The 72,089-nt window shown below is 40.3% G+C and overlaps 1 protein-coding gene across 1 annotated transcript; it reads right to left on the reverse strand.

Moving 5' to 3' along the window:
* Positions 1 to 28,466: 28,466 nt before the first annotated feature.
* LOC118847068 (elongation factor 1-gamma-like) lies at positions 28,467 to 59,209 on the reverse strand. The gene is given in 3 exon segments (XM_036755688.1): positions 28,467 to 28,644; positions 28,646 to 29,815; positions 59,034 to 59,209. Coding segments are annotated over 3 exon segments (1,524 nt in total).
* Between the last annotated feature and the right edge of the window lie 12,880 nt (positions 59,210 to 72,089).

The raw sequence follows: 72,089 nt of genomic DNA on the forward strand, positions 1-72,089 counted from the left end.
GGTTTTGCTGAGTCCAGAATTTTTCTTTAAAAATTAGCTTGTAGTAGAAAATCTTAATTACCCAAACACAGAAAGACAAACATTTCCAGATTCTATTAGCAGGCTGTCATCCTCCAGTTGAGGCGGTCATTGGGAAGCTCAAAATTCAAAATGGTGTTCCCCCCCCCCAACTAATGTTTTTGCTATCTTGAGAAGTGTAAAAATAATTCTCTTTCATCTTCAGGCTTTTTTGTCTGTAGTTAAATATAAGCAATGTGGCTGGTTAAGACAACCATGGGCTATATAACTAGGCTGGGGCCACTGAAGTTTTGTCCAGGACATGGGGGTTTCGAGGGTACCAACCTGTACATCCACTGATCCCCCTTGCCTGCCTGGCTCTTCCCTGGTGTCAGTCTCCTTAGCAGCTGCCCCCAGTGTTCTAGGGTCTTGCCCTTCTTGCTCTAGACATGAAAATGCCCATTTACTGTGAGTGAACCATCTCTCCAGAGGATGACTCAGCAATGCTGGTGGTATTCATTTTATAAAATCTCTGACTTGGATCTAGAGAGTTAGAGAGCCTTAGGGACCATCTTGTGATCTGGGCTGCTGAGTGAAAAACATCAAGGAACATTTCCAAAGGGTGCAGTTTACAAGCTGCAAACCCCAGATTCTGTAATAGCATGATCTGGCTTGAGTGGGATGGATTGAGAAAGCAATTAAGGAAAGATGATGGAAAAGTTAAAACAGAAAAACATCCCTGAGCACAATAATTCTTACAGTCAGTCAACAAGTATTTATGAAGCATCTGCTAAGTAGCAGTACTAATGAGCACTGAATCCTGGGAAGAAGGAATCTCTCTGTCCCACCCCTCCCCCTCACCCCCCCACCCCTAACAAAATGTGTTGCATACCCTCCCAAAGATCCCAGGAATTGTCCACATGTTGAACAAAATGTGCTGTAGGCCCTCCCTAAGGTCCCAGGAAGGTAGGGAAAGGCTTTAAATGAATATATTCTGTGTTCGGGTTGTACCCTCTCCTGCCCCTTCCTGGTGGAATGTAAGCTCTTTGGGGTCAGAGATTATTTCTCTGTTGTCCTGGTATCACCAGGTATCACCAGCTACTAATACATTCTTTTCACATGATATAAACTTAATAAATGTTTGCTGAATTAAATTTGCTTAATTTAACAAGGATTGATATGTTCTCATTTCTAATAAGTATTTTGCATTGATGCCTCAAGCAAGTAACTGTGGGTTGTAGTGGATATACGGCCAGCATTGGAGTTAGAAAAATCTGGGTTCAAATCCTGTGTCTGACACACATTGGTTGTGTGACATTGGGGGAGTCACAACTTCTGGGTGCCTCAGTTGTTGTTTGTCCTTTGTTCTCTAAGAGGGAGGTGGTGCTGTGACATGCAAGTGAATGGGATTTAAGTGAGGGAAAGCTGTGCAAAATTACCAGCCTCACTTTCTCCTCCAGAACCATCTGGGTCCAGTGGTAAGATCTAGATCAGGATGACTGGAGATGGCCCTGATGTAGTGGGAGACCTTGACATTATTTTTAAGCTAAGATTTTTAACAAGTCTCAGTTTGACTGAGGCAATGCCCATTTGGTGTCTCAGTCAACTTTTTAAGACTATAAGTTACAGACAATTTGCCAATCTCCATGGGTGAAGAGAGTTTCCACACTGGAAGTTCCCCAGACTGACAAAATCCCTGGGCTAGAACGCCACCCCACCTCCCCCAAACACACACATATATCACTTCTGAACACTTCAAAGCCCTCAGATATGTCTCCTGACCAAACTGAGAAGACACTCAAGACTCCTTTAGCTACGTTGAAGTTCGAAGCAAGAGAAATTGTCAAAAGAAATTCAGGGAGTGGTTTATGATCTCACAGTGGACCTAGTAACAAAAAGAGGACTCTTTGGCCTCCCCCTTCCCTTCTAATCATTTGTTTTTGGATTCATCTCAGAGACAAGTATTTACTCTCAAATCCCCACCTGTCAAACAACCTCCTAGAATGAACACTGTGAACTTAATTGGATGTGTCAAATTTTAGGCAGAAGTGGATTAAAAATAAATGAGGTAGAAACTTATCCAAGTGAGCGGACAGTAGAGATGGAAATCAATCTCCAAGCCTGCACAAGCATCCCAAATACCAGGATGTTGGGACACAGCGAGTTGAAGCAGAGAGTACTTGAATTGTAGTCTGAAGAGCTGGGTTGAAATCCTGGCTCCATACTACTTGCTCCTTGTGTGACCTTGGGAAAGTCATTTTGCCTCTCTGTGCCTCCGTTTACCCACCTGTAAAATGAAGGGGCTGCACTAGTTAGAGCTAGAAGGGACCTTGGAAGCCATCAAGTCCAACTGAGGCCAAGGGAAGTTAAGTGACTTGCTCAAGGTAATACAGGTAGTAAAAGTACAGCTGAAATTCAAGTGTTGCTCCTCATCCAAACCCACTGGGCATCATCGCGGGTCCTTGAGAGAAATGTTTTACTTTTTATGTGGTGGTGACTGGCAGGACAGCACCTGCAGATGGCTGGCTTTCTGCACTCTCAGCCAACAACATTCTTACCCTGAGCCAAAGCCTTGTAATCAGAAGTTCTCCCGGTAAATTGAACATCTCTCCCCAGTGGGCCTCCTTCTGAGCAACCCTCAGTGGATTCATGAACAGGGTCATTAGACAGCTTGAAAGGGGGTAAATATTGTTACCTGGTGCCCAAGAAATCATTATAATTAACTGTTCGGGCTGATAGCTGTTTCCAGTATCAAAAACACTGACGTGCAATTGTAGAGCAGCCAAGCAGAAGGATGTGAGAGCCCTGTTTCAGGTTCAGGAATGAATCACTCAGGGGCTGGACACAGGGAGGGTGATGAACACCGACCCGGTGAAGTAGAGATCAGAGGAGCAGAGATTTCAAGCTGGGAGCGATCGAGTTAGTTACCTAGGTAAATAACAGAATCACTGGGGAGCACAGCGGATGGAGTGCTGGGCTTAGAATCAGAAAGACTTATCTTCCTGAGTTCAAATCTGGCCTCAGACACTAGCTGTGTGACCCTGGGCAAGAAACTTAACCTTATTTGCCTCAGTTTCCTCATTTAGAAGGAAATGGCAAAAGACTCCAGTATCTTTGCCAAGAAAACCCCAAATAGGCTCATGAAGTCAGACACTGCTGAAGTGACTGAACAAACAGAAAGTCAAACAATAGCAATACTACAACCACTATCGCTGTGCTGCTGCTACTACTAGACATTTTATAGGGATAGGGACTACCAGACTTTCTATGTCATTGGCACAGGGACCTCTTGATGTGTAAGGGCATTCTATAAGCATGATTTAACATCTTCTCTGCAATCTATACTCATTGAGACTTGCCTAGAACACTGCTAAGTGACTTGCTCCCAGTCGCCAGGCATGATGGATCAGAGGCAACACCTGAACCCTCATTTCCTGCCTTCGAGACTGGCTTTCCAGCCTCTGTTATCTATAGTACTTTGAAGCCGCTCAAGTTCTTTGCCTATATTATCTCATTCGTTTCTGAGGGGAGGAAGCGTGTCACAGTGGCTAGAAGGCCAGACTTTGCTTCAGAGAGGTCTGGGCTCAAGTTTTGCTACTGATGTATGCTGACTGTGTGACCTTGCGTAGATCGCTTCTCTTCTCCTTTGCCTTCTCAGGCAGCTCTCTAACATGATAACTTTCTGGGAAGTTGTGATTTGTACCAGCGTTGAGACTTCCTCCATAGAGAGTTCCCTACGTCCATGAAAGCACAGTTTCAGATCCATGACCCTGTGAGATAGGACCTATTATTGGTTCCATCTTACATCTGAAGAAGCTGAGAGCCAGAAAGCTTGTTAACCCCGAGATAATGAGTGTCTGAGGTGGGAGGTGAAGCCAGGTTTTCCTAATTCCCAATTCAAACCCTCTCATTTTCAGGCCAGAGGAATTTGCTTCCAGGGAGAAAGTAAGTTCTCTCAGGTAACACAGAGAATAGGTGTCAGAATTAGGATTTGAACTCGGGTTCTCTGAGGCCATATCCTATACTTTTTCTACCCAAAAGACTGCTGCCTCTTGGTCACCAACTTCAGACTCTGCCCAAGTTGTCCTCCCTTTCCCCATCCTCAAGTCAGTCAGATACTGTTTTATGAAATGATTGCTTAGTCTGGGATCTACGTATGGAAAGCTCTCAGACTCATCCCTAGTCCTTGAGCAGAAAAGACTCCTTACATCCCACCCATTAAACAAGCCGCACCAGAAAAGACTCCAAAAGACTCCTTTCCCTGGGAGAGCACAGGGGTTTAATAACAGAGCAGAGAAATTGGGTTGCACAATTGTTTTTGAACAATGGCATGGAGGAGGCTGGGAGGTCAGGTTGAAAATGACCTTTAAGGTTGTTTCCAGCTCTAAAGTTCAATGACTTTTCAAAATAACAGTTGCAGTCCCAGCCCAAGGGATACTTTCCTAGGTCTGCTAGGCAGCTATTGGTTTCTCAGCCTCAAGCAGATCACAGTTGGAAAGTTTTATTTTGTTTTGTTTTAATGAATAAAACTTTGCTCCACAGTTAGCCTTGGGATGAAAAGAAATACATGTGGTGTTTTTTTAATGCAATAAATATAATTTTAGTTTTCTTGCAATGCCTAATGGAGACAGCAGACATCAATTAACCAGACAATGCTTAGACAGAGGCTGTATTCTCTGGGTTGCATGGCTTCTATTAATTTCCTTATTATTATGGCAGCTAGATAGTGTAGTGGGCCTAGAAACAAGAGGACCTGAGTTCAAATTTGGCCTCAGAAACGTACTTGGTATATGGCCCTGGGAATGTCACTTTACCTCTGTTTGCCTCAGTTTCTTCATCTGAAAAATGGGGATAATACTGCCCCATAGTTGTTGTGAAGGATGGGTAAAGAGCTTAGCAGAAGGTCTGGCACGTAGCAAGAGCTAGGTAAATATTGGCTATTATTATTATCATTTGGGGTTTTTAGCTGCCAGATGGACTTTATCTATACATCCCATTAACTTTATTAAAGTACCTTTGAATATTTAAAGCTAAAAGACAGCTTGAAAAGGGAGAAATAGGGCAGAGCCAAGATGCCCTGTGCAAACAGCATCTTACCGGAACTCTCTCACAAGTTCTGTCAGATGCCTCTAAAAAAGTGAATCTGAGCAGATTTGAGAGAGTTAGAAGCTGCTAGCAGTCTGAGTGGGGCAAATTTCCAAGCCAGGAGAGTCCGAAAGGTCGATGGGGTGAATCTGTAGGCTGGGAGAGCACTTGGTGTGTGGAGTTGCACCAGACAGCACCAACGTGGAAGCAGCTGAGGAAACCAGCCAGTGATCCAGGCTGGGAGAAATCTGGGCACCCAAAACATAATTATGAAACAGTTTTCATGCCAATAAAGTCAGATCTAAATAAATGGAAAAATATCAGTTGCTCATGGTTAGGCCAAGCTAATATAATAAAAATGACAATTTTACCTAAATTAATCTATCTATTCAGTGCCATACCAATTGACCTACCAAAAAATTATTTTACAGAGCTGGATAAAATAAAAAAAATTCATCTGGAAGAACAAAAGGTCTAGAATATCTAGGGAATTAACGAAGAGAAATGCTAGGGAAGGTGGCCTAGCCATACCAGATATTAAACTGTACTATAAAGCAGTGGGCATTCAAAACTACCTGGTACTGGCTAAGAAACAGAGCCGTGGATCAGTGGAATAGAATAGGTACACAAGACACAGTAGTCAATGACTATAGCAATCTACTCTTTGATAAACAAAAAGAATCCAGCTTCTGGGCTATCTCAGAAAAACTGCTGGGAAAATTGGAAAATGGTAGGGCAGAAACTGGGCATAGACTGATATCTTACACCATATACCAAAATAAAGTCAAAATGGGTTCATGATTTAGGAATAAAGGCTGATACTATAAGCAATTTGGGAGAGCAATGAATAGTTTACCTATCAGATTTATGGAAAAGCAAAAAATTCTTGATACAAGAAGAGATAGAGAGCATTACAAAATGTAAAATGGATAATTTTGATTATGTTAAATTGAAATGTTTTTGTATAAAAAAAGCCAATGCAACAAAGATTAGGAGGGAAACAGAAAATTGGGAGAAAATCTTTACAACTAGTGTCTCTAATAAAGGCCTCATCTCTAAAATATACCGGGAACTGAGCCAAACATATAGGAATACAAGTCATTCCCCAATTGAGAAATGGTCAAAGGATATGAACAGGAAGTTTTCAGAGGAAGAAATTAAAGATATCTATAGGCATATGAAAAAATACTCTAAATCACTACTGATTAGAGAAATGCAAATCAAAACAACTCTTAGGTACCACATCTCTCCTGTCAGATTGGATAAAATGATAAAACAGGACAATGATAAATGCTGGAGAGGATGTGGGAAAATTGGAACATTGTTACATTGCTGGTGGAGCTGTGAACTCATCCAGCCATTCTGGAGAGCAATTTGAAACTATGCCCAAAAGGCTATAAAAATGTTCATACCCTTTGACCCAGCAATACTACTTCTAGGGTTGTATCCCAAACAGATCACACAAGTGGGAAAAGGACCCACATGTACAAAAGTATTTATAGCAGCTCTTTCTGTAGTAGCAAAGAATTGGAAATCAAGGGGATGCCCATCAATTGGGGAATGGCTGAAAGCTGTGGTATATGAAGGTAATGGAATACTTTAGTGCTATAAGAAATGGGGAAGATATGGACTTCATAATAACCTGGAAAAACCTACACGATATAATGCTGAGTGAGCAGAGCAGAATCAGGAGAATATTATACACAACCACAGATATATGGATTCTGTGAGAACTAACCCTGACAGACTTTGCTATTCTCAGCAATACAAGGTGCAAAGACTCATGATGGAGAGAGTATCTACATCCAGAGAAAGAACTATGGAGTCTGGGTGCAGATTGAGGCACACTTCATGCTCGCCTTTTTTTCCCCCTTTGTTTTTGTTTTTCTTTTTGGTTTTGTTTTTTTGGTTTTGTTTCTTCTTTCTCATGATTCATTCCATTGGTCATGATTCTTCTTTGCAACTTGACTATTGTGTAGATAAGTTCAATGAGAAGTTATATGTAGAAGATATACCGAATTCCATGCTGTCTTGGGGAGGGAGTGGGGTAGGGGGGAAGAAAATCTGGAACTCAAAATTATGTGGAACTGAGTGTTGTTAACTAAAAATAAAAAATCTTAATAAAAACAAAGATATTAAACGAAAAAAAAGAAAAGGGAGAAATATTGTGACCTAGTTGAGCCCCTGAGGTGAATCTCTTTGAAATCTTGCAAAATCATTTCCTTTTCTTTTTTTTAGATTTGTGCTCTAGTGAACTTTTAAGTCCAAACTCGAGACTGATGAGACAATTAATTTAAAAACACTTTGTAAACCATTAAGCACAATATAAATATGAGGTATTAATAGTAATAATAATAACAATAATAATAATAATAATAACCTAAACATTATTATCATTATTAGATAGGTAGCATAGTAGATTGGGCTCTGGAAGAGCCAAGTTCAAATCTCTCATTTACTAGCTACGTGACTGTGGGCAAGTCACTTAATGTATCTGGGCCTCAGTTTCCTCATCTGTATAAAGTGTTAGACTATCAAGGCATAATGATGCAGTAGAGACAGTGTTAGGTTTGGAGTCGGCCTTTATATTGTAGCTGGTCTTAGTTCAGTAACAAATACATCAATCTATAAAAAGTTGAACCAAGAATATGTACTACCAAATGAATGATTAATTCAGTTGTGAACACAAAAAACTTTCAGAAGACAACTTCTGTATAATGAAAACAGAACCTTAAGCATATAGGGCACATTGTACCTGAGTTACACCTCCTTCATCACATGAAAAGCATACCATGGATCTAAATCTGGTCCAAACAACTTTTGGAGGACCACAATTCATTCATTCATTCACTCACTCATTCATTCACTCATTCATTTATTCCTTTGAAAATCATTCATTCAACAGTACCTGAATGCTAGGCATTTGGGAGGCACAAGAATGAAGGTCTCTGCCCTTGAGACATTTAAATTCCCCCAGGGGGAATGGGGGAGAACATTACATACCTAGATAAGGAAACACCTAATAAATGCAAAGAGGGGAAAAAAAAGAGGGCAATGTAATATGTAGGTGGGTGTTGTAACAATTTGTCTGGCAGCTGCTGTGTGAGTATAAAACCAACAACAACCAGCTCACAGAACGCTGCAAGCCCAAGTTCTTTTGTTCTGCTTTACTAAGGAAAGCGACGTCAAGGGGTTAACAATCTCACTTTAATCTGGCATACAAATATCATTTACTTAGTTCATGGGAAAAAGCTAGCACCCTGAACTTCAGAGCAAATACAAACAAATTACAAACATACATTTATAAACAGAGCAAATACAATTCATAGTTACCAACATCTGAGTTCAGCCAGGAGCTTGACAACGGCTGGCTCAGAGTCAGGCATCTCTACTGCTGCAGCTCAGAGTTCCAAAAAAAGAAAGCCAACCTCTGGTTTTATATATCTTGTTCAGGGTCAAAGGTGAGTCACACATGCGGCTCACCCACATGAACTAAAATCATCACAAAAATGCAACTTAAACCCACATGGTCTAAAAGCCTCTGATGTCACAAACATGTCACTCAAACCCATGTAAACTAGGCTTTTCTCTTGAGGCAAGGAGGTCATCGAAGACTCCTAATTTAATCAAGGAAACAAAGGCCAAACTCTTCAAGGGCACTTGGTTGAATAAGTGCCAAGAGCCCATCTTGATTCCCAATATGGAGGGTTAGACAAACACATGGCACTAAAAATGGAGAGGGGGTGGAGGGTGAGGAAAGGCCTCATGTAGAAAGTAGTGTTTGAGCTGAGTCTTGAAAGGAACTAGGGATCCTAAGAGGTTGAAGTGAGGTTGGAGTCCCTTCTAGCCATGGGGGATAACCTGTATGAAAGCATAGAGATGGAAGAGAAAATTGTGAAAGTCACTTTGACATCATGTGCATGAAGATCAGAAGAGTAGGCTGGACCCAGATTTTGAGAGTTTCAGATGCCAAATAGAGGAATTTGGCTTTGATCCCAGAGGCTATAGGGAGACCCTAGAGCCTACTGAACATGGCAGTGAAACGACTCTACTCAATTCAACATTGAAAAGCTGTCACCTCAATCCCGTGACCCATTTAGGGATGGCTTCCACCGACTGGAATGAAGAGCACTCGTTACAGAACCCTGCCCATTCAGAATATAATACTGAGTCAGATCATAGAGCTAATGCTAGAGGAATCCCCAGAGACCATCTTGTTCAACCCCTTCATTTTCCTGATGAGGAAACAGATGCCCCGTAATAAGTTTCTTGGCCAACATCATGAAGCTCTAAGTATCCAAGGTGGGATTGGAACCTATAACATTAGAGGACATGGAAGATGAGATAAGGCATAGGGAAGCTCTGATTCATTTTTTTGCCTTACAGGATACATAGCTCTCACCCTCCCTTTCACAAAGTCTCACTATGATCCAACAGACATTAGTTATGCTTGTCGTGAGCAGTGTCAATTGGAATTGAAAATGTGCCAACATCATCACAAACAGAGTTCTTAATTAACCTGCTGCCACTCTCAATCACAGAGTTTTCTGTGGTCTCAGAAATGAGTTCCGCAAGCATTTTTGTCTTCCATGACTTCTCCCATTTTCTCTGGCTCTTAAGGATCAGGATATGCTTTGATTAGTGCCACATCATTCCCTACAGTAAGCAAGAATTTGAGAAATGCCCCATGGCACACGGTCACATTGCTTCTACTTGCTGCTGACTCATTTATCCTTGGAGAAGCAAGCCCATTTTTAAAAATAATGACTTTAATTATTACAGTCATTTATTTGGAAACTTCTCTTCTTTTCTCTTAACTTGGTCCATTCTGGCAGATAAGCAGAGCTGAAACTAGGGCAGGAACACTAGGGCTTTGCCCCAGGTTTTTGACAATTAAAGGGTGCAGACAAATTTTTTAATTTGCCAGGAGGTAGAAACAATTGAGTTTAGTACCAACTTAGGAAGAATAATTAGGTAACATAGGAAGTTATCAGAGGGTTGTACTCTTTGTCCTTCCCCTACTTGGCTCCACAATATGCCCTCCTGGGTTTGTCTTTCCCCAATTGGACAGCATCCTTTGGTCTTTCCCACTAAGCTTTGTGTCCTGAGATTCAGTGTTGCCCCACACATCCCCACAACTATACACATACAACTGAATGTTTCTTAAAAATAATCAGGGGTCATTGGCCTTTCAAAGTCTTTGGCCACGTGTATTTTGTAGTTCTTTTCTGGGGAACTAAAATTCAGAACCGTAATTAGAGAGGGATGACTGGAGCTTTCCCCAGAGTACTGAAATTTTAGAGAGCATGGATAGTATTTGCTATCTTTCAATAGTGTTGAAATAACTGAGCTAGTTATTGTGAATAATGAAATAAAATAATAAGCTATGAAATGGAAAATTTCTTTTTCTGGGGGCAAGATTCTGGGAGGTGAGCTGAGAAGTGATTCTGCCTAGGACTATCTCAGCACTCTAGAATCTCTGCCACCCCACCACAGGATACTTCCCTAGGATGTGTCTTACCCCTCCATCTCCATAACCTGAATCATCTGCATTTATTTCTCTTTCAAATTTGATTTGGGAGCTACTTGCCCTGGAAATGAAACTTTCTGGTTATGGCTCTGCAGATAAGATTATTGTCATACTCTCTGACATTTTCCACCATGGGGAATCCATTCCATTGGGAATGGACTCTTTCTTGATCTTCAGTCTTCCTGTACATATGCTTCTAGTCTATCACGCCTGAAAAATATTTGTTACCATCAGTATCTTTCCAAACCACTGTCCCTAAAAATAGTTGTCTTCCTTGGAAAGTAGTTAAGCCAAAGACACTGTGTTCCATCTTTATGATAAAATGCTGATTTCCCCATTAAAAGGCAAATTTTTCATTTGCAAAGGTTGTATGGGATGCTACTTTTAAAAAAAGAATTCCAGCTGGATAAATTTAGTGCACTGAAAAAAATCCAAGCTAAGAATATTTCCTGGCTTGGATCCCACCACATTTTCTTTGCCATTTGGTAGTGAATTGAAATATTTCATTCACTTTCAGTTTTTGCTGCAACATTTTGTCCTTTGGAGACAGGCAGGCAGACAGACACATATATACACACCATGATGGCTGTTGTGGCCTCCACAGTCTTTTTCCTTAATTTCTAAAAGCTATGTGCACTGTCATATTGTCAAGAAATGCCCATCCTTTTGGCCTCTTTAATTCAACACAACTCTATTCAACACATCTTGGTTCAGTTTAATGAGAATGTATTAAGTGCCTACTGTGTGCATGGGACCCCACTAAGGACTTGGAATACAGAGACAGAGAATGGTCTTTGCCATGGAGGACCTTCAAGTCAACAGATAAGCAAGTGTGAAATATCTATAGTCAACACTGAATATGTAATTATTAAGTGTCTACTGTATGTGCTAGGTTCTAGAGATACAAAGATAATGACAGAACTACTCCCCACCCTCAAGAAAATTAGTTGACTGTGAGGAGAATGTCGCCACCACAAAACCTTACATACATTACCTTGCTGATTGAATGAATGAAAAATGCATTTATTAATCACTTTCTATATTCTAGGCACTATGTTACATACTGGGCTTACAAATAAAGGAAATAAAGACAGTTTCTGGTATCAAGGAGATAATATTAGAAAAAGCAAAGAAAACATATAGAGTGTAGTAGTGACCAGGGCAGAGTTTTTTGGGCACAGAAGCCAGGGGACAGGGTGAAAGCACAGGGCAAATGATTAGCATGTCTTTTCTAGGTATGGTGGTATTGCTTTAATTACTAAAGTAGGGAAGGTGTAGGGTGGAAGGAAAACGGAGGTGGGTAAGTTCATGGTGTTATGGCATGAAGATCGTAGGAAGTAGAATGGTAGGTCTAAGACCAGGACACAATAAGGTGAATGTTCCTCAATCAAAGCCTGAGGTAATGGGAGTGAGGTGGGGGTGGGTGGGAGTTGCAGGATAGATCTGGAAGTGGAGGACATGGAAAGCCTGGGAAGAGGAACCTCAAAACCATCTTATGAAGTAAATAGGACAGGTTTCATTATACCCATTTTACAGGTGGAAAAACAGAGGTTCAGAGAGTTTAAGTGGTTTGCTCATGGTCAGAACTAATACTTGAACTCAGTTATTTCAGATTCTAAGTCAAACCCTCTAGTCGATAGCTGAAAAAAAACTGAGGCAGATAGGGGTTAAATGCTTTGCCCAGGGTCACTCAGTCAGTATCTTCTTAAGGATGGTCTTCATGACTCCCAGCTCTATCCCCTTTGCCAACTAGTGCTTTATGGTCCTACCACAAGTTGTTATGCCACTCTTATATTTACAATGACAATTATCGTGCAGGTGGGTAAAATACTCCTCTTTCTGCAGATGAATCAAAATATTAGGATCTATGCTTATCCTCAGTAGGCTTTCTGAAAGCATCCTTGGGACGATTCCAGTAGCAGCCAGGTTAACAGGAATGAGAGGGGCTATATTCTGTTCTCACATGATATAGTTCTCCTCTGTTAGGATCTACATTTTAAAAGCTTTTAAACCCATAAGATTTGGGAATTTTGAGTATTTCTTAGAGAGACATTTATTAAGATATTGTTTGTAACTTTATGGGTCAAAGTCACATCTGTATGATTGTGGGCAACACTTTGATTTGTGGTATGGTTTGCTATTGATTAGTGATTCCATTCTTGAGAATATTTGGACTGTCTTCACAGCAGGAGGAAATATGTCATCTCTCATTCCATGAAAAATATTCTGATGTTTAATCATATCCACCAGATTATATTTCTGATAGGTATTTGTTAAATGCCATTTTTCATAGCCTACAGTGACATGACATGTGGTTTCTATTGATTTCTTGTGTAATCTACACTGGTAAATCTGAGAACCTTATGGAAAATCCTTCTGTAATTCCTTGTGAAAAAATCTCATCCCGAATTGCCATAAAAATTCCTGTTTATACATTCCCCCTCCACTTGTCTCCACAACTGCATGATTCAGTCCTTTTTTGAAGTTTCCTTGTCAACATATTGCTGGATGAGTTCATATGTTTGTCATCCATGGAAGGTCTTTTGCGTCTGGTCATGAATCTTAGCTACTTCACAGGCTTCATCCAGAGGTGAACCACTTTCAATTCCATTCAACAAATCTAATGATATGTGTTGTTGTCGTTCAGTCATTTCAGTAACGTCCAACTCTTCCTGACCCCATTTGGGTTTTTCTTGGCACAGATACTGGAGTGTCTTGCCATTTCCTTCTCTAACTCATTTTATAGTTGAAGAAACTGAGGCAAACAGGGTGAAGTGACTTGCTCAGGATCACACAGCTTGTTTGAGGATGGATTTGAACTCAGGTCTTCCAGATTCCAGGCCTGATGCTCTATCCACTGTGCTACCTTGCTGCTCTGATGATATATACCTCTTGACTATTCTGGGTCACTGATGTATGCTTTCCTCAAAAGTATTTCTGTGGGCGTTTGACCTTTTTACCAGGCATTCTATAAACATTTATCTTTTCCCCTAATTTGGTGAGAAGAGTTAACTTTTCTTTCACTGCCTTATAGTGAAGAACCCAGGATTGTATGGCTTTCTTTGAGATTACTTTCCAAATCTGTTGTGATTCATTTTATCATTCTAAAGGTACACATTAAGACTGGAACTGAGTGGGCATGGATTGATATAAATGTGCTATAAATGCTACTAATGTATCATTGCTACATGAATGTATTTTTCCCACTCAGCCTTGCTTTCAGTTGACTTCTTAGTAAATCTCTAGCCACAGCCTTCTTTTTCACATCTTTAGGCTCAACGTCTTTTGTCTGGAGGAGAGACGACAGTATTTCTAAGTAACACCTTCATCTTTTGGTTCAATGTGACTTCTAGGCTCAAACCCAAAGCTTTCACTTTCTTGTCTTTCTTCAGTGTTTGTTAACACACTCATCAAGTGCAAATCACATTTTAATATCATTAGTGTTCCACAAAAGAGACGCATGAGATACTTTTTTGCACATCCATACATCCTGATATCAACAATATGCATGAAATGATTAATAAAGTTTCACTATGATGTCCCCTTTAATTTGGAAGCCACACTTTGTTCTCTTCAGGAAAGATGATGTTGGATTTAAGCTAAGCAGAAATGTAATGGACTTAAATAGCCTCCTTAAAAATAAAGCAAAACAAAAACAAAACTCCAAACCCCAAAGCAATGTTTTGTATGAATTCATGTGTTGAAAACTACATATATTTGGCTGCTATTGAATTTCACCTTCAAAAAAGCCACTTTCTGTTGATTTTATGCATACATAGATAAATTTCTTTATGTATTGTTTTCCCATTTTAAATGTAAACCCCTTGAAGACAGGAACTGTTTCATTTTGTCTTTGTATCCTCAGTCCCTAGTATAGTATCTAGCATGGCATTTACTTTCTAAATGCTTAATAAATGCCTGTTGATCAATAAGTAATAGCTCAAATGCTAGCTGTTATTCATATGACAAGAAGACTGGAGAGAGGGTCATTTCAAATATTCTTGGTGTGTGCTTTGTGATAGACTTATCAGAAGACATGAGCAAATGTACCCTAGGAAGCATGGAGGAGCTGTGACTTATCTTCTTGGGAATACTCCCATGGATGAGAACACAAATTCATTGAAGTAAGCATCAAAGTATAGTTATTTATACAAACATAAGGTTCCAAACATCAGTGAATAAATAAGCGACTTTAGAACTTGTCTGTGGCACAAAGTCAAGAATGTTGGATTTCGAGCTCAAGGACCTGAATTCAGTTCTGCCCTTCGTTGTTTGACCTCAGGAAAGTCATCTAAGTTCCCTGGACTTCTAAGACTTGCAATCCTAAATCTATGCTCCTATGATCCTTACCCTGTTGGATACATGTTGTTCCTCTAGACTGAATGAAGGCTCCTTGAAGGTAGGGACTGTTCTGTTGGAAATAGAAAGCCACTCCAGGATCTTTGCCAAGAAAACCCCAAAAAGGGTCATGAAGAGTGAAACATGACTGAAAACAACTAAGCACACACACACACACACACACACACACACACACACACACACACAACTTCATCTAGTGCCTGGCACCAAGTGAGTACTCAGTAATATTGAGAACAACTGTAGCTTAAATAATCGATCCAGCAATTGTCCTTTTTTGCTGCTTCTTCCATCCTTGGTAACTCCCTCGGTGATGGCTAACAGAAGCAATGTGATCCAATGAAAGAGCACCAGCCTGGCTCTTGGGAAACCCAGATTTCAGACCCTAGGTCTCTGTGGGCTTGGATGTGAAAATAACTGATAAGTTCAGTATTCTGCAGCAATATACACGGAGAAGACTCTGCATTACAAGGTGTAAGGATACAGTAGGGCTCAGCTCCAGGATCTGTTTGTTCCAGAACAGAAAAGTCTGTTCCTTTTTCTTCTGAACTTCTGCCAGAAAGAAAAAAGCCACACCCAAGAAGAATGTTCCAAATTAGGCACACCCAAGGAATAAATCAGTTTGCCAGATGGAAGGCAGAGAGAAGGGAGCCTTATGGCAAAGTGACCCATAATTTCTTACATGTTTCCTTTTTGGTTTCTAGTTTTTGGTATAACTAATTAATCCTTGGATGATGTGCGTGACCTACTGAGTTGGACAGTTCTCAGGACATTATAAGCACAGACTTCTTTAGAAGCAAACAAATTCTTTTGTGTTTTCTCTGTTTTTTTTTTTAAAGTGGACTACAAGTTAAATGAGTCAACAGAGTGACATAATTGCAAAAAAAAATGAATATGATCATAGGTTATAAAAATTTAACCCTCATCCCAGAACTACAGCTCTGGTCTTTCATAGACTAGTTTCAATCTTGGGAGTGCTCCCCCACTTCCCCTTGCCCCCAGTCATATCTGTCTTTGACTCATTTTGCCCCTAGTCAGAGCTCCCAATGTGAAATCTTAAACTATAGTTTGAATATAATTTGTATCTAGGTCTTTACAGATATGAATAAGAGTCCCCAGATCTTGTATGAGCACTCAAGGTAATAAAAGGAGTTGATTACAGGAGAGTCTTTATTATAATCTACAAAAGTAATGAAACACATGAAAGACTCACCATGGTATATAATCAATATTATTTTCCCCCTACAGTGAATCTCACCTTTCCCCAGGGTTTTACTGTCTTTTACAGTCATAGTACTACCTCCTGGTTTGGACTCACCTCAGAAGGGAAATGAGATTGAGTGAGACAATCATCCATTCCCCAAGATTTCATCAAGTACTGCTTTAATCCCAAAGATCCATTTAGACATCCAATCTTACAACACGGCCCATGAGTTTAGACTTCTTCAGATGTGAAATGAACTTGGGTTTGCTAGCTAGGCAATTCCCTTCCTATTAGACCTACACTACTTGAATAATTCATAGTAATAGTAGAGGATAAAGCTCAAGTCTTCTGTATCTTCATACTTTTACTTAGATTATTCTGTTGCTCTTCCAAAATTTTTTTGGGGGGAGGGTGAGGGTGGAAGGGAGGCTGTATGATATTCTCTTTTCTTTCTTCTAGGGCAAATGACAAGCACCCCTCAGGGACCAAAGCACTCCTCTCCTCTCTTCTCCTCTCCTCTCCTCTCCTCTCCTCTCCTCTCCTCTCCTCTCTCTCCTCCTCTCCTCTTCTCTCCCTGCTCCTCCCTTTTCCTCTTCCTCCTCCTCTTCCTCCTTCTCCTTTCTCTTTTCCTTCTCCTCCTTTCCTTCTCCTCCTCCTCCTCTTTCTCCTTCTCCTTCTCCTTTTCCTTCTTCTTCTTCTTCTTCTTCTTCTTCTTCTTCTTCTTCTTCTTCTTCTCTTCTTCTTCTTCTTCTTCTTCTTCTTCATCATCCTCTCTCTCTCTCTCTCTCTCTCTCTCTCTCTCTCACACACACACACACACACACACACACACACACTTGACTAAATTTTACATTCTACTCCTGGCTTTTATTTTTGGTGCCTTGTAGTCACCGCCTGAGATTTGAGAACTGCCTAATTAAGATGTTACAGAATCACTGGTTGGTTCAACAAATTTTCATCAGGATCTTGAAATTCAGGATAGCAGTTAGCTGCCCCCCTTTGTGGCAATAGATAGCTTTTCTGTGTTTTTTGAAAATATGTATTTCGATCTGTCTGAAATTGTATGGACTATTTTGGGTTCTCTATACAGCAAGACATAGTGGAACACTATACTGGGAGCTAGGAAGACCTGGATTAAAATCTTTCCTCTGACATGAGTTTTATGGACCTGAACAAGTCAGTTCACTTCTTTTTTTTAAAAAAAAAGTATTTATTTTTAGTTTTCAACATTCACTTCCGCGAGATTTTCAGTTCCAAATTTTTTCCCCATATCTCCCTTCCCCACTCCAATGTGGCATGTATTCTGATTGTTGCTTTCCCCAGTCTGCCCTTCTATCACCCCACTCCCCACCTCATCTGCTTCCCCCTTACTTTCTTGTAGGGCAAGATAGATTTATATACCTCATTGCCTGTATATCTTATTTTCCAGTTGCATGTAAAAACAGTTTTTAACATTTGTTTTTAGAACTTTGAATTCCAAATTCTCTCCCTTCTTCCCTTCCCAACCCCCCTCCTTGAGAAGGCAAGCAATTCAATATAGGTTATAGATGTGTAGTTATGCAAAACATTTCCATAATAGTCATATTGTGAAGGACTAACTATATTTCCCTCCATCCTATCATGCCTCCCATTTATTCTATTTTCTCCTTTGACCCTGTCCCTTTTCAAAAGTGTTTGCTTCTGACTACCCCTCCCAACCTTCTTTCTCTTCTATCATCCCCCACTCTTATCCCCTTCCCCGCTACTTTTCCATAGGGTAAGATACCCGATTGAGCGTGTATGTTATTCTCTCCTCAAGCAAAATCCGATGAGAGTAAGGTTCACTCATTCCCTTTTACCTATCCCCTCTTCCCTTCCATTACAACAGCTTTTTCTTGCCTCTTTTATGTGAGATAATTTACTCTATTCTGTATCTCCTTCTCCCAATATATTTCTCTCACCTCTTAATTTTATTTTTAGATATCATCCCTTCATATTCAGCTTCCTCTGTGCATCCTCTCTGTCTCTCTCTCTCTCTCTCTCCATATATATACATACATATATATATATATATATATATATACATACATGCATACGCACACACACACACACACACACACACACACACACACACATATATATATATATATATACACATTCCCTCCAACTACCCTAATATTGAGAAAGGTCTCATGAGTTACAAATATCATCTTTCCATGTAGGAATGTAAACTGTTCACCTTTAATAAGTCCCTTATGATTTCTCTTTCCCATTTGCTTTTTCATGCTTCTCTTGAGTCTTGCATTTGAAAGTCAAATTTTCTGTTCAGCTCTGGTCTTTTCATCAAGAATGCTTGAAAGTCCTCTATTTCACTGAATGTCCATTTTGCCCTGAAGCATTATACTCAGTTTTTCTGGGTAGGTGATTCTTGGTTTTAATCCTAGGTTCTTTGACCTCCAAAATATCATATTCTAAGCCCTACAATTCCCCCCGCCACCCCGCCTCCCCCTCTCTCTCTCTCTCACACACACACAGTAGAAGCTAGATCTTGTGTTATCCTGATTGTTTCCATAATACTCAAATTGTTTCTTTCTAGCTGCTTGCAATATTTTCTCCTTGACCTAAGAACTCTGGAATTTGGCTATAATATTCCTAGGAGTTTTCCTTTTGGGATCTTTTTGAAGAAGTGATTGGTAGATTCTTTCAATTTCTATTTTACCTATTGGGTCTAAGATATAGAGGCAATTTTCCTTGATAATTTCTTGAAAGATGATGTCTAGGTTCTTTTTTTTGATCATGGCTTTCAGGTAGTCCAATAATTATTATCTCTCCTGGATCTATTTTCCAGGTCAGTGGTTTTTCCAATGAGATATTTCACATTGTCTTCTATCTTTTCATTCTTTTGCTTCTTTTTTATATTTTCTTGATTTCTCATAAAGTCATTAACTTCCATTTGCTCCATTCTAATTTTTAAGGAATTATTTTCTTCATTCAGTTTTTGAACCTCCTGTTCCATTTGGCCAATTCTGCTTTTTAAAGCATTCTTCTCCTCACTGGTTTTTTGGACTTCTTTTGCCATTTGGGTTAGTCTACTTTTTTAAGGTTCTATTTTCTTCAATATTTTTGGGGTCTCTTTTAGCAAGCTGTTGACTCATTTTTCATGATTTTTTTTGCATCATTTTCATTTCTCTTCCCAATTTTTCTTCTACTTCTCTTACTTGATTTTCAAACTGCTTTTTGAGTTGTCCCAAGGCCTGTGAGGAATTTGTACTTTTCTTGGAGGCTTTGGATGTAGGATCTTTGACTTGTCTTCTTCTGGTTGTATGCTCTGATCTTCTTTGTCACCAAAGTAGGATTATATAGTCTGATTATTTTTATGCTGTTTGCCCATTTCCCCAGTCAATTACTTGACTTTTGAGCTTTTTATGAAGGTAGGACTCTGCTTGCAGAGTGCAGAGACCTCTGGCCCAAGTTTCAGGGCCTTTGCATGGCTGTTGTCAGAGATACTTCTAGGCACTTGCAAATTTTCAGTTCTTTTAAGGTGGTATGATCAAAGGAGAGGTGGTTACTCCTCTCCTGGCCTGTGCTTAGGTCTGAGAGTGACCACAAGCACCCTTTCTGCCTGGAAACTATGAGGAGGATTCCTTCTCCACACCCACCACAAGCTCTACCATGTCAGGACTCCTTGTTACCCCACGATTGCCATGCAGAACTGTGACCCAGATCCAAACAGGGCAAAGCAAGAGAATCCTGCTTCAGTGCCAGCAAAGAGATACCTACAATCCCCTTCAGATCATCCTCTTGATCCACCCACTGTCTATGGGCCTGGAGCTCTGGACCAGCTGCTGCCGCTGCCTCTGTTACCACCACTGCCACCTCCACTGCTACAGGGCTGGGGCTGGACCATGCTCTTCTCTCACCCAGGTCTGACAGAGTTTCCCCACCAACTTGCTACATTGTCTTTGGGTTTGTGGTTTGAGAAGTCTGGAAAATGGCACAGCTGGCAGTGGTTCAATCTCCTGAGGCCTGCTCCAGCCTAGTCTGTGTTGGTGCAGGCCATGCTGGACTGAGCTCTACTTCCAGCCCGATATGATAGACCCTTCTTGTTGGGCTTCCGGGTTGTCTTGGGCTGGAATTTTGTTTCATTCTGTCATTTTGTGGGTTCTGTAGCTCTAGAATTTATTTAGTCATTTTTACAGGTATTTGGAGGGATTTGGGGGAGACCTCAAGGGAGTGCCTGCTTTTACTCTGCCATCTTGGCTCTGCCCCCTGTCAGTTAACTTCTGAGACTCAATTTTCTTGTCTGTGAAATGAAGAGATTGGAGCAGATGGATTCTGGGATCCTTTTCAATGAAGATCCTGTGATCAGCCTTATGGTCAGACTCATGTCCAAACACTTAGATACTTATCTAGGCAGTACATGGGATCAAGCCCCGGATTTGGAGTCAGAAAGACCTGAGTTCAAATCCTACCTCAGATCCTTGGTATCTGAGCAGTTCTGGATAAATCACTTAACCTCTCAGCCTCAGTTTCCTTGTCTGTTGAATCAGAATAAAGTATCACTTTCATTGCACAATTTCTGTGAAGAAATAAGTAAAGCACTTTGCAAACTTTAAATCACTATATAAACCTTAGCTCTTCTTCTTGTTATCTGTCTACCTCATATACAAACAATATCAGAACTGACATTCTTCATTAGATTAGTAAAGGAAGCAACAAGAGATGTGGCCATTGACAAATTCTGCTGCATCCCAAAATGAAACTGATTCAGGCTGCTAAAAAACTCAAGCTCCCTCATTAATAGCACTTGGTAAACCATAATAAATCAGCCTATTAGGGTGCAACAGGGGTGCAAATTGGTTTCTTAGCTAATGTAGATAAAGATTTCAGTGCATGCTGCATAGATCAAAATTTTTAACATATACTTCTTTCAGATTTGTAGTGAATTTGAAAAACCTGATATCTGAGATCCAGCACCACTCAGGCTTTGCATCATTCAGTTGTCAATAAAATTGTCTCTTATTTTATTTTCTAATGGTTTATCAATACTGGTTATTTGCTGCTGGTTATAAAAAGAGGGAAATTTAAATAAGTCCTACTAACAAGAAAGCAAATTTATCTCTCCATTTTGTCCTGCTCCTTGAGCTAATGACCAGGATGATGGGAGGTACAGAAATCATCTTTGTTCCTTGCTTAAGCCACAAGCACTAGCTTTATTTGGGAGGGCAAATTAAACTGGAGGGATTTTTGGCAGAGATCCAAGATTTATCTTGCATCTTGCCATGAACAGGAAATTGAGGCATCCCAGGCAAGATTCTATTTAAAGAAACAGTGATTTGGGGAAGGAAGGTGAGGGGAGGCAGGTTTCTTTCTTTCTTATTTTTTTCCTCTCTGTATAGAATAAAATTACAGCTGGAACTTAGCCTGTCAAAGTGGAATGTGAGATTCCCACCTGTCTTGCCCACTTACTACAGAAGCAGAGTGAGCACAAAAGGCTTTGTGCAAAGCTCTAATGGAAATGATGACAGTCAGGCAGAATTGGACAAGTTCCCTGTCAGTCTTTGTGGAGCTTGTGAGTGGGCTGAGTGGGAATGAATCATGATCATTGACCTCACTAATAGTGTGGCTCTGTAGGTGGGCTGACATGAACACTTGGTTTCTTTCTCTTACAATGAAAACAGCAGTGTGGCTTTGGTGATTGATCATGAGGGTGACGATCTGGCCACTGGGGAGACATAGGGATTGAAGGCTTCATTGTTAGAAGATATTCCATCGGTGGAATTGCTCTCCACTAATACAGAGTAGCATCTCATCCTAGCGTCATAGACTTTTAGTTTGATAAACCTCAGAGATCATCTAGTCCAATTTCTTCATTTTATAGATGACAAAACTGAGGTTCAGAGGTTCAGAGAAATGACCTTTTTTCAAGGACAGCCAACTAGTAAGTGGTAGAGTCAGAATTTGAACCCCTAGTTTCCCGACACCCTTTTCTGTAAACTTACGGTTTAAGGGAGTAGTCTGTTGGAAGTTAAATGACTTGTCCAGAGTCATACACAGGATTTGAACCTCATCTAAATTCGTAATTCCACAAGATCACCAGATTAAGATTTATACCTAGAAAGTAACTTGGATCTTATGTATTCCAACCCCTGCATTTTACAGATAAGAAAACAAGTACCTAAGGTGACTTACTTAAGGTTACATAGCATATACAATAATTGACAGAACTGGGATCTGAGCCTAGGTTTTCTGACTCCAAAGCTTGTGATATCTTGTAATGCACTGCCCTGCACTTTAATGTTCTTTGTAACCAAGACCTCAGAAAGTTTACAGCATAGTCTGGCACACAAGACTCCCTCAGGGACACATAAAATACTGACACACAGGGAAGACTACTTAAGAACACAAGATCCTGAGGCTAAAACGCTTTGCTATGACCAAGTCTCACTTGGATGTTCTCCTCCTTTTTGATTTACCATTGAACTACGGTTGCAGCATAAGAGAACAGCCTCAGACACTAACTGTAATATTTTGGTTGTACTTAGAACCTGTGGCCCCAAGAAGCTGTTGCATGTACAGCAGCCAAACCCCGATAAAACCATTTTGGCAGATGGGATAAACCATGTTGAGGAGAACTGATAGACCTTGAACCCCTTGGTAAATTAGATGGATGTCTACTTCAAACATGTGAAGACTTCTGGATGAGAATAATTTGTTCCAATGTAGAGTGGTCAGAACTTGGTCAGACATCAAAGATGCCAAGGTCATCCACTGCATCCTGGGCCATTGCCAGTCATCTTGATTTTTGTTTTGCCATTGGACTTTGATGACTCTGGAAAGAGAGTGAGGCTGACAACTTGGTGCAAATCTGCCTCGCTTAAATCCAATTCACTCACAGGTTAAGACATCACACCATGATGTCATTGGCTCTTTTAGGAAATGAAGGACAAAAAAAACCAACTTATTTATATAAGACAATTACAGAAAGTCTTAAATGTGATACTGGTACACTTCTTAAAGCTATTGGCAGCAGCTGTTGCCTTCTGACCCTACAGATCCACTGTCCTGCCTGCCCAATGACAATGATAACATTTATATTACTTCAGTCTATCGCTTCTACTTCTGCCTTGTTCTTGACTACTTTCTTGGTGAGAGACAAAACAGAATTAGAGTCTCACAAGGCTAGTACACTGTATTAAATTCTAAGTTTTGTTACTAATATTACCAAATATCGAAATTTCTGGGAAGCTTATGGAACCACAGAGGTCTGAATTATTTTTCTCTTGGAGACCATATATACCAAATGTCTACATGTAAAATCACTGAGTCACCTTGTGTACATGCCTGGGACCTGTGAGTAATTAGCATATTATCATCTTATGAAAAAAATTTCTCCTTTTTTTGAGCCATGTAACAGTGTTGCCTCCCTCCCTCCTACCCATCACTGGATAGCCTGGGCCAATGCCATCACCCTCCCACACCACTTCCTCATGCCAACATATCACTTCCTTCCTTTCCTCACTACCAAGTGTCCCAGAATGGAAGTTCCCTTAAGTGGCCAGGAATATCTGGTACTGATCCAGGAACATAATTTAACAGGGCTTTATTCTACATTGTCTTAAGTGGGTTAATGTGACCAGGCTCAAGGTAAGAAAACACAAGAAGTATGAGTGAGACCTTCTGGTGCATGTTTACCTCTAAAGCACTTCAATTCACCATGAAGCTATGATTTTGGTGATATAGATTATTAATTGTTATTATAGTTTCACAGTTTGGGAACTGAAGAGGACCTTAAAAGATAACCAGACCAATGCCTTAATTTGATGGATAGATAGATAGATAGAAACATACATACATAGTGATAGACACACTCAGATGAGAGACAGAAAGACAGACAGAGAAAGAGAGTGAGACAGAGAGACAGAGATGCACACACACAAAGAAAGAGAGACAGAGAGACAGAGAGAGAGAGAGAGAGAGAGAGAGAGAGAGAGAGAGAGAAGAGAGGAGAGAGAGGAGGGAGGAGAGGAAGAGAGGAGAGAGAGGGAGGGAGGGAGGGAGAGGGAAGAGAGAGAGAGAGAGAGAAAGATCAGGTGAATTTCTCCAAGGTCACACAAGGAGTAAAAGGCAGAAGTAGGATCAAACTCAGGTCCTCTGATGATTAATTTGGCCACCTTTGCCCCATACCATGACTGAATGATTCCTGCCCCCCTCCTTCAGTCCTCTACCCCATCCGCCTGCAATCTCCTAGGTGATGAACCTTCCTGAACTTCGCCAGGTTGGTATTCTGGTGACAGAACCATGGTCCATTGCCAGCTCCATATACAAAACCTTTCTAGCTTTATAGGACCTGCCAAGGGATGCATTCCTTTAGTAAGGTCTTGGACAATCCAGTTTCACCAGAAAATGGTGAAGAAGTAACAAAGAGGACTGGAAAGAACTGTCAAGTGAAGAACATCTAAAATAACAAGTGTTGGCATGGGGAACTGGGATGGCTTCTATTTCCAAAGATGGAGACGTCCTATTAAAATCCTACAAGGAGGACACATTGATGACAGCTTTGGGCAAGAGTAGAAAAAAGACAATGATGTGGGGGCAAGGCTGAGCTGTACCCCATTTGATTTCCTAATTTGGGAGTTTCTCTAATAGCTTCCTCATTTGAAGAAAAGCATTGGCAAGAATATCATTAAAAACATAATCCGTTCCGTATGTGTCTGGAACTTGTGGAATATTTTGTAAAGTTAAATGTGGCCCGGTGCAGTATCTCTGACCGAGAGCTGGGGCAAGACCAGAGACTGTTCTGCAGATCATTCTACAGATGATTAGAGCTGAAAGGGAGTTTGGAGATCACCTCGTCCAACCCCCTTCATTTTATAGATGAGGAAGTTGCGGCCACAGAAGGCTGTGCTCTCCTGATTGGTGGGAGTTTGCCATATATATGCATCTTAATTTTGGGGCCCGATATTTGAAAAAAAAATGTATTACGTAAAGTTATTGAGCTCAAGTTTTATTCATCTGCTCACAGCTTTCAGGCATCTTTTGGGCAAGTCTGGTGCATGTACACATGCTTAGTCCATTCCGTTTCATGAACCTGAAGCACCAGTTGTGTCCTCCTTTGAAACCAGTAACTTCTTTTTCATCATCAGTTCTTCTTGCCTCATGCTGAACTATCTTTGTGGACACAGGAATTCAATTGCCCTTTGCTCTTCAATCCATATCTTCAATTCCCTCTCTAAATCAGACCATTTTGCTGACTCACCTCTCATGGCCTTCTTCTGCTGTGGCATTTTCAGTAGGGTTTCTTCTTCCGTAGCCAGTCTTGGATTGTTTTTTCAGTTGGAGGAAGACCAACTGAGCACGATTTCCATTCACTTTTGCAAACTGGATCACTTTTAACTTGAATTTAGCTCTGTACGAAAATCTTTCCTGAGCCATTTCTGGGCAGAACATGGCAAAATGTAACCTAATATACTAGTAACAAATGCGAAACAACAAGCACAAAGACAACAAGCACGAAAAAGCAGAAAGTACAATGAAAAAAATCTACAACCACTGTATAAGACGCACCCAGTTTTTAGACCCCAAATTTTTTGAAAGAGGGTATGTCTTACACATGGGGAAATATGGTAGGAGGCTGCACATCTCTGCCCTAGCTATCTTCCTGTAATGCATATTTTGCCTTGATGGATCTTATAGCACAACCCTAACCCCACCCCCAAGATACATTCTTGCTCTTAGCACAGTGGCCAAATTTGTATTGTCATTGCTGGAAAATGTGTCATCAGTTGATTGCCCTGATTTCATTCATTATTCCTGTGACTTCTCATACTAAAACAGCCTTATTGGACACACACACATACGCATGCGTGCACACATGTGCACACACACATGCACATACATATACATACATTCATAACACATATACACATATAATTTATATATGTCTATATTTATAGATTAGATTTATATTTTTTTCAGCTTTGCAAAGTGCTTTGAAAATAGTGTCTGATTTGATCCTCACAATAACCCTTGGAATTAGGTGCTATTGTTATCCTCATTTTACAGATGAGGAAAATGAGGAAGAAGGCTAAATGATTTGGCCGGATCCCAGAGCTAGTTAAGTATCTGAAGCAGGATTTTAACTCAGGACTTTAACTCTTAATGCTAGGTCTAGTGCTCTCTGTGTATGTAGGTATATATATTTCATAGTGTGTATATATACATATATAGACATATACATACACAGGAATAAACATGTACTCTGAGTCCTGTGGAATCTCTGTTGATAATTTAGATGCTCAGGATTGTTTTCTTTCAAAATTTTTCATTTTTATAATATTGATTTTATAGTATAAATTGATTTTCTCTTCTGCTCATTTTACTGTGCATCAATTTATGAGATTTATCTTTTGGTTTCCAACAGTATATTGATGGAATTATGATGTCATCATTTGAAGTATACCATTATATGGTGTAGATTACAATCTATCCATGCCTGGCTGTACTGTGAAATTCTTGTTCATGGCCTCTGATAAATCTGAAAGCTTCATAGGCAGAGAGGTGGTCTATCTGCAATGATATCTCAGGAGCAGGATTTTTCCAGGTTACAAATGTTACATTTGCAATCAATGACACAGATTGGAATATATGAAATATTGCACACCTGTGCAATTTGAGGATGGATCAGTATTTTTTTATTATACAAACAAGTCCTTTTTATTTGCCCCTCTTTCTCAAAATGTATGCAGAAAGCAAAGTTACTATTTAATTAGATCTTCACTTCTGCCAAGTGTCTTTTCCTAGAAAATTTTCAAGACATTTATGAGTCTTTAAACGTTAGATTTCAATATTCATCATCTTCATCAGAATCCATTACTTTTCTTCTGTTGAACTTAATTGCTATTTTCTTTTCTGTTTGAGGGCTCACTTTTTCAAGAATTTCTGTCACCAATAAGTTCCAAGCCAATACATATGGATCTCAGTTTTAAGAACAGAATGCATTGTCATATATCTTGACAAATACAAAATTTAATTCTGCCTGGCAGAATTGGTCATTGTCACTAGCCAGTTATAAATTCAGAGAGTGTTACCAGCCAGGGAAAAATGATGAGGTTGCACATGTTTAATGTGTTAAAGATATGGTGACACTCATAGAAGGAGTGAAGGTGATCTCTCATGCAGAGAGTGTTTAGCTCTTTTGTGAGTCACATTCATGGCCATACCCAGCCAGCACAGCAGAGTTCCTGAAGTAAAATCTTTCCTCTCTGTGGAAATTCAGCTCTTGCCAATTTGATATTTGGGATTGAGTTAATAAATTCCTTTCAACTTCCAACATGTCCTTGGCTGATAGTTCCAGAGACATGAAAATTAACCTAGAAATTAATTTAGTTACACTGCAGCTGATAGCCTTTACCCTTGCAATGGAGACAGATCTGGACCTTGAGTCAGGAATATCTGAGTTCAAACCTGGCCTCAGATATTTCTAGTTGTGTGACTCAGGGTAAGTCACTTAACCTCTTTTTGACTTTGTTTCCTCAACTTTAAAAGTGGGATGATAACAGTACTTACTCACCCTCCCCCCACATTGTTATGAGAATCAAATGAGATGATAATTTCAAAGTGCTTGGTACATATTAGTCATTATACAATTATTTATTTCCTCCCTCTTTCCCTACTTTCTTGTGGCTACTAAAAAATCTTACCTTTTTACATAAATATGGTAATATAGGCAAAAAAATCAGCAAGTTACTGATAAATGTCCAGTTTCCTCTTTTTGTAATAATAAGGCCTTGATTTTTTTCCCCTAAGCATTTGATATCTCTCACTTTTCAGATAATTTGAGAACTCATGCCTCAATATCCACAAAATTGTGTTGTCTGTAAATTGTGTTTTCTGTACCTTTGGTCTAGTTCGGCTCTCTTTTCATGTTTTTTCAGTTGTCCTCTGTTTATCTTCTCTCATGTAGATTATTGGAGACTATTGAAGTCAGAATCCAAATGTTGTGGTTCCACTGACACAGATGGAGAAAATAATTTTTTGTCTGTCCTTTAAACTCCAAGTTTCATCATCCAATGCCCCCAGGATCAGTTGGCTCAGTTGTGACTCTTGCTGAGTTTTCTGTAAAGTTGCTTTGCTCTCCACTGTTTCCTGATGTTCCATGATGAGGTACTGCTTATAAACTTCCCACTGTCTCCTTTGTAAAACACTAAGAATGAGTTTCTTTTCTTTTTTTTTTTCTGTGTTCAGTTTCGTTTAATGACTGGCACCTCCCTGCAGAGGAGGAAGCGGGCAACTAGGTCATAGCAGAGAGGATGTTCACTTGAAGATCTTGCCCTGATTGAAGGGTATGCCCACGTGCTGGAGGGCCCCCTCCCAGGAGTACTCTCGGACCATGGTCTGGGTCTCCTCACTGCCAGGATCCAGTTTACGCCATGTGTAGGACTCATAATCTACCTGCCAGTCTAGACTCAGCGGGAAGGCAAGTTCCTGGCCGGAAAATGCAGACTCCAGAAATGGTGCTGCTATTGTTGGTGCCAAAAAGGATGACACTGGCAAACGTGTTCTTCCTCAGCTTGTCCAGGCGCTGGAACATTCCAGTGATGAGGTTGCAGCTCATGAAGGTCTGGCTGAGCTCCTGGGGGAAGCGGTACTCAGCATACCACAGGGATCAGCCATCATGGTCAAAGTGCTCGCAGAAGTACGGCAGGGCCACTGTCAGCGTGTCCTCGTTGGAGTACTTTTGCTTAAACTCATCCAACACAAACGTACTCTTGGGCAGGTGGGCAAAGGGATCCTTGGCCTTGGGCTTTGCAGCCAGAGCCTGGTCACACTCCTCCACCTCCTCCCCAGGGCCAGAGGCTGGGGCCGCCTTCTTCTCTTCCTTCCGCTTAGCCTGGGCCTTCTGTCTCTCTTCTTGCTGTCCCTTCTCCTTTCTTGGGGCCTCCTTCTTAGGATGACTTTCAGCAAACTTTTTAGCATCAAACTGTGCCATCTTCTCACAGAGCTTCACCTCTCCCAACACCGCCTGGAACTGGGGCTGGTGGATGCAGGTGAGGAACCAGCGGTTGGTGTTGGGAAAGGCCTGCCGAAAAGACGGCTCTAGAACCTGCTTGTAGAGCCACAAGAGGGTACACACAACTGTGATGTCAGCCAGAGTCACACGCTCCCCCACCAGGAAAGTCTGAGTCTTCAGGTGGGCGACAAGCAGCCCCAGAACCCGCCTCACCTCCTCTTTTGCGTTCTCTGTAGCCTGTTTGTTGTGGTGCATGACGCCAAGGGTGGGGAACACCCAGGTACTGGCTGGAGGGACGATGTCACTGTCAGCAAAGCTCACCCACTGGATGACTCCGGCAGCTGCCTCCGGAGTAGAGGCTCGAAGGTCATCGTTGCTCACATAGTGGGCAATGGAGTTGCTTTCAAACACACAGAACCCATTGTCACCCTCAAACGCTGGAACCTTGCCTACAGGAAATTTTTGGAGGAATTCGGGGGTGCGGTTGGTCTGACCAAAGTGGAAGTGGGGAGGTGCAGACAGCGAGTGGATCTGGGCCCCACTGTACTGTGCAGCAATGAGGGCCTTGAAGGCCCGCCAGTTTTCAGGGTATGTGTACAGGGTCCCGGCTGCCGTGGTGATTCCGCAGAGAAAGGGGGTGGGGACGTTGGCTCTGCCGCAAAGTGAGTCCGGCCGAGGGGGCGAGGGGAGGAGCGAGTTTATTTTCTAAACTGTTATTTTCCTTGGCTGCCATATCTCTACACTTAGCTGTGCCCTCCAAATGCCCAGGTATTGCCTTCTTTTTTTTTTAATTTCTTTTTTTAAATTTAATATATTTAGTTTTCAGCATTGATTTTCACAAGAGTTTGAATTACAAATTTTCTCCCCATTTCTACCCTCCCCCCCCACTCCAAGATGGCGTATATTCTGGTTGCCCTGTTCCCCAGTCAGCCCTCCCTTCTGTCACCCCATCCCCCTCCCATCCCCTTTTCCCTTTCTTTCTTGTAGGGCAAGATAAATTTCTATGCCCCATTGCCTGTGTATCTTATTTTCTAGTTGCATGCAAAAAAACTTTTTTTTTTTGTTTTTGAACATCTGTTTTTAAAACTTTGAGTTCCCAGGTATTGCCTTCTAATGTGCCCATGCACCCTAGGAACCTTCAGGTTTTGTCATCTACATTGTTGCTGTGGCCTTAGAACCACTCAGCCTTTCTATATACCCTGTGGATGGAACTCTTACATGTGTGCTTCCCCCAGTTAGAATGTGATCTTAAGAGCAGGGACTGGCTCACTTTTCTATTTGTATCCCAGCATAAGTACTTAGCACATAGTTAAGTGGTTTATAAATGCTTTTTCATTAATTCCTCATACCTTGTCACTTCTTATGCCTCCATTATTACACAATTAGAAAAGAACCACACAAGTCTGAGGGATGTTTTATATTTTTTGTTTCTTGGGTTGCTGTGAGCAAGGACTTCATGACCAAGTGACCAGTCTTCTAATAATGAGCCTATCTCCACTTAGCTAAACTGGTTCTCAGAAGGCAGGTGTAATTTGTTGCCGAGTGTAGTGTTAATGGGATATGAAGATCTTCCCTGCCCCTTAATAGGCCTTGTGTAGAGCCCATTAAGGGAAGCTTGCTTAGAGGAGGCTTGCTTGTAGGAAAGCTTTCATACCTTTTGCTAATTTCTAATTAGACACTGAGTCACAAGTTATACCTTCTGGCTATGAGAAGTGTGTATATACTCTGAGTTTGTATTTTGCTTTGGGGGCTCACTTATGAGAAGGACCTTGTGATTCCTTGGTCCAGACTCTGAGTAGCTGTATGTTCAGACCCCTGACTCCTCAGATATAAAGACTCTCTTGATCCAGTGGTGTATGTAAAGTGTATAGCAATATTGCTTTGATTCAGGCAGTCATAGCCCTGTCTGTTGGTTTAATTTCTCTGCTTGTATTTTCTCTGACATTCAGGGGGCTGACTTTTCCCCTAAACTAGTGAATGTAATTAAAGAAGATTGTTAACCCCTTTAAAGTTGCTTTCTTTTAAAAGCAGATTAAAGAACCTGTGCCAGCAGGCCATCCTGGGTATGCTAGGGCACTTCCTGCTACACCAAGACAGTACTATCAATCAATAAACATTTATTAAGCACCTAGTATGTGCCAGGCATTATGAAAGCACTGCATTGGAAGCTGTTCCAGTATAGTAGAACCTGAGTTTGTGGGAACCCAGGTTCACTTGTTCACCACCATGAGACATCCCTGTAAGACTTTGGAGAGGTTCCAAAGTACTCACTTTGAGGCAATATGACTCACTGGAGACATCAGAGGGTTTACCAGTCAGAAAGACCTGGGACTGAGTCAATTCTTCCACTTATTGTCTATGTGACTTGGGGAAAATCACTTTCCTTTTTTGAACTTCAGCTTTCTTATCTGCAAAATAGGTATAGTCATCTTGACCATGTCTACCTCACAGGGTGGTTGTTTTAGGACCAAAAAGAATATTAAGAATTGAAGCCTTTTACCACTGCTAAGTGCTATGGGAGTTACTTTTTTTTGCCTTATCCTTACCGTTTACTTCCCGCCGTGCTCCCTGGGATATTGCAAAGGAAGCAGAAAGCATCACTCTTTCCCACTAAGACCTTGTTACTTTCTTGGTCATATACTCCATTTCCATTATTTATTGCCAGGCATTTTTCTTGCCTTTGTCACTGGTTAACTGTGACCTTATCCTCTGCATGCCTTTGTTTCTGGATATGTTCAGCAATATGAGTATGTGGCTTCACTGCCTCCCTTTCTTCCTACATTACTGACACAACATGAAGACAAATAGGATGATAAATGTGAATCCACTTAGAGGTCTAGAGGAGAATGGTGCTTTGGACATTCCAGGTAGTAATATTGTTATTAGCAGCCACCAGGATCATTTTTGTGCAGATACAATAATGTGTTCCTGACAGAAAATGGGAAAAAATCAATTATGAATGACTTGGGATGCCTGTATCAGGCCCCAGAAAGGGTTGGGAGATAATAAGTCTAGCTGAACCGTGGAAAAAAACAAGGGGAAGCTACTTAAAACAAAAGAGAAAGGAGATCATTTGCGATCAGTTTCCAAATGCATTCTATCAAAATGAATTATTCACGAAACTTGTTTTGGGTGAAGGATTCTCTCAGATAGCTTTAGGAAATTGTCCTTTGACAATAGCAGAGCTGGATAACCCATCAATGCCATGTCACGATTTCTAATTAGATGATGATGCCACCTGGGGCTGGAAGTAGGAAGCATATAAGTGGGTTTCAAATAGATTATAGCCTTTTGATAATAGTTTCAACCAAAATCTATAAATCTTGGGATAATACTTTGAATAAAAATGTCTCTTTTTAAAAGTTTAATTCATTTCTCATGCAGGTTCTAAATTGTAGGGGAGCAAAACAACCATCTTTACAGCCAAACCATTGTGATGTTGTCTGAGTGCCATGTTGTCTCATTCCAGGCATATTTGCTTCATAGTCCTGTTGTATGCTTCCTGAGGGCAGGGACTCTCATATTTTGCTTACATCCTTAGTGTCTGGCACGATGAATAGCATGCATTGATTAAGTATTTAGCTAAATTGAGTTGAATTGATTTGAAAGTTCTGGGGATGTTTAGCCTAGAGAAAGGAAATCTTAGAAGTCTAGTAGGATGAAAGTTCATTGAGGCCATTTTTGTCTTGGAGAGGTTCAAAGGACTCACTTTGAGGCAATATGACTCACTGGAGATATCAGGGGGTTTCCAGTCAGAAAGGCCTGGGACCGAGTCAATTCTCACACTTATTGTCTATGTGACCTAGCAGCCAGTACCGTGTCTGGCACACAGTCAGTTTTTATCAAATATTTTTGGACTGATGGATCAAAAACAAGTTGAGGGATGGTCAGGACCATGCAAATGGATCATAGATTTAGAGCAGGAAAAGACATAATTTATTCAATCCTATTATTTGACATACGGGCAACTTCCCTAGGAAACCACCCCAACAGAGAAGTGAAATGAGGGGACCACAGTTATACATGTAGAACCCATCAGAAATAGCCCTATGAGGAAATGTGACTTGGGAAGTAGAACTTTAGGAAAAGAAAATAAGAAAATTATTGGGAATAACAACTGCAGCTCTTGAACAACCGGACATGCAATCAGAGCATGCGCCATTTTTATGGCTATAGATTATAAAAGCGGGCAAAGTGACATTGTTGAAATTACATCCCAGCAAGCAGCTGTGAGTATGGGGTGATAGAAGTGCTTGGCAGGAGAGGCAGTGTGATGTGCTTTCCCACCCATCATAATGGGAGCAGAGACAATTTTTTTGTCTTTCTTTGTATTCTCGGTGCTTAGCATAGTGCCTGATACATAGCAAATGCTTGACAAATGGTTGTTGATTGACTGGTAGAAAGATCAATGGACAGGAAGTCAGAGAGTTTTTGATGTAAATCTTTGTTCTACTCCTAACTATCAGTGTAACCTTGGCCTAGTGAATTAATAATAAATGATAATATTCATATGGTACCTACTATGTGCCAGGTGCTGTGCTAAGCACTTTACAGATATAATCCCATTTGGTCCTTAAAAAACCCTGGGAGATAAGTGCTATTATTATCCCCATTTTACAGGTGAGGAGACAAGTAAATAGAGGATAAGAGACTTGCCCAGGATCACACATCTAGTGCCTGAGGCTGGATTTGAACTAAGATCTTCCTGACTCCATGTCTGGCACTCTATCTGGTATGCCTCCTAAGCTTCTCATTTCCCTCATTGGTGAAATGAGGAGTTTGGAATAGATCAATAGTTCCCCACCTGTGTGATGAGGGTATGCAGAATTCTTGTAAGAGACCTGCAAAGCCATATGTGTGAAAGCCCATTTTGTTAAGTGACCGAGCATAACAAACTGGCAATCATATCTACTATAGACTGAATAAATATTCCTCTTATATTTTCTGCTTCTATTTCACAAATGTCTGTGGATGCTGTTGTGACAAATAAAATACAAATTCATTTAAAAGTGTTACTAATAAGTTCTTTAAAAATTATGTATTTATGCTATAAATAAATACTAAAACTGCAACAGCTATCATGTGGGTGCCCACACTTGTTATTTTTGTTATTATTTTAAAAGGGATCTTCACACTCAAAAAGATTGCTGACCACTGAGTTAGATTGTCTCTATGGCACCTTCCAGCTTTAATGTCTTATGATTCTATAATTTCCATGATATTGATAATCTACAATATCATATGTCTATAGCTGTATGGACCTTCAGGGGCCATCTGGTCTAACCCTATCATTTTATAATGAGAAAACTGAGGCCTGAGGGCTTTTTCTACTGCACCATCTTGTGTCAGCTACATTGCAGGAAGTCCTTTCTGATCCTCAGAACTGCTATATACCTCCCTGCCAAACTTCCTTGTATTTAACTATTTTGCATATATTTGTATTTACTCATTCTTGTACAGGGGGCTGCTGATAAATACTTAACAACCAGATCTCTGGGAAAAATGTACCTATAATATACTTTTAAAAATCTTTATTTATTTAAATTTTCAACATTCACTTTTATAAAATTTGAGTTCTAAATTCCCCCTTACCTCCCATCCCCCCTTCCCATGACAGCATGCAATCTGATATAGGTTAGACGTGAACAATCGTATTAAACATATTTCCACATTAGTCATGTTGTGAAAGAAGAATCAGAACAAAAGGGGAAAACCATGAGAAAGGAAAACAAAACAAAACAGAGAAAAAGTATGCTTTGATCTGTATTCAGACTCCACAGTATTTTTTTCCTCTGGATCTGATAACATTTTCCATCATAGGTCTTTTGGAACTGTCTTCAATCATTACATTGCTGAGAAGAGCTAAGTCTATCAGAGATGGTCATTACACAATGTTACTGTTACTATGTACAACGTTCTCCCAGTTCTGCTCACTTCACTAAGCATCAGTTCATGTAAGTCTTTGCAAGTTTTTCTGAAATCTGCCTACTCATCATTTCTTATGGAATAATAATATTCATTACATTCATATATTGCAACTTCTTCGGCCATTTTCAAATTGATGGGTACACCTTCAATTTTCAATTCTTTGCCACAACAAAAAGAGCTGTCATAAATATTTTTGTACATGTGGGTCCTTTCCCCTTTCTTATGATCTCTTTGGGATATAGATCTAATAGTGGTATTGCTGGATCAAAGGGTGTGCACAGGTTTATTGTCCTTTGGGCATAGTTCCAAATTTTTCTCTAGAATGGTTGGATCAGCTCACAACTTCACCAACAATGCAATAGTGTTCCAAAATTTTCCCACATCTCCTCCAACATTTATCATTTTCCTGTTTTGTAATGTTATCCAATATGATAGGCGTGATATGGTACCTCAGAGTTGTTTTAGTTTGCATTTAAATCAATAGTGATTTAGAGCATTTTTCATATGACTATGGATAGCTTTAATTTCTTCATATCCTTCGACCATTTGTCAATTGGGGAATGACTTGTATTGCCTAGCTATTAATGTATTTGTCTGTCTATGTCTATCTCTCCACCAGTCAATGTCTGTCTATCCATCTATGTCTATCATTTATCTATTTCTGTCTATGTCTATCTCTTAATCATTCTACGTGTATCTATTCTCTCTCTCTCTCCCATCACAATGTAAGCTCAGTAAAGATTACTTTATTCTTTCTCCTTGTATTCCCAATACCTGGTACATAGTTGGTACTTCATAAATACTTATTAATAGGTGACTATTCTGGGCAAAAGAAAAACAAAAAAAAATCAAGTCATCAGCCTGTAGGAAGTCCAGTGATCTGACTCTTTTGTCTTTGCTAAGTAAAGTCCAAGGTGACAGAGATACCTTCCAGTGCCAAGACCATACGGAAAACCCCCTAGGTTGGTAGGAGCTTCCAGAACTTGAACTCTGTTGATACTGTCCGAGAATGCAAGATCACCTATAGGCCATAATGAAGTACTAGGGGAGGATTTGGATCTGTGATTTCTCCAGTTGATGTGACTATAGATGTGGCAAAACCCATCCTTGACTTAATTCAGAACTCATAGGAGCATAGCTGTGGGGAAACTGGTGGCATTATTTGACTCTATTATTTATAAGACTAGAAATCTAGAGCAGAAAGGGACTTCAAAGGTCATCTAGTCAGATTCTTTTATTTTACCAAGGCTGTCAGAATTCAAGTACCCTTATCCAAGGTCATATAGGTAGTTTCAGGGCTGAGATTTAAAGTCAGATTTTCTGACTTCCAAGTCAGCACTCTTTTCCCTGTGTCACACTAACAATTCAAGGGAAGTAACCTCAAACTCATGGAAGAAAAAGGGCTTGCCCAGGGTCAGTGTCATGGGCTGGATTTGAACCCAGGACTTGTTGATTCTCTACCTAGCATTCTCACCACTCTACCGTCCAGCTGTCTAGATATCTTAGGGAATGACCACAATCTTATACCACATGACAAGCTAGAGCTGTATTAACAACAGACCCTAAGCCTCTGGCCAATTAATAGGCCAGACATTCAGTGATTTGACAAAATTCATAATTCGGTGGAATATATTCTGTTGCTTGTCTTACAGAGAGGAAGTCTGACAAAAGTGCACATGGGAAAAAATGTTTATTTTTAGATCTTGAAAGAGGAATGAAAGAAATGTGGAAGCGTGGGGTAACAAATGCCAAGTCAGTTGTTATCTCTGGGACTGGAGTCTTTTGCCCCCATGAGCTCACTGGAAGACTATCCATCACACTGACAGCAAGGTAGGCTATATGTCAAGGAGGTACTGCCATATCACCTGGAGGCTTCTGTCTCTTTAAGAGATTACACTGGCTGCTGGCCCAATAGGGCACACACTGTCCTTAATTTGCTTACACCAGATTGATTGGAGGTACAAGGACAATCATTAGACTGCCCAGCATTCAGGGATCACTTAGAGTCCTAAAAGTCCTGAAATGCATTTAGCCCTCACAGCTTAATTCAATTCAATGAGTGTTCATTAAGCACTCATTCTCCATCAGGCATGGCTGTTGGAGCTTGAGGTATAATGATGGACATCAAATCCTTCCCTCAAGGAGCTCATATTCTGTTTGGGTGGGGAGGGAATACAACATCCACAACAAATACACAGACACACACATAGACACATAAAAAGCATTGCAGAATAATTTTAAGAGGAAGAGAGTGCTAATAACTAGGGGGAACAAGGAAGGATCTGTGTAGGAGGTGGCACCTGAGCTGTGTTCTGAAGGAGCCTAGGGTTTCTCCAAGATAGAAATGAGGAAGGAGTACATCCCAGAAATGGAAGGTCATTTGTGCCCAGAGATGGAGGAAAGGGATTGGATTTTGAGCACAGGGAACAGCCACCAGATCTGTTTGGCTGGAATAAATAACACCTGGAGAAGCATGGTATGAATAAGAATCAAAATGTACATGGATGGCATGTAGGAGGCAGACTGTGGAGAGATTTGAATGCCAGGCTGAAGACTTTGTATTTTATCCTGAGAACACTCTGAAAACATTGAAGATTTTTTTTAGAATGCAGATGACCTGGTCATATCTTTCTTTTAGGAATATCAGTCTGGCAGCTGTGTGGTCGATGGATGGGAGAGGGGATTGACTTGAGATGGGGAGATCACTTTGGAGACTATTGCAATAACCTAAATAAGAGGTGATGATGATGATGAAGACAAAGATAACTATGAAGACAACAATAGTTCACATTTTGTAGTGCAAAATATTTTACATTCATCCTCTTCTGATTACCCTACAATGCCACGGAGTTAAATGGATCCAATGTTATTTTATATAAGGTGAAATTTAGACACAGAGATGTTACGTGTCTGAAAGTCGCACATCGAGTGGAATTTGGTGTAGATTCCAGGCCTTCTGACTCCCAACAACACAGTCTTCTTGCAAGGCTTGGTTTTGAAGTCCCACACTCTCTTCCCCTACCCCTTCTCTTTCCCTTTCCACTTCTCCTTCCCTCTCCCCTTCGAAAGCAACAAAACAACCAGCATTTATATAGTACTTCCAGGTTTGTAACACACTTTACTTACATTGTCTCATTTGGTTCTCAGGATAGCCCCATGAAGTAAGTACTGTTATTCTGCCCATTTTACAGAGGGTAAGTGATTTGTCCCAGATCACACAGCTAATAAATGTCTGGGACACAATTTAAACTCAGGTCTTCTTGAGTCTTGGGAAAGTGCTCAATCTAGCACATTATATACCTGCCCTTGCAATAAGGAACAGGATCACTGTGTACTTGGAAGCAAAAGATTGAGTGAGTTAGGAAGTTGAAATGTAAGATGTTGGTCTAAATCCAATTTCTGCCAAATTGTCTTCTAGTTTTCCTAGTTCTTAGCAAATAGGAAGCTATTCCCCAAAGTAATTTATATTGTTGAGTTTTGAAAATTCTCCAATATGGGGTTCAATTGTTTCTGATTCTTCCTTACCTAGCCTGTTCTGATTGTCTTTTCTAGTTTTCAAAAAATAGTTTTGATAATTACTATTTCAAGCCCCCGTAGTTTTAGGGGACATTATAGCACCTACTACATGCAAGGAATTTTATAGATCTGTGGCACTATCTCCATTGATGAGGTAAATCTGTGACTTGTTGCCAGGATGGAAACCCAAGTTTTTTGACTTGAAGTGTGACAAACTTCCAAGTGAACTGAGACCATCACTGTCACCTTTCAGAAGCTCCCCCTTTTATTTCTTCTGTTGAAGTCAAGTTCTTGGTACTTTGCTGTGCTAAAGATTTGGTGCCAGATTGATATTCCCTAATTGTTACATGGGAAAAGATTATGAATAGTAAGTTTGCAGAGGAAGAAACCTGTGCTATCAATAGACATAAAAATCCTTTAAATTAATAATAGAGAAATACAAATTGAAACAACTCTGAGGTTCCGACTCACACCTGATTGGCAAAGTTGATAAAAAACAGAAATGGCAAATGCTGGACAAGCTGAAGAGAAAGAATGGCATTGATACACTGCTGGTAGAGCTGTGAATTGCTCCAGCCATTCTGGAAAGCAGACACTATGAAATTGTGCATTTGTTTTGGCCCACTAGCTCTATACCCAAAGAGATCTAGGAAAGAGGGAGAGGACCCATATGTGTAAGAATATTTTATACCAATCTCTGTTTGTGATGGCAAAGAATTAGAAGCTGAGCGAATCTCTATCAACTGGAAAGTGGCTGAGCTAGTTATGGTGTATGGATCTGGTGGAATACTATGGTGCTGTTAGAAATGATGATGGGGATAGTTTCAGAGAAACCTAGAAAGATTTGTATGAACTCATGCAGAATGAAGTGAGCAGAACCAGGAGAACAATTTATGCAATAACAAAAAAATTGTAAGGACAATCAATTTTGAAAGTTTGGGGAATTCTGATCAACATAACAACCAATGACAATTCTAGAGGCTTCATGATGGAACAGGACTTCTGAGACAGAGGACTACTGATTCACAACACATGCACACACACGTGTTATATATACGCATAGCTATACCCACATGTATGTAGATAGATTGATAGATAGATGGATTCAATGTGGAAATTTGTTTTGTTTTACTCTGCATGTTTGTAAGAAGAAATTTTATTTTTCTTACTTTCTCAGTGAGAGGTGGGATGGGAAAAAGGGAAGGCATATCTTTGATGATGATGATGATGATGATGATTGATGATATAAAGATTTGTTACCAGAGGATCTGGGCTTTAATCCTAGTTCAACTATTAATTTCTTGTATGAACTTGGGCAAATTATTGAACCTCTTGGGACATCAATATTTTTCCTCTGTAAAATGGTTGAACTTGAAGGCCCTTCTAGTTTTTTACCTAAGATCATAGGACCTCCATAAAAATGGTGAAGAGGTGTTGGACTTGAAGCCCAGAGGATTTTCTTACTCTAAATTTATTACACTGTGATCTCGTGGTTCAAGATGATACCCAGGGGCTATGTATTGTGTGTGATTATTTTTTAGAGACACAAACATAACGTACCATTTGTCTTGTCTCTCTGGAGCCTCAGGGGCAAGCAACATATGGATTCAAGTGGAAGAGATACCAAGGAAAATTATCCACTAATGAGCTAAATGCTTGCAGGCTTAGCTCTCTGCTGCTTGTGTGATTCGACCTACCATCACTCCCCCTTTTCTTTAATCATTCATCTGCTTCAGAAATCTTATAGGATCAGAGGATTAAGAGCTTAGAGTCCATCCAGTCAAAGCCCTTTATTTTACAAATGAGGAAACAGAGGCCAAAGAGGTCAATGACTTGCCCTATATCACACAGGGAAGAAGTGACCTGACACCAAATGCACGACTGTCCCCTGTCCTGATCGGCCTTTATGCCCTGATGCCTCTTTCCTTCACCATTCTCTAGATGTGAGATGCTTACTTCTGCAGCTAAGCTCTTCCTGACATCTCTCTCTCTCTCTTTCTTCTACCTTCCCAAATCTTATCTATCCTTCAAGGTCCATTAGAATTCCAGGTCCTTCAGGAAGTACACATTTGTCTTAAATCTACATTTTCTTTTTAAAATTAATTCATTTTATTAGCAGGCATCATTTCTTTAATTCAATTCAATTTTATTTTATTTTTAGTTCTAAATTCCTTCTATTTCACTTACCTCTCCCCTACCCATTGACAAAGAAAGAAAAATAAAACCCATTACTAATATATTATTATGCAAAATAAATACATTCATTATCCATGTCTAAAAAAAGAAAGAGAAGAAAATATGCTTTAATCTTCACTCATCAGTTCTCTATCCAAAGGTGGCTAGCATTTTCCATCGTGAGTCTTTGGAATTGTTGTTGGTCATTGTGTCGATCAGAGTCACTAAGTCTTTCAAAATTGATTGTCTTTATAATACTTCTATTACTATATAAATTGTTCTTTTGATTCTATGTACTTCTCTTTGCATCAGTTCATACAAGTCTTCCCAGATCTTTCTGAAATCATCCCACTCATCATTTCTTATCATAGTATTACATTGTGTTGACATACCATAACTAGTTCAGCCACTTCCTAATTGATGGAAAACCATCAGGTTCCAATTCTTTGCCACAGGGGAAAAAGTTGCTATACACATTTTCGTACATGTGAACCCTTTTCTTCTTTCTTTAATTTCTTTAGGGTATAGACCTATCACTAGTATTCTTGGGTCAAAGAGCATGAACATTTTTGATAGTTTTTGGGACATAGTTCCAAATTGCTCTCCAGCATGGATTGACTAGTTCGCAGCTCAATCGACAATGCGTTTTCTTCCCACAATGCCTTCAGTGTATTTTCTTTAGTTCCGTACTGCCTCTTATCCTTTGCTATTAATTTGTGTATCTATCTTCTCTCCCCAATTAGACTGTGTATTCCTTCAGGCTAGGGGTCTAGTCTTATAGCTCTCATCTATATCCCACAGTGATTAACAGTATGAAGAGCACATGAGAAAACACTTGGGAAATAATTGCTGGATTGATTGCTTTGATTAAGCTCTTAAAGGGAAGTTGCTAAGAATCTTCAGTGTTCTGACAAACTTTCCCAGGTTCTTGGCTAAACATGATCCATCCTCAGAGAATCCATTGAATTGAGACTCTAGGAGTGCCAGGAAAAATCAATGGAATTTTGAGCTAAGAAGGTTGACTAGCCACTCATTGAGTTGGAGCTGAGAAAGGGAGGTGATTTTAGGGAAGTTGGAAAGAGCAAGTCCCTATCATGTAGGGACATTAGTTCAATTGAAGAATGACCATTAGTCAGGTATGTTGTAGAGATGATTATAGTTCCAGTACAGGTTGGATCAACTTGGCTTTAAGATATCTTCCAAAACTGAAATTAAGTGGTTCTGATTTTGTGACATCAGGACTAGAAGCAGAAATTTCTGTGATAAACTCCTCTTTCTCCCATTGGATGGATTGCGTACTTCATTGTCATTAGCACCTAAATAGAAAAGTCAACATTGAGAGGGATTTATTATTCACCATAAACAGCAAGTGACTGATACCATTTTGCCCCTATGTGTCTCTTGAAGGGATGTGCTCTTGTTTAATCAGCTCAGTGCTCCAGGGGACTGGCCATTCGCATGAATTCCTCTGAGTGAGTAGCTTCAAATGCAACCCTAATGGGCTGCAAGATAATATTTGTATCTACCTGGGCCTCCAGCTTTGATTTCATTAGGTGGTGATTACAGCCTGTGGGATTGGAGTTGGTTTTGTGTGCACAGGGACAAAGTGACAAAGCCTGACCTAGTGTTACCTTTTGTATCCCAATCATATATATAGGGAATGCTGGGATGCTGATGTGAGTCAGTGATAATAGGATTGAAACCTAGTGGTGGGTACAATTAGCAAGGCAAATTCTGCCATGGTTTCTAGGTTATAGTACTTTGGTCACATGGGAGAGACTGATAGAAATGGTACCCTGATGGCCCTTGTAAAACTGTCAGGAGAATCAGTTCAACTGCAGCATCATTCCCCTGGTACATAATGTGCTGTTTATTTTTCAGCTGAAGGAGAATATAGGACAAAGCTCTTCATGTCTTCCTGGCTGGTACATTCTGTGATGGAGGGATTCTATTTCAGGGCCTATTTTTAGCATTTAAAAAAACATTGAAACTGGTCTATTTTATGCTACGATCGTAAAATACAAACCACTAACAGGTTCTTTTAGAATGTGGCCATCTAAAAGATACCCAAATGAATTCATTCAGTGCCCACTCCACCAGACAGTGCTGATGACCCAAAGATAAAGCAGTCCCTGTCTTCAAGGAACCAAATTCTACTAGGGGAAACTGAGAGAGAGCTGACAACATGTACATTGATAAGTAAATAAAAAGTGAAATGAAAGTTATCACATAGACCACACTTGGGGTACTGTGTTCCATTTGGGGAGCTCTCATTTAAGAAGAGCAATGATCAGTTTGAGAATGCCCAGAGTCAGGCTGATAACCACGATAGCTTCCTGGAAGGTTAACCTGCAGCCCTGAGCCACTCTGTCTTATCCTTGGGGTGGATGATAGTTTGGACTCTGAGCAAACTATTATTTTGTTATTGAAAAATCCTTGTCTTGTTATTGCTCGCCATTGATTCTTTTCTTCTCTTTCAATGAGATTCAGGTAGAAACAGTCTTAGGACAAGTTATTATCCTGCTTTTATTTTTCTAAGAAAAGTAAAATTAGTCTTACATCTGAAAGGAAATGGGTAAAAAAAAACTTTCTGCAATTAAATCATGCATTGCTAATGAAGTGTTTGAGCCAATAATTGTAGATTTTATACAGACTCATGACTTTTTGGTTTTGCAGAGAACTAGAATTTCAGTGACCTCCCTTGATGTATCCATTCTGTAGTTCATTATATTAATGATGTGCAAGATTTCTGTTTCTCATTTGACCCAATTTTCCTTTTTGTCATCTTGGACTACTTGCGACAATATAGACTACTAGAAATCTTCCAAATTTTTGATATTGGAAGCTGAGGACAGAGTGGATGCAATGAGGAAAAGCACATTCAAGGCTTTACAAGGAGTCCATTGGAAAAGTTGTATCATACCAAAGGGGATCATACCTTGTATCATACCTTGAGAACTCCCTCAAAAGGACTTCCAGGAGTTGGCTAATCCCTTCAGCACATGTGCTTTCTGAATCTGGGCCCATTTCCCCCTATGTTCTGTATACGCTGGTGACACTATATCACAGGCTTTATTCTTCAGGGTGGGGGATATTTTGTAGTAATTATTATTACTATGTCACCTTAGTAAATACCCTTTTTAGAAGCTAATTAAGTCTGTATGACTATACGTATGAACTAATGATTACAGGGGAAGCACACTGGTGGGAGCTAATGAACAAATATTAGAAAAGACCCCCTGTAATTCATCCTCAATTCACAGCCTCCATTCAGAGCCTTGAGAAAACTAAGTAAGTGACCTCTGGTACTCAGACTGGCATTCTGAGTGGAGATTGGGAGAGTGAGCCCCAGAGCTTAATGGGATAATAAGCTCTTCCCCGCCCATTAATAGGCCTCATGTGGAGTCTATTAAGGGAATCTTGCTTAGGGGAGGCTTGCTTGTAGGAAGGCTTTCACACCTTTTGGTACTAAGTTGATTAGGCACTGAGTCACAAAGGTTGTAATGCCTTCTGGCTCTGAGAAGTGTATATATACTCTGAATTGTTATTTTTCTTTGGGGGTTCACTTATGAGAAGGATCTTTTGATTCCTTGGTTGAGATTCAGAGTATGTTCAGACCCCCTGACTGCTCAGATGTAAAGGCTCTCAATCCAGTGGTGTATGTAAAGTGTATAGCAATATTGCTTTAATTAGTAATTGCTAATCGCTTTGGTCTAATTTCTCTGCTTGCATTTTCTCTGTATTTTCTCTGCTTGTATTTTCTCTGATATTCAGGGTGTTGACTATTCCTCTGAACTAGTGAATGTAGTTAAGAAGTAGGATTTTTGACCCTTTTTGAGAAGTCTTTCCTAGCAGCCATCCTGGGTATGTCAGGGTACTTGCTGCTATAGACCAAAGGGATATAGATATAGATTACCACAACAGTTCCAAGAGGAAGTATAGAGTTCTTTTGACCATGGCTCCAGAACTGAAGAAAAGATTGAGAGTGGAGAGACAGGCAGCTGTCAAGAAGATGGAGGGAAGTAGGGATGAACTTTCTCTCTCATCTTTGCCTCTTAGGTTCTCTGTCTTCCTTCATTTATTAGCTAGTATTGTCTTCTGGAATAAGCCTTTCCTAGCCCTCCTTGATTTCAGTGCCTTTCCTCAAAAACTAACCTCTCCCCTCCCCCAAATTTATCATATATATATGTGTGTGTGTATATATGAGTGTGTGCATATATATGTATATATATAGATATATGGGTGTGCATATATATTATATTATCTACACGTATATAATCTTGTATACATGTTTTTTGAACATAGTTTGTACATTGTCTCCCCCATTAGACTGTGAGATGCTTGAGAGCAGGGACTTTTGTTTTTCCTTCTCTTAGTATCCCCAGCAATTCGAACAGTGTCTGGCATATAATAGGCACTAAATAATGCTTGTTGACGGACTAAAGTGAAGTACATCTGGGGACTACCTGATGCTGACTCACTTCCCCTGTGGAGTTTGGGAATGGCACAGATGGAGAGCGTTCTACCAGAGTGAAGGAGAGCAAGAGAGTAGCAATGACAGGAAACACGTTTCAATGTGGCTTTGGAGCATTCTGTATTTGATTGGCAGCTTGACAAGGAGCTATGCGGATTCCAAGATACATATTACTCAGAGTGTTTGGGGGATAATGTTTGTCTGAAAGATACGAAACTAGAAATGCTTGTATCACCTGGCAGCATGCATCCTGTCTGACTTAAAAGTATCTGCTCATTCATTGTGATGAAACCTTTATGTGCCTGTCAGGAGGAGAACCAAGAAACTTCTGGAAGGGAGCTACCACTTCAGAGTTAAGTGACTCTGTTGTTCAGTTGTTTCAGATGTGTCCAGCTCTTCATGAACCCATTTTGGTTTGTTTTTTTTATTTTCGGCAAAGATTCTGGAGTGGTTTGCCATTTCCTTTTTAAGCTAAGGAAACTGAGGAAAATAGGGTTAAGTGATTTGCCTGGGGTGACACAGCTAGTAAGTGTCTGAGGCTGGATTTGAACTCATGTCTTCCTGACTCCCGTAAGTGACTCAAGGGACTCTGATCCATTCAGTAAATATGAGGACTACCCAGATAAGAAAACTCAGGTGGGTCTCTTTCATTTGAAATGCCATCTATGCCATCTGATGACATTTTCCTTCAGCTGTGACCTATGGGGAGAGACTAGCTACCCTTGCCAGTCTTAGATAAAGCAAGGTCATTCAAAGCTTCAGTTTTCTTATTTGTAAAATGCAAGTATTAGATTCATAGTGAGAGCTTCCATTTGAATAATTTGATGGGTGCCTCTTGGTTAACGAGCTAACTAGGCCTAGTTCATACTGTAATGTTTTAATTCCATCATCTTAATCATCCAGAGGGTACCCACAATAGAAAACAAAAGATAAAACCCAGTTTCCTGCAATAGCATTGACAGGTTACGTATAGGAGATGTCTCAGATGTAGACTGGAAAGATTCATTCATGGCAATAGGACCTAAGGATCAATCAAATGCTTTATAATAAATCTCCAGAATGTTATCTCTCCCATGTCATATAGCATATAATTCCTATTACTCTCCAAGACAGTCTGCTTCACCTCTTCAAGGTCATAAACCAAATCTGAGATCTTTAATTTGAACAAGTAGGAAAAAAAAATGCCTCCCCCATGACACATAGTCTGATCTTCAAATAGGTCACATCCTACCATGCATATATTAAGCATTGTCCCATTCTGGGGAAAAACTTAGGAAGGATTCACATCTTTTCTTGGCTATTTTGTTTTGGTTTTGTTACTTCCCCAGCATCCTCCTGGATGTGTCTTCTCTGTTCCTTGCTAAACTTGCCTTACAAGGTTCTGAGCCCCCGGCTGTCTCTTTGACGATGAGGGGCTGCCAGAGGCTGCTTTCCATCCCATCTGTTTCTGGGAATAAGAGTCCCTTTGGATTCTTTTCTTTCTTTTTTTTTTCTGCTTCATCCCATGCCAGAGTTTTACTCCTCCAGGGTTTCCTCCATCCAGTCTGATCAGAAAAACAAGAGGGGGCATTCCTCTTGCCCCAGTCCCAGTAAGCAACATTCTTCAGCCTTTTGTAGTCTCTCTTTTACTGAAGGCCAGATCCTGTGCCTTTCTTCAGGAAAGAAAAACACATTGAAAGTAGTTTGGTATAGAGCCCTATAATACCCAAAGGAAATCCTCCTTTCTTTTTGAATGGTCGAGGTTGGCTCTTAAAATAAATCCAGAGCCTGTCTGACTGACTGAATCCCTCAGCAACACTAGTCTAGTTATCAAGAGGGCAACATGCCATAATCTGGAGCCCGACTTTGACACATTTGGCCCTGACTCCTGTATACATGGCTGTATGAGCCCATGAGGCTAGGCAGCAAACTTGGTTAATTCAAAGCTTCATCATGACAGTAAAATAAACTTTTTCTGAACCTTGTCTAGCCTCATTAGGCTTTATTAGAAAATAAGTAACTGTGAAAGGGGCAAAGGTATGTGTGTGCTGATGATGGAGGTGTGGGAGGAAGGTCTAACCAAAGCAGATCAAAGTGACAAGAAAGATGCTACTGCTTTGAGAATGAGAAGTGGTCAGTTGTAGTTAGTTTCATGGTTCTACTTCTCCCCAGTGAAAAACCAGCTTTTAATGGACAGGGAAGAAAACCATTGTCTTGAAGATGATTCCTTTCAGGCCAGATTTTTTTCCTATGCTTCTCTTCACAATATTTTCCCCTTTTCAGATCTTCTAGCTATTATAAAAGAAATATTTGGATAACCAGCTGCTCTCTTTCTCTCTCTCTCTCTCTCTCTCTCTCTCTCTCTCTCTCTCTCTCTCTCTCTCTCTCTTTGTCTCTCAGCAAATTTCATTTACTGGAAAAAAAATTATTCAAGGGTCCTGAGGGGGAAGAAAGAAAAAGATTCTAATACCAGCTGAAAAACTTTGTAATTCAAAATTCCTGAGGGTATTTTTGTTTTTCAGGGATGCAGAGAAATCAGTTGTAAGAATTTCAGATGAAGAGAAACAAGATGACTCATATTCTAGTCTTTAAAAAGGTTCTGAAAGCCATGCTTAGTGAATTTTGAATTTTCTTATTTATTCATTTCAATTCCGTAAGCATTTATTAAGTGCTTTCTACTGGTCAGGCACTGTGCAAAGCCCAAGAGATATGGTGACAAAAATGAAACAGACCCTGATCTACATTCTTTTGAGGAATAAAAACCAGTAAAGAGATTAGTAAATAAGTGATTGATTTGAAGATGGAAAGAGTTCCAATAGCAAGGGGGTTCATCAGAAAAAGTTTGCCATAGAAGGTAGAAAAGGGAGAAGTTTCTAGTGAGCTAGAAGAATTTTCGTTTTTGTCTTTGCATTCTCCCAAGTGACAGCATCTCACAGGGCTTGGCACACACTAGACACTTACCAAGTGTTACTTTAATAGAATTGAAGTTAGGAATTCTAAGAAGTCAGACTGAGGAAAATATTTCCAATGTGGGAGATTGCCTACACAAAGACAAGGAATGGGAAATGGAATGCTGAGTTTGGAGAAGAGCAATTTGCGAGCTTGGATGGGACATGGAGTATGTAGGGGGTGTAATGTGATTCATGTCTGAAAAGTCAGCATGTGAAGGATTGTAGATGCTAAAGTTGAGAAGTTTGTATTTTGTCTTAGAAATAATAGAGAGCCATGAAAAATTCTTAATCAAAGGAATGATAAGTTCAGACCTGTGCTTTAGCAAGATTATTCCAAGTCTGGTTCCTTGTTTTTGTTGGATTTGCTTTTACTCATTTCCTAAGATCTTGTGATCGTGTCTTAGTCTAGTGTTTGAAGGAGCCCTGAATATATACTCCTTGGTGAAGTTGTCTTTGAGTGAAAAAACAAATGTCTTTCCCCTTATTTTTTTTTTACAATCCTTGCTTTTTTCTGCACTATTCTGGATTGTCTAGAAAGATTCTACTAAGATACATTATAATGGAGGAAATGTAAAGTGATACATAAATTTAAAGAAATCAGCCTTGCAAAAGGCAGAAAGGAGAATGTATGAAAAAGTCCCAGGGAGCTGATTATTCTTCAAGCTTGATATGAGCCAAAAACATATCTCGTTTCTTTATTTTCTTGGATGCATCAACTATTACTCCTCTCCCTTGGAGGTTGGAGCCCATCCTTGCCTTCTCATTCTGGACCTTTCTTGCTCAGACTCTTTCATAAATATTCCACAAAGGAATATTTCCTAATGCTCTGGGACCCCTGTTCTGGGTTCTTTAATATATTATGAATAATAGCTCAAAATCTAGTGTCCACCAGCTGTCCCTCACTATTGCTGTACAAATAGGCCACCTCCTTTTCTGGGAACACATGCCCCCAATAATATCTTTCACAACATTTCTTGCAGGCCAGTCATTGTTGGTAATATGTTACAAATTCCTGCCTGCCTGTCTCTGTGCATCTTACTATTGCTTTTTATGTCACCTGAAATGATGAAAAATATCATGTACTGATGTACTTATTTGCATATTACGAAAGAACATTTCGCTCAATAGAACAAAAATGAAGGCTTGCTTCTACCAATCAGCCAACAATCATTTATTAAGTGCTCACTATAGACCAAGTATTGTGTTAAGCCTGAGGATACAAAAAACAAAGGCAAACCCAGTTCCTTCCCTCAAGGAGTTTACATTCTAATGTGGGAGGCCACATATATCTTAATGGGGGAGACCCCACACATAGGGTAGTCTTGTCTGGGGAGAAGCGCTTTGATCTGGAGAATTATAGGGATCATGAAGAGAGTCACGTGTGTTTGACACATTCCTTCTAATAGTAGTGACCATGTTGTTTCACTAGACCTGGAAAGTTGGGGGAAAGGGATTTATTGACATTGTAAACCTGGATCATTGGATGGTGGGCACTGCCTTCAAGAGAAATATGGACATTAGGAAGGTTAATCATTGTCATGGATCTTCACCCATAACAAATTTAAATAAAGAAAGAAAGATTTCCTAAACATGATACAACTCTCTGCACTTTTTTTGCCTATGATACTACAGGGATTCCTCAATGAAATCTTAGATAAAGATCTTGGTAGCTATGAGAAAAAAAAAGTCCTTTTAACATTCAACAAAGGTAAAGATATGTGGGTAAAAGATGCACCCAAATGATTTTGTGTAGTTGGACAGTCAAGCCATAAAATTAATACATCTGTATGCCTGTACATCCAGATATTTCTCTATACCAATACCTATGCCTATACCTATACTTACAGCTCTCCCTCTTGCCCGCATCTATCTAAGTATCTATTTGTTTATCTATTTGTCATCTATTTTTCAATCCCCACAGATGGACAATATACTTGGGCCAGAATGTAATAGAAGGAAGAAAGAAATGTTGCCAAATGGTTGTATTTGAAAACTAACACAGCACTTTTAAAGACTGAGTGGCATTCCAGGGTCAAGACCATTTTAAAAAAAATGAATACTCTGCTAGTGATGCGATATCTATGACTGCAAATTCCAGAATATCGAAATCCCCTAAGAACCTAAAAATGTTACATGGAAGCCAAAAAAGTGAATGTGATCTTAAGTGAGGCTGCATTCATTGTAGCGTAGCGTCTGGCACAGGAATGTAGAGACCATTTTCCAAGTGGGCGTAGGCCTGGGCAAAACACAAAGGAATAATTATAGTCACTTCTGCCTATGGAGTTTTAGGAAGGACTTTGAAAAGCTGGAGTGAATTCAAAGGAGAGTGTTTAGAGTGGTTAGGGAATACCAAATCAAGTTATGTCAGTCAATAGAAAACATTTATTAAGTGCCTACTATGTCCTAGATTCTACGTATAGTATTGGGTTCACAAAGAAAGGCAAAAAAATCAGCTATTGTTTTCAAGGAGTTCACGACAATGAGAGAGAAAACATGCAAGCAGCTATGTGCAAACAAGGTATATACAAGACAAATTGGAGATAATCTCAGAGGGAAAGCACTAAGATTAAGGGAGATGGTAAACATCTTCTTACAAAAGGTGGAGGAAGCTAGGAAAGTTAAGGGACAGCAGGTATCACAGTAGACAGGGAACCATGCCTGAAGTCAGGAACATCCGAGTTCAAATCTGACCTCAGAAAAATGTCCATGTGGCCCAGGGCAAGTCATTTAATCCTGTTTGTCTCAGTTTCCTCATCTGTAAAATGAGCTGGAGAAGGAATGACAAACCACTCTAGTATCTTTGCCAAGAAAACCCCAAGTGGGGTCCGGAAGAAGAGTCAGACATGACTGAAACAACTGAAAGATGAAGAAAACTAGAAGGCAGGGGTGAGGAGGGAGAGAATTCTAGAAAGTGGGCACAGCTAGTGAAAATGCCTGGAGTTAGGAGATGAATTATCTTGTGCAAGGAACAGCAAGGAAGCCAATGTCATGGCCTAGTAGAATATGGATGTGGGAGTGAGGGGGGATATAAGGAGTAAGAAGATGGGAAAGGTAGGAAGGGGCTAGGCTATAAAAAATTTTAAAAACCACATAGAAGTTTTTATATTTGATTTTGGAAGTAATTCTGAACCACCAGAATTTATTGAATGAAAGGGAAGGGAAGTAACCTGGTCAAACCTGCATTGAAGAACATGAATTTGACATCAGAGTGGAAGATGGCCTGGAATGGGAAGAGACTTGTGGCAGGGAGACCAACCAGCAGACTTTTACAATAGTCCAGGCATGAGGCGATGCAGTTCTGAACCTGGGTGGTAGCATGTAAGAGGAGGGAAAGGGACAGACATGTGATATGTTGCAAAGGTAGAAACCACAGGACTTACAAATGAACTGTTTACTGGGAGAGAGTGACCTAGTTTGAATCTGAGTGACTAGTAGAACCTTGAGGCTATTGACAGAAATAGGGAAGGAATTTAGGAAGAGAGGAAATATAATAATTTCAGTTTGGGGACATATTAAGTTTAAGATGCCTACAGGATGTCAATTCAAGATATCTAATAGGCAGTTGGAGATGCAAGACTGGAAATCAGGAGAGAGGTTAGGGCTAGAGAAATAAGTCTGAGAATCATCTATGTAAAGCTGATAGTTAAATTCATGAGAGCTGATGGGCTCACCAAATGGAATAGTGTAGAGGGAAAAGAGAAGAGGACTTAGGAGAAAGCCTTGGAATATACCTATGCTTAGTGACAGGTAGAAAGAGTACCAAGAAAAAGCTGTGTCATGAAAGCCTAGAGAAAAAGAGAGCATCAAGAAGAGAGTGCCCAATGGTGTTGAACACTGTGGAGAGGTTCATAAGAATGAGGGTTGAGAAATGGCCACTAGATTTGGTAATAAGGAGAACTTTGGATCTTTGAGAGAGCACAAAGTTTCAATGATGAGTTGGGAAGCCAGATTGCAGAGATCTAGCAAGGAATTGAGGGGAAAGGAAGTGGAGGCACCAATCCTAGATAGTCTTCTCAAGGAGTTTAGAGAGAAAAGGGGGTGACATGTAGGATGATAGCTAGTAGGAATGGATGGCTCAGGTGAAGATTTTCAAGGATCTTTTGAGGGGATAAAGATTGGTTGAGGAAATGAGATGAGGTAGAGTATAGCTGGGAAAAGAGAAGGCATGGGAGGATATGGTAATTATACCTCTGTGAACCAAGGTAAGTCATAATCTGTCGCTGAGCCTGTTTCAACATCAAGAGAATGTGTGTATTTGTGTGTGTGTGTGTGTGTGTGTGTGTGTGTGTGTCCCAAGTGATCTTCTACTTCCCTTCTAGCTATAGTATTTTGAATCTCAGTATTTGTGGGAAGTTACCAAGAAGAAGGATAAAACTTATTCTGTTTGTCTGCAGATACCATGGGGAGGAAGATATAAGACAAAGAGTTCAACTTGACATAAGGAAAGAAAACTTCCTAAAGCATTAGAGTTGTCCAAAAATAGAATGGAATATTTTTTTAAGATAGTGAGTTCCTGATCATCACTGGAGATCTTCAATGGGAGGAAGGCAGATGTCATAGAATTGAATTCCTTTTCCATCACTTACTACACCTGTGACTTTGGAACAATCACTTAACCTCTATGGGCCTTTGGTTCTTTATCTCCACATAAGGCTATTAGACTAGAAAGCCTCTGAGGTCTCTTCCAGCTTTAAATTTTTGATCCTATTATTCTAAGTAAATGCTAGGTGGCCGCTTGTTCACAATGTGGTAGATAGTGTTAATGCTTTGGTTATAGGCTAGAGTGGATGCCCTTTGCATTTTCTTGAAATCCTGAGAACTCTATGATTCTGTCACCCTTGACATATGAATGCTTTTCTTGGTAGACTTTTTCTGATAACAGTAAAGAGATGCAATGTTCTAAGTAGCAAAAAATGGGTATTAACAATTTGACTTCCTCAGAAATGTCAGTGACATAATCTTTGCCATTTGACTTCCTACACAACACAACTCGGCCTTTTCTGCATTAATGAAACACCTTCAAAGGTGTTTTCCCCCTCATCTTTATGTACCGTGACACTTTTTTCATTTATGAAAAATTTGTGAAATAGATGTTTTCCCACAGCCAAGGGAAAAATTGGAGGTGATTAAATCCATTTTTGCAAATTATTGTCAATTGTCTCATTGCCATCACCATTGTTGCCATCATCATCACCATCATCATTGTCATCTGTTGGTTGCAATAAACTGTTAATTACACTATTATAACAGGCTTATTACACAGAGATTATCCCAACAAAGGGAACATACCTCTTTAAAAAAAAACAAGCCACCAATGATCCTCCTTTCTGAATTGCCATCTATCTTTTCTTCTTGAGCTTATTGGAATACCATTAGTGCTTTTCTTATCCTAAGCCATTCATTCAGTAGCAGGTCAATGAATGCCTATGTAGCATCCTTTGTGCTATCGCTGGCCCAACTGGCCCTTGCGCTGGTAGGCTGACTCCCTAGAAAGCAGCTGACTATACTATTCCCTCCAGGGTTTTAATGGTAACTCTTAGCAATTATAGCTTCTAGTACTGTCTTTCATGAGCCCCCATCTAGTCTTCTCCTCATTATCAGTCAATAGTACTCTCTTACTTTCAGAAAAGTGATTTACTAAGAATAGGAGGTTACAAACCATCCTCCCAAACTGAAACATATTATCCTCTTGCACATAGAATGGGCTCAGACTTAAAGTACAGTGGGATTGAGGCACACATTTAGAGAATATGAGGATGATAATTACTTCAAAATTCCTGGCCTTGGGAATTTTTTCTTCTCTAATGGAGTCCTACTGATGTTCTCTTTAGGTGGAGCTTTTTAATGGGCTTTGAGAATTAGGGTCTTTCTAGATTCTATAGGCAATATTTCTCTCTCTTACAAGGGGTCACAATCCCAGAAGTTGCTGCCATCCTCTTAGGACTATCTAACTACGTCTTTAGGTGATTACTCTGACATAGGCTATCAAGATCCCAAGGGATTCTGCTACCAACTGTGGTTGCTGATGCCTCTGTTGGATCTTCCAATCTCCTGAGTACAATACTCCCATAACACTCATTCACCCAAGATCAGGAAAGAATAAAGATAAAAGAAAGAGGCAATTTACACTCACAGATTCATGATGATTTCTCTCTCCTCTTTCCCCTTAGCAGTTCCCAGCAGGTCTGTCTCACTCATTTCCAGAAAGGAAAAGTAGCAAAAGAGTTAATAGAGGGTGTGACCACATCTTTTGCATGTACACACAATTCTTCAGCAACTTATGGATTATCAGTCCTTTTGGCTTCTCAGCTAACTAGAAGACCCTTCTACGTAATACTAACCCCCAAACCTCTCATGGCTGGAAATGGGCTCAGCAAGCTTCCACATGTTGGATTCGTATCAGGCAGGGGATATTTTCATGTTTGTTGTAACACCACCTAGGAAAAACCTAATCTGAATATATTCAAAGGACTGGACTCTCATTGGTTAATTCTCCCATTATACATAAGGCATACTAATCTTGGATAGCACTTCCTCTTTAAGTTAAGTAAGTTGAGGGACCCGTTAATGCAAGACAGTTATGAAGAAAAAGCAAAAAGATGGGGAGGTTCCTGTGCAGCCTGATGACCCAATGGCCCTTAGACAATTTTGCCTCATGCCCTTGCAATGTAATTCTTTCAGGACAAGTTTGTAGGTCCTATGAACCATAACGTCTCCTAGAGCAAGCCAAGAGCAGCAAATTCACTGAGAGAAGACTTCAGAACAAGCCTTCTCCATGGAAGATGTCAACCAGGAAGCTCTCACTATTAACTTAGAATCATAACCACAGAACTCAAAATGACCTAAGACATCTACATTAATGTCTTCCTTTTACACCTAAAGAATCTAAAGGTGAGAGATGGATCCCAGAGCTAGAGCTGGAAGGGACCTTAAAGGCCTCTCACTTTATATATGAGAAAACTGAGGCCCAGAAAAGTTAAAGAACTCATTCATTGTCTAAAAGGCAATAAATATCAGCGATAGGATTAGAACCTAGCTCTTCTGAATCCAGAGCCATTACTCTTTCTGCTGGGAATTTGCTTGCTCAAGGGCAATTGAGATATGGATAATTGAAAGGCATAGAGGTGAAAAATGTCCCATCATCCAACTTAAGATGATTGATTTAGAGCTGGAAGGGGCTCAGGAAACTCTTGAGTCCACCCTACCATTTTACAGATTGGAAAACTCTAGACTAGGGAGATGAATTGATCATCCAAGCTTATATAGGTTGTTAATACCAGAGATGGGATTGGGATCCATATCCTCTGGCTTCAGAATCGGTCCTCTTTCCACTGGACCACTTAAATGTCTTTATGATATGCCAAGGAACTGCTTGGTAACCTGTAGCAATCATCGAGAAGTCTAAAGATATCTTGTCTTGGAAGAGCAACTAAGCAACCTCACCAAAGCACAGGGTGGTAGGTAGCTCCTCCTCAAGGTTATTACAAAGGATTCCATCCCCACAATGTTGATCAGAAAGGAAAATCCACATCTGTTTACATGCTGACAATTTGATCTGTGGTCAGATTTCACCTCAGGAAGATGTGTCTTCCTGACTCCAGGCCTGACATTCTATCTGACATGTCACCTAACTGCCCTTATGACATGTACACACATATGTATATTGTATGTGTATAATACACACCTCTATATGTGATATATAATATGTACATAGTAATTTATGTGTATATATGCATGCACATGTGTGAGCCTGTATATTTGTTAATGGTTGGCCGGCTTAAATGAATACTGGCTAACCTATATTTGGCATGGCTAGATATCTGATCTTCTATCTGGCCCACCCTGTGTCCAAAGGAGGCTGCAATTTCTATCTTTGTGGGGAGGATGATCAGGACTAAGTGGTCACAGCCAGAAGCCTAGCTGGGGAGGGGCAGGGCAATTTCTCTTTTCTTATCCTATCTCCAAGAGGAATTTGGGGCTAGAATTATATCAGGGCTTAATACACCAAACATTTGTAATCTAGGGATTCTATAAGGAGTTTAGGATAAATTTCACTTTTCCTAATAGCCCTCAATATAAGGGCAGTAATTAGCTTACTTGACATTCCCTCCCATAATACTTTGGTTACTGGGACAACCATCACTAATAGTTTTTCATCAAGGTAAACAGTAAATAGAGATCAGAGATTAGGGTAGACAAGAGAATACATGAGAGTCAATGATCTCTTCTGTTGGGGAGCAGTGAAAACCTCTGTTTAACATAACACAGGCCCTGGTAGATAGCTGGGTTTCACTCAGCCATCTCTAGGGACTTGCCCCAAGGGAGGTCTCCTGGGGAGCCCCTTCTCTGCAACGTCTGCGCCCTCAGTGAGTACTCAGTATTGTTGGCTTAGAGGTCCCTTGGGCACTCCAGAATCATGTCCTCCATGCATGCAGGAGTACTGCTTTATTCCTCAGGAAACTGGCCCAGGCTGGGGTGGGAATGGGCTGACCTAAGGTTGTTGTGAAGTTCAAATGAAAATAATGCACCAAAATTGCTTTCCACAAATGTCTGTTATCCTCATTACTGTTGTCATGGCACCACTTATGCTCCCAGCCACTGCAATAACTTGGTTTTAAGAATGCAATTAAGCACATAGAAACCATTTTGCTCTTAGCCCTGAGTTCGCTAAGCTGCACTGACCTAGCCCCTTTCATCTTTCTTTGTGCAGCAAACTCTCTTTACATATTCATGTTCCCTTCCAGTCAAGAATAACGAAAAAAAAAATGACAACTGACATTTCTGTCATCCATTAAAGTTATTCAAGCCTTGCAACAACCTAGTGAGGTGTATGTTAAGGTTATTAGTATGTCCATTTTACAGATGAGAAAATTGGGAATAGATATGCATTTGTAACATTTATACCTGTTTGGATATGAGTAAATATAAGGCTGAAACAATTAAAAAAAGGTAAAGAGAGAATGTGCCAGGGGAGTTTCAACCTTGTCTTCTTCACTTCAAGTACACTATGAAACAGAATTCCCAGTAATCCAGTGGAGTATGTTTACCATCTGAGAGGGCCATGGAAGCCTCCTTTAGTGTGAAGGTTGCCTGATTCACTAACTGGGCTCATTGGCATGCTGCACAGCCAAACTTTTTACCCTCAGATAGGGTAATATCACAGGATCATAAGAGTCTCATTTTGACAAAAAAAAATCTTGACTATTATCTAATTTAAACCTATGGAAATTCAGACTCAAAGACTTGGTAAAGGTCATAGAGCTACTAAGTGGCTGGGCTAGGATTAAAACCAAGTCTAAATAAGATCTCATCTGGCACTTACCCCGACAGCTCTTCTCTGTGAGACCTTCCTCCCCTTCCCCACCCCGCCACACACACTTATTTTCATTTATTCATGGGTTTTCAGTTGGTTGTCCAACCATGAGAGAGAATCTATATACATGCCAATTCATATTAAGCATTCAAGTAATATTTTGAGACTGTGAGATGCTCCCTTTCTCTTTCTCTCTTGCCCTCCCTCTTGCTCTTTCTCTCTCTCTGCACCTCTGCTCCACCATCTAAATTAATTTAGAATTCTCTTGAAATGCCTCCTCAAGCATGACAGAGCTGTTTGTCCATGATGAACAATGCTTTCTTCTCTTATTGCCATTGGCAGAGGAGGGCCAAGTCAGGGTTACATCCTGGGACTCCTGCAGGGCTGAGTGGTAAGAGAAGCGTCTGACCTCTGCTCTCCAACCCGCTTTTAATATCTACTTTCTTAGTCAGCTGTCCCACCTCCACTGGTGCAGAATTACCTTTCTATATATACATTTTTAAAAAATAATACCAATGACTCTTTTCCCCTGGTCTTCACAAGTCTGACAAATCAACTACAATTCTAATATTATGCTTAGCTCAAGACAATTAGTGAAGAGTCCAGAGGACAAGGGGCACAGGGTGTCACCCCCTCAAATTGTGAGTTTAGATTTCACAATGCACAAAGCACAATGTTGTCAAAGACCTTCAAGGCTGTTTTCTTTGGGAAAGAATATCTGGAAGTCTTGTTTTTCAAAAACCTCGACTATAACAAAGCCAAGAAAATCAGCCTCCTATCGAAGTTCAACTGGTTAAGCACATGGAATGCAATTGGCCTCTGTTTGCATATATGAATCAACAAAGAAACAAACATTAATTGAATACTTCCTCTATTCTAGGCATTGGGAACACAAAGATATGTGTTATAGTCCTGCACCCAAGAAGCTTACTTTTTTTTTGATGGTGATAGCATGCAAGTGAATATGCATATTCCTACACAGATGTCTATATTTTATGTAACATAGTACATGTGCGTAGAGAACAACACAATATATACATGTATTATACATGCCCACATAGCATATTATACAATGCACATTATATTACATAGTCACCACAACACATGTACATAAAATACATACATGTTAGGCATACATATATGTTGTGTGCGCATATATAATATGTTGCATAATATAATGAGCTAGAGAAGGAAATGGCAAACCACTCCAGTATCTTTGCCAAAGAAACTCCAAATAAGTTCACAAAGAGAGGTGACTGAAAAATGACTGAAGAATATCAAATATACATACATACCTATGTACATGTAAGCATTACATATACATATGTGGAGAGTCAACATGATATAATGGATAGTGACTAGAGTCAGAAAGACCCGAGTTCTAATCCCACCTCAGATGCTTTCTGGCTGTGTGGCCCTGGATAAGTCACTTAACTTCTCAATGCTTCAGGTTTCTTGTCTCTGAAAGACTCAGTGGCCTCTAGAGTCCCTCAAAGCTCTGAATCTAGGATCCAATGATCTTAATATTTATCACTTGAAATAGAGAATCTCTGAGCGGCAAAGGCCCTCAGAAACCATTGAGCCACACTCTTGTTGAACAATAGTGCCTTTGGCAACACCTACAATATTTGGGTTCATGGAGTCTTTGTCTCTGAAGGCTTCCAGTGAGGAGGAATCCACCGTCTCCCAAGGCAGCCTGTTCTTTTTCATCGCTTTTGTTTCTGACCTGCAATATTATCAAGGCAGGGAACTTCCTAAGCAGAAACTCCCTCCACTGATACAGATTGATGACTCATTAATAATTCTTAGTTTTAGAGAGTTGCCAGTTGAAGAAGTTTGTATTTCTAACACTTGTCCCTGTCTGCATGGGAGGCTGAGGGCAAGACTGAATTTTTTTAATTTAATTAATTTGGTTCTGCCGTTGGAAAGTGGGTGTTGTTAGCCAGGACTAGCTAAACCTTTTCTCCTCCCAGTGGGAAACTTCTATCCCTTAGCTATTGCCTTCAGGTTCACCCATGACAGATCTTTCTCTGTGTATGCTGAGGAAATGTGGAAGAAGGAGTTAATGGAGCCTTGTGATCCCAAAGCCCTGCCCCACCACAGATAGCAAAAAAGGCAATCTAACTCATTTTAGCCCGAAAGGCAGAAAGACAATTCCAGATCCAGTTTAATTTGGCTTCTTGGGAAATTTATCCAAAATCAAATAACATTTTCACATGGTTTAGTTCTACCTGCCCTCTTCCTAACTAGGAGAAAGCCTGGCACTTGGGGGTTAGGACTCCAACTCTTTCTCTATTTCTGTATCACAAAATCAAATACTGCCTAACCTTTCTGCAGCCCCTGTTCAAAATAAAGGATATATATGAATCAATACCAATTAAAATAGGTCAGCTTTTATCTATAGTGAGTTGGTTTGTTAAAGTACTACTTAATACAATGAATAAACCATTTTAAAGAAGAGAAAACTGGATTATCTACCCATCCCTTCTGACAGAAAAGGAAAGGAGAAAAACTGTGGATTCTCCTCCAGAAGAAAGTTCATCAATGATTGAACCGTTTCCAAGTTGGGGTCCCAGGTATCCCATCTACCCAGTGGATGATGACTCCACTCAGGGGTGGCCTTTTATTAAGGGGATTTGTTCTATGAAGTTGGGATTTAGTCCAAGGGCTGCACTTGAGGACCCATGTGGCCTTGAGGCTGCAAGTTCCCCACCCTTGCTCTAGCCTCTACTCTCTCCCACTGTTTTTCTCTTTACATTTATGTGTGCTGCTTCTACTGCTATAGCTGCATTCAAAATGAACCACCTGGCTCTTTTCTTCTGCCATGGCCACCTGAGTCTCAGCCCAAAATCCTTATCCTGTCTGTAAGCACCTCTCCTATGAGATTACGGGTGTATGAAGATAACTCTCTCTCTCCTTAGAAATACCCCTCCTCAGAATCCATGTAGTCAGGGTCCACCTCAAAGGCTGACTATATACTGTTTTCTTTAGGAACTGGAGATATGCTGAAGGAGTTTGGTAAGGGAAAGGGTATGGTTAAGTCTGCCTTAGGAAACTTATCTTGGCAAGTTTGTGCTAGGGAAAAGCCAGAAGCAGAGCGGCTAATGAGGAAGTTATTTGAGTGGTATAGCTGAGAGGTAATAAAGGCCAGAACTACAGTACTGGCCTTGTGAGTGCAAAGGAGATAATGATGATGATGATACTGATACCAACAACTGATATTTACATAGCATTTAAAGTATATAAAGGATTTTCTTAGAACATTCCCATGAGGTAGGTAATAGTTAACTATACAAAGGCGATGATATTTATTTAAATCTTGTTTTAAATTATGGTTTATCAGTTTTTTATGTTTATAGATTAATTATTATTTTAATTGTTTATCTGCATAGGAAAACCATTGGAAGAGTATACTATGGTCTTTTTCATTCAGTTATCCATTCTAATGAGCAGTCAAGTTAACAAACATTTATGAAGCACCTACTTCGTGTCAGGCACTATGCTAATCACCAGGGATATAAAAAAAGGCAAAAAAGGGAGGTTGGGAAAATTAGGTGGCAGAGACGGATGGAAGAAATGAAGATCTTTTTGAGAATGGGGGAGATGTGGGTGTGTTTGTAGGCAGCAGGGAAGCAGCCAGTAGAAAGAGAGTGTAAATGAGGAAAATGAGTGAGTGATAGGGGGTGATAGACATAGCAATCTGCTACAGAAGTTGGGATAAAATGGTACCACTTGTGCACATAGAGGGACATATCTTGGCAAGGAGAAGGCCCATTTCTTCTGAGACAGTTCTGGAAGAGGAGATAGTTACAAAAGGCATCATGGAATATAAGATGAGGAGGAAAGGGGGAGGGTGACCTCTTCCAATTGGCCTCAATATTTTCATTGAAATTTGAAGCACAGTTCTCATCAGAGAGAGTGGGAGAGAGGGAGTCATAAGAGGTTTGAAGAGAGATGAAAAGGTTTGGAAAAGCCTCTGTTGTGAGTGGGATAGTGAATTGATTAGATATGAAAGGAATGCATTGACTCAGTGAGGACTGCTGAGATTATGTCATGTACATTTTTAGTGGACTCAGTCATGGTTTTGTAACTTCCTTCAGCTTTATTCAGCAGCAGGATAAATAAGAGAGGATACCACAGATGGTGGGACTAAGCCAAGACTGAGGCTTGTCAGGGCAAAATCTTTGATGGGAGAAGGAGGCAAGGGACTCAAGAGAAGACAGTGAGAGTTGAACTGGTTCACCAAGAATGGGAAAGAAGACAGAAAGAAGGATAAGGCAGCCAGTGCAGATATGATGGTCTGTGAAAGACCCAAGGGGTCAAGGGATTAAAAGTCACAATGAAGATAAAGAAGAGAGTTTGGGGTTGCAAAGCAGGGGGAAAGGAAGAATAAAACATTGTGATCAGATAAAGAAATTTCAGAGTTTATGAACATGGAAGTAAAATAGTGGATCATGGCAGCTATGTGTAGCTGAGATGGGATGGAAGAAGAGGTCATGGGAAATTAGCAATCTGAAGAACTGCAGAGTTAGTTTGCTTGTTTGGTTCACTTGTGTAAGATTCTTTGTGATCCTCATTTGGAGTTTTTCTTTGCAGAGATACTAGAATGGTCTGACATTAGCTTCTCCTGCTCATCCTATAGATGAGGAAACTGAGACAAACAGGGTTAAGTTACTTGCCCACGATCACACAGCTACTAGGTATCCGAGGCCAGATCTAAACTCAGGCAGATGAATCTTCCTGACTCCAGGCTCAGTGCTCTATGCACTATGGCACCATCTTGATGTCCTTTAGTTTGCTTGGGGGACTATAAATAAATATGTTGAAATCTCCCTCTATGATGGCAAGAGTTGAAGAGGAGAAATAGACTGTGGCCCAGGTACTGAACTCATTAAGGAGGGAACAACAGTATCCTGGAGATCAGAAGACAACAGACACTGGAATTATGATTGAGTCATCAGTATGAATAGAATGAACCTCAAAGGAGAGTCACCAGAGGGTGAGCAAGGAGCATTCCAACTCTTCATCATGACCAGTGAGTCAGGGGGATGAGTTAAAGTGCACCAAATATTTTACGGTTGGCCCAGGAAGCCACGTTATCAGGAAGGATTCCATTCTTATTGACTTCAAGAAGCTAAAGGGAGTGAGAAAGCAAAATGTTTCAGATGAAAGTTTATTACCTGTGGAGTAGGCCCTGGGGAAGGGAGCAGTGCCTCCAGAGTGGGGCATTGATGGGGTTGAGATGAGGGGGATGTGCGTAAAGGATCAGACAGTGGGGGACAGAGAATGAGGTTTGAATAGTGGCAGCCAATGGTTCAGAAATACTTTAATGGGGAGGGGAGGGCAGAGTTTGACAAGATGTATGTTAATCATTGAGGAATGAGTTCTGCTAGGTTATCATTGTCCATAAAGGCCTCAGAGTGGTGTTGCCCCAGGGCCTTAGGCAGCTATGTATACTAGATTTAGCTTACTCCACTTTGCATCTGCTGCCCTGCCTGGTTTCAACTTCCCCTCTCTCCCCCAGTATTTTGTCTTCCCCTTTAGATTGTAAATTCTTTAAGGGCAGGGACTGTTTTTCTGTTTATTAATTATATCCCTAGTGTTTAGCACAGTGCCTGGCACATTGTAGGCACTTAGTCAATGTTTATTGTATTGGATCAGTTGGAAAGGAGGTAGAGGGTAGTTTAGTTCTGTGGGCCACAAAGCCATCATAACACCTTAACAGATCACACCATTCACCTAGTGCCATCTACCCGAATTGTGGGTGTAAGTATCCCCCGTATATACCTAAAACTGTATAGTAAAAGTCAAGTCACACTTAATGACTGAGCCACCATTTCCTAAACTGCTGTCTTAGGGAACTAATGGTGTCATGGTGTTCTAGTGAAGTTGGCATGGCCACCCAAACTCCCCCAAATCCTGGGGCTGAACCAAAGCCCAGCAAGAATCAGGCAGCTCCTCTTGTCCTAAAAAGGACAAATAGAAGAGAAATAAAGCAAAGTTCAATTTAAGTGGCTTTATTTCTGAAAAACTTATTTTTCTGTGCAGCAAAAGGCCAAGGCCCATAGAGTGGTCATAGCAAAGGAAGCCAACTTCCTTCATTTTTTTTCTCCTTCCAGATTCTTTCTGGCACCATGAGAAGTTATTTTTTTAAAGAGTTGCAATGTGCTCCCCCCACCCCCAAATTACTCGTATCTCTACACTTGGCAGGTAATGTGTATACATATCCCAGAAGGGGTCTGGAGATAATGATGAATCAGCAGAAACAGCTCCAAATTGAAACATTCAAAGAGCCACTGTATTTCCCTTGTTCTGGGATGTTTTGAAATAAACATTGGCAATGTTTATTTAGAAAGGTTGGAGATTTTTTCACATGTCAGCAGCAAGGCTGGGCTTGAAACAGATGAGGCTGCATGTTTTTTTCCTGTTGATTCAAAACTATAAACCTTGAAAATTACCCAATTAAGAAGATACACAACAACAAACTTGGACCAAAACTTCAGTAATATTTCTAGTCTGAAATGAGAAATTCCCCATAAATAAGGCCAATGTCCCCTCTTAAAAGAAGGTCAGCCACTGTATACTCATCTGAGGGTTGGCATTTCTTTTTTAATTGCACACCTTTAATTCATATTGGTGGGGGAAAAACAAACAATCAATGGACTTGGAGTCCTGAAAGACATAGGTTTGAATCCAGTCCCTGATACTTCCTAGCTATGAGACCATGGACAAGTAATACCTCTCCTGAGCCTTATTTTACTCATCTGTAAGATAGGGATGAGAGGTGGCATGCTATATTGAATAGAGATCTGGCCTTAGATGCAAGAAAACCAGGGTTTAAGGTCTTCCTCCTACACACACTGACTGTGTGACACTGCAGAAGTCATGTAACCTCTTGCTGGCCCAAACAGCACTCAAAGTTATTCTCACAGAAGAGCTGTCAATGTGCATTGGGGGAGGGAGGTTTCATATAGGAATTCCCTAGACCAAGGAATGCACAGGTCTGAAATCCCCTCCCCCCCAAAAAAAGAGACAGTGATGTTAATACCTAATGCCAAGAGTTATCCAAAGGATCACATAAAATAATGTAATGAGAGACTTCCTGGGGTGGAGCCAAGATGGCGGCTGGAAAGCACTGAGCTCCCCGCCGAGTCCCTCCAAAAACCTATAAAAAATGGCTCTGAACCAATTCTAGAATGGCAGAACCCACAAAACAGCAGAGGGAAGCAGGGCTCCATCCCAGGACAGCCGGGATGGTCTCTGGGTGAGGTCTATCCCACACGGAGCTGGGAGCTGGGAGCGGAGCAGAGCAGAGCCCAGAGTGAGCTGCTTGGACAAACCAGACCAGGAGGTGGGCAGAGCAGGCCCTAGCGCCCTGAATCAGTGAGCTGCAGAAGTTACCAGACTTCTCAACCCACAAACACCAAAGACAACAGAGAAGGTTAGTGGGAAAAGCTGCGGGAGTGGAAGGAGTTCACAGTTCGGCCACCGCCCTGGGGCAGCAGAGGTGGGGCAGCTACGGCTGCTGTTGCTTCTGGCCCCAGGTCCACCTGGTGGGAGGAATTAAGTGGCAGATCACAGCAGGAATGCACAGCCTGCTGAAGATCTAAGCCCAGTCTGCGTTGGGGGTTCTTGGGGAGGGAGGAGTGCTGGTGTGGCAGAGCTGGCACATCCCCCCCAAACGTGGAACATAGAACTCTTTAGTCTACAAGCAGTCATACCCCACTGAAAAACTCAAGGGTCAAGTTAGCTGGTTGGGAATATGGCCAGGCAGCGAAAACACACCCAGATTCAGTCTCAGACTTTGGATTCTTTCTTTGGAGACAAAGAAGACCAAAACATACAGCCTAAAGAAGTCAACAAAGTGCAAGAGCCTACCCCAAAAGCCTCCAAGAAAAACATGAACCGGTGCCAGGCCATGGAAGAGCTCAAAAAGGATTTGGAAAAGCAAGTTAGAGAAGTAGAGGAAAAATTGGGAAGAGAAATGAGAAGGATGTGAGAAAAGCATGAAAAACAAGTCAATGACTTGCTAAAGGAGACCCAAAAAAATACTGAAAAATACACTGAAGAAAACAACACCTTAAAAAATTGACTCACTCAAATGGCAAAAGAGCTCCAAAAAGCCAATGAGAAGAATGCCTTGAAAGGCAGAATTAGCCAAATGGAAAAGGAGGTCCAAAAGACCACTGAAGAAAATACTACTTTAAAAATTAGATTGGAGCAAGTGGAAGCTAGTGACTTGAAGAGAAATCAAGATATTGTAAAACAGAACCAAAGGAATGAAAAAATGGAAGACAATGTGAAATATCTCATTGGAAAAACCACTGACCTGGAAAATAGATCCAGGAGAGATAATTTAAAAATTATTGGACTACCTGAAAGCCATGATCAAAAAAAGAGCCTAGATACCATCTTTCACGAAATTATCAAGGAGAACTGCCCTGATATTCTAGAGCCACAGGGCAAAACAGAAATTGAAAGAATCCTCCGATCGCCTCCTCAAATAGATCCCAAAAAGAAATCTCCTAGGAATATTGTCGCCAAATTCCAGAGCTCCCAGATCAAGGAGAAAATACTGCAAGCAGCCAGAAAGAAACAATTTGAGTATTGTGGAAACCCAATCAGAATAACCCAAGATCTGGCACCTTCTACATTAAGAGATTGAAGGGCTTGGAATACGATATTCCAGAGGTCAATGGAGCTAGGATTAAAACCTCGAATCACCTACCCAGCAAAACTGAGTATCATGCTCCAAGGCAAAATATGGATTTTCAAGAAAATAGAGGACTTTCAAGCTTTATCAGTGAAAAGACCAGAGCTGAATAGAAAATTTGACTTTCGAACACAAGAATCAAGAGAAGCATGAAAAGGTAAACAAGAAAGAGAAATCATAAGGGACTTACTAAAGTTGAACTGTTTTTTTTACATTCCTACATAGAAAGATGATGTGTATGATTCATGAGACCTCAATATCATAGTAGCTGAAAGGAATATGCATATATATATATATATATAAGTGAATGTTCATGTATGTATATATGTATGTTTGTATATATATATTATATATATATTATAAAGAGAGAGAGATAGCAGATACAGGGTGAGTTGAAGATGAAGGGAAGATATCTAAAAGAAATAAAATCAAATTAAGGGATGAGAGAGGAATATATTGAGAGAGGGAGATAGGGAGAGATATAATGGGGTGGATTATCTCGCATAAAGGTGGCAAGAGGAAGCAGTTCTGTGGGAGGAGGGGAGAGGGCAGGTGAGGGGGGAATGAGTGAATCTTGCTCTCATCAGATTTGGCCTGAGGAGGGATTACCATGCATACTCAATTGGGTATCTTACCCCACAGGAAAGAAGAGGGAAGAAGACAAAAAAAAGGGAGGGGGATAATGGAGGGGAGGGCAGATAGGGGTGGAGGTAATCAAAAACAAACACTTTGGAAAGGGTACAGGGTCAAGGGAGAAAATTCAATAAAGGGGGATGGGTTAGGAAGGAGCAAAATATAGTTAGTCTTTCACAACATGAGTATTGTGGAAGGGTTATACATAATGATACATGTGTGGCCTATGTTGAATTGCTTGACTTCATAGGGAGGGCAGGTGGGAAGGGAAGAGGGGAGAGAATTTGGAACTCAAAGTTTTAAAAACAGATGTTCAAAAACAAAAAAAAAGTTTTTGCATGCAACTAGAAAATAAGATACACAGGCAACGGGGCGTAGAAATTTATCTTGCCCTACAAGAAAGGAAAGGAAAAGGGGATCGGAGGGGAGTGGGGTGACAGAAGGGAGGGCTGAATGGGGGACAGGGCAACCAGAATATATGTCATCTTGGAGTGGGGGGAGGGTAGAAATGGGGAGAAAAATTTGTAATTCAAACTCTTGTGAAAATCAATGCTGACAACTAAATATGTTAAATAAATAAATTTAAAAAAAGAAAAAAATAATGTAATGAATGAATGAGATAGTATTTATTAAACAATTACTTTATGCTAGGCAACACACTAAATTCTGTGTATACAAATACAAGCAAATGAGCTAGTGTCTGGCTCTCAATGTGCTTACATTCTAACGGGGGAAAACAACAAATACAGTGGAAAGTTGTGATGGTCAGGGTAGGAGGAAGTCTCAGAGATGGTGAGAGGAGTCATAAGCAGTCGATTATATATAAGCAGTCGAGATATCCTTTCCAAAAGAAATGATAATACTAGTTTGAGGGCAGCTATGTGGCTCAGTGGATAGATCACAGGGCTTGGAATCAGGAAGACCTGAGTTCAAATCCAGCTGCAGACACTTTCTAATGGTGTGACCCTGGGTAAGTCACTTAACCCTGTTTGCCTCAGTTTCCTTATCTGTAAAATGAGCTGGAGAAGGAAGTGGCCAGTATCTTTGCCAAAAAACCCCAAATGGGGTGACTACTAACTAGTCTTACAGCACAAAGCAGGAAGGGCTTAAGGAGAAGATGTGGTTGGCTGGTTAAGGTGGGATTTACTTGCTTACCAATAAGGACCACTCAGCTTATGATGAATTTTCAAAGCTAAGTGGATCAGTTCCCTCAGGAAGGGGAAGGAGGATGAGGACCCTGATACTGAAAAAAACAGGAATGTGGGTGGGGGCCATGCAGATCAGTACCTGCTCCCTGTGGCATGTCAGGAAGATGGCATGGTCAAAGCCTGGTGTTACCTAGAGAGACAGCTGTCAGCAAAGTGCATTACACCTTAAAACACTTTATAAATACCAGTTATCATCCTTCTCTTTCTTACAGCCATCATTACTGCCACCATTATTGTACTTACCGGGTCCTGAGAGACGTAATTCAATGTTTTTGTTTGAAAGCCTTCCTAAGGGTATGTGTACCCCAATGAGGAGTAAAAGAGGTCCTTCATGCTATCTACAACAGACTTGATAAACTGTTCAGTTATATCCAGTAAGAACTTATAAGTCAGATGTTTCTATAGATAACCAGTAAAGTGGATCATCTGTCTGATGGAAAATCTATGGTGACCTGCCCCTTAGTGTTTTTGGAATATTTGAAAGGGACCCAGAATAACTGTTCTTTCCTGTAGACAGCATTTTCTTGCCAATTGAAATAGAGATTGTTGAAGCTTCACATGCCTTGCTATAATCCCATCTTTCCCCTTCATGTACATTTCAAGCTTCTCTTTTGCTTCACTATTTCAAAGCTTACTAAGATCACCTTAGCATTGAAAGGGGCGCAGATAGTGTAGGATTTCAAGTCTGTGGACCTGGAATAAAATCCTAGCTTTGGTATTTACTCCTTGCAAGATCCTAGGCAAGAAAAACCTCTCTGAGTCCCAATTTCCTCATCTGAAAAGTGAGTAAGTTGGGCTATACTCTTAAAACTCAGCCCAACTTTTTTCCAAATGCTGATCATGTCTATGGCATTTCCAACAAGTGATCCTGCATTCTCTGCTTGAAGACCTCCCAGTGGTGGAGAATAGAGAGGTGAATGGAGCAAAAACTAATTTTTCATTTACTTTTTTTGGGGGGGGGGGCAGAGGGCATTTCATTACAGAGTTTGATGTGAGCTGCTTTCCCCCTGAGAAAAGCCACTCTATTTTCAGAGATCTCTAATGGTTAGGAAGAGTGCCTTATATTAAGTCAGAAATCTGTGTCCGTAGTACTACCCTCATCCCTCAACAATTAGGTGAAATTAGTTTACACATTGATTCATAATTTTCAGTTTCAGCCTTTCTTTGATTCTCAGTTTTAACTCAAAGGTAAAAACATATTTGATACAACAACATGTGTGTGGCACTCAATTCAACCAATGAGATCTAGACATTGCTAATATGCTACATCCAAGTATAGCAGCTAGGGAAAAAGGGGGCTGGTCATTACTATCCCCTTCCAACTTTTATTTTGTGATTCTATCATGTAAACCTCAAAGCGTAATAATGCATACATTCATGCATACATAAATACAGACATACATACAGATGTGTGGTGTATGAAGCATTATTATTATTGTTTTTAATATTTCATTCTTTTAATATTTATCTTTAATGGAATTCAACTAGATAACTTTCTAGGATAAGTTACAGTCCTGTTAGTATTCTTTTCCCTTTGTTTGGAAAACTATTGTGCAGGTGGAGAAAATAATTGAATTTTTTAACTGAATCAAAGTGTCAGAGAGCAAGCTATTATTATTATTACTTATTGCTATTACTGTTTTCATATTTTCAAATAGATATTACACAGATATGGTCTTCGAACAAGTTGTGATCCTAACGTTATTCTTGTCTATCTAATGTTTAGTGGACTATGACACAGGTGGATAAAATAACTGGATTTTTTCATAACTGAATGAAAGAATTGCTATGTAGACTCTACTTCTGTAACATCACTGACACCATCATTTGGATAACTACAACAGCATACAGGATACCAGGGATGTGGTCATTATCTTCTTTCCACATGGTTTTGACTTTTTTTTTTTTACTAAGTCTCTATATTTCAAAAACTTTTCAATCCATGTAGCTTGAAGACTGAGTATTTGGCGTGGTGACATTGATTAAAATATTGCCTTTAAATGATATTCTGTCTGCAAATACTATCAGGAATAGTTTTTAAGCAGAAGTACCAAAGCTGTCAGCACTGAAGGCTTCCAACCCCACCCCCTCCCATCTATTTGAGAGATTCTCTCTTGGTTTCTCTTCCTGAAATTCTCTAGGCAGATGGCCCATAGGCACGTTGGGAAAAGTACTGGTTTTGGAATGGGAAGAGCTGGGTTCAAACAGTGGCTTTGTCACTTACTGCCTGGGTTACCTTGGCCAAGTCATTTATGCACTCTGGGCCTTATTTTACTCATCTTTAATCTTAAGAAGTTGGCCTCAGTGGCCTCTAACTTCCTATTCTAGGACTTCTTAAACTTTTTCACTTTGTGATCCCTTCAGTGCTTCTTAAACTTCTATGGGTTTAACGTCTTCTATGGTTCTTAAACGTCTATGGGTTGTGACATAATATGGGATCAATGATCTTATAAAATGAGACTCAAGTTACCTGGGGAGTGAGGAGGGATTCTGGTAGCAAACAACTGTTCTCTAATTGAAAGCTAATTTCAGTGGACTCAAATTTCAGAGCTTGATATTCATCTTGTCTAACCAATACCTGAAAACATAATCTATTTTGTTTGTTGTCTTTGGTTGGCTGACTCACAGATGATTCCTTGACTATGTTAGAATTGAGCTAATGAGTGAAGTTTCCCTGAAATTTTAAATCCAGGTGAGGGCAAAATGAGTCAGAAAGATTTATGTATTATGGGAAGTTCTGGATATGAAGCTGGTCCATGAGTCTTTAGGAAGCTCAGATATCCATGGGTCACAACAGGATGGTAACATGTACCCCATTACTATGAGATAGGAGTTAGTAGTAGGAAGAGAACCAGACTTGCTTTGCACTGTTCCCTAAGTGAATAATTGATCTGGTGTCAGTGGACTTGGTTTCATACCACTGCTCTGAGATTACTCTAATTTTGTATCTAATTTGGTAAGTCATTAAATACAAAGATAAAGAGGTCCCTTAGTTGGGGACCTAGTTGGAGAAGCAACTAGGTAGCGTGTTAGATAGAGTGCTAGGTCTGGAGTCAGGAAGTTCAAATCCAATCTCAGACATGTAATAGTTATGTGACCCTGGGTAAGTCATTTAACCTCTTCATGCATTGGTGTCCTCATATGTCAAATGAGGGTAATAATGGCACGTACCTCCCAGGACTGTTATGAGGATCAAATGAGATATTTGTAAAGTGCTTATTAGCAAAGTATCTGGAACATAGTAGATGCTTAATAAATGCTTACTCCTTTCCTTTTGACTAGGACCTGGGGGATCTCAGATATCCTCAAGCACCCAGCTTCCTCTGAAACCTTAGCATAAGATTCTTGACATAGTACCAGACTGTGAGGGTTATTGGAAATACCATTGGAGGTCTTTGACCTCACACACCTGGGACCAAGCCGGGCTCTACTCAGGCCTCTCTTGTCAGTTTAACATTTGGATCATCATAACATTTACACTTCAGTATCATAGGATTTTGAGATGGATAGAAATCTCGTGTAACTGTCTCAGTTTACAGGTGAAAAAAATAAGGCTCATAGAGATCGTGACTTAGCCAAGGTCACACTGCCAAGTAGTGTCAGGAGCAGAGCTCAACCCCATTTTCTCTGATTCTAAATCCAACGTTCTTTCTACTGCCCCAGATGTGGAGCTCTCTAAACCGATTTGGGAGAGATTTTGGGGTAAAATTATCTTTGCATGGCAATGGTTCTGCTGATGACTAGAAAGCAATAATTTGAAGGACTAGAATGACGGAGGTGTAGGACACGCATATAGAAATTGCATCTATTATTTCAGCAAAATGAATATTTTAAAAAGAAACATATTCAGCCTGTCCTTATCTTTGGCATTTGCCACCAAGGTAGAAAGATTCCTTGGATGAAGGGAATGATATAGTCACTGTGCAAAGGAGCTGTCTAGCCCTTCCCTAACTTTGGCATGTTTATTCCAAAAGCCAGCCTGGACACTCATGACTACTTCCTTGCACTGAATTTGTTACTTGTGGATGTGGGGCTG

Source organism: Trichosurus vulpecula, chromosome 4, assembly GCF_011100635.1.
Source record: "Trichosurus vulpecula isolate mTriVul1 chromosome 4, mTriVul1.pri, whole genome shotgun sequence".
NCBI lineage: Eukaryota > Metazoa > Chordata > Mammalia > Diprotodontia > Phalangeridae > Trichosurus > Trichosurus vulpecula.